A 68,552-nucleotide genomic window follows, 5' to 3' on the forward strand; every position below is an offset into this window, starting at 1 on the left:
TGGAGGCGTTCAAGAAAATGGTAGATGTGGCACTTGGGGACACGGTTTGGAGGGTGTGGTGATGGTGGATTGGTCAGATTAGATCTTAGTGGTCTTTTCCAACCTTGGTGATTCCATGATTCTATTCCACAATCCTATATGTGGCCAGTGTGGTGGCTGCTGGCGAGCCATGGAAAAGGCGATAAACATCAGGGGCCGTGGTCCAGGGCAGGCTGCTGGGAGGCATGTGTGCACATCCCCATCCTGGAGCTTGTGCTCCACTCTGGGAAGTGACAGCACAGCCAACCTCAGGTGGAAGGTGATGGCTTGGTTTTCTGAGTCCCACTGGATCACTCGCAGCCCGGTTCAGTGCTATTTCTGCCTCGCTCCATGGCTGCTCCATGGCACAGAAAGGCCTGGTGGAAGAGCTAAGGAAGTGAAATTACTTTGGGGAAGAAATGACACTACTCACTTATAAATAACTCGGGTTTCATTGATCTTTTAGATGCTCCCTTGGCAGAGAGTCCAATGTCATCGCTCCAGTCATGCAGACAATACTTGGGTATTGTTTTAGTCTCAGTTACAGGGAAAAGGACAGCACCAGCTGCCTCGCTATCTTTAGCCCATGAGAGCACCCCTCAATTGTTCTGCACTTCAAACAATAGGCACACGTGTGGAGGGTTTAAGATTGCTGGCCTTAGCAGAGCATTTCACATTGAAATGCAGCCTCGGAAACAATAGATTTCTTTCATGCCCTTGCTCAAGCTGGTATTCCTATGACGGAGAAGCCAGGGTGCAGGAGCTCTGCCTTGTTTTCCTCCAGCAGGATGGGCCAGCAAGGGGGCTGGACTCCCTGGGGAGCCCTGCGAGCTCCATCCACAAAAATAGCCCTATTGTTCTGCCTCTATTTGGCTGGTGTGGAACATCACATCATCCTCTCCGCTCGCAGAGTCAAACCGGTGGCTCTCTTACTACTCCATTGCAAAATGCGTTTCAGCACCGGCATGCAAGCATCTCAAGATACAACGGCGTTGGCCCAAACCCCATGAGTTGGTTTTTCTCTGCAGCTGGAACTGCAGCAAGGCAGAAAGAGGGGATTTTTTTTTAACAGGGTACCAGGGGAAGCGAGCACAGAGGATGAGCCCTGCTTGGAAGGCAGCAGCTCGGTGAGCACCAGCAGCTGCATCGTATCAAATGCCCGCATATCTCGGCAGCACGGCCGGCTCACGGCCGCCCGCTCCCTGCCCACCCTGCAGTGCTTGCTTCCCAAGCACCTGGGCACGCTGCGGGCATCACAGGCTCGGTATGGGGCTGCTGGGGATGGACCCTCCTCTGAGGGGAACAAGAAAAGCAGCATTGGCTCAGAGCCATTTATACCCTCAAGCTGATTTGTATTGAGTTTCACTTGTCTGATCCCTGGGCAGCCTTTGAGAGCAGACACGGCACCCCAGAGCCACGAAGCTCATCTTGGAAGGCTCTGATAAAGCCAGAGGAGAGGTTTACAAACACAAAGCGCTTTTCTTTTAAACTTTGCAGGGCTCTATTTTTAGCTAATAAAGATAACGTCCCAGTTGCTGTTGTTCATCTTTTGTTGCATGGAACATGCCAAATACTTACCATGTCTGCCATGTTTTTTTTATCATTTAACCTTCTCCAAGCTGCACTGCGGCTCCCTCGCGCTGCAGCAGAGATTATGGGCTATCTGCATGTGCTTCATAGCATGGCTTAGGTTGGTTTGGACTTAAAGATCATCTAGTTCCAGCCCCCTGCCACAGGCAGGGCTGCCAACCACCAGATCAGGCTGCCCAGGATCACATCCAACCTGCCTCTGCATGCCTCCAGAGATGGGGCATCCACAACCTCCTGGGCAACTCATTCGGGATCTGCCCTGGGTTGGTTAGGAAAGATCTCATTCTCCAGACTGAATTTGCAAAGAGGGAACGGAAGGCAAGGCAGAGCTCCCTACAAAAAGAGCTTTGCCAGCCTGAGCAGGCTGTGTTCATCGCTGTGAAGACAGGGCAGCACCTTTCCCAACTCTCCTGAAATGAATTGGACTGCGTTTTGCAGTGCTTTGATTAGGAACTGCAGCCTGCCACGTCCTTCCTTTACTCTCACAGCAAGCAGGGAGCAGAACAGACTCTGGACCCTACCAGGAGAACTGAGCGAACAACGCTACTGCCTGCACGCACCCAACATGTCCTGCACCATCCCGTCCTACAGCCCACATATCCTACACCCAGTGCTTCCCCCCGCCGTGCCCTACACCCAGCACGCCCTATACCCAACGCACCCTACACACAGTGCATCTTAAGCCCAACAAGTCCTACACGCAGCGTGCCCTACACCCAGCACGTCCTGCACCCAACGCACACCCCCAAAGACGCTGCCTCGCCCCCCCCCCCCCCCCCGCATACCAAGCACGCATGCGCGCCCTAAGCCCCGCCCTCCTCCCTGGCTTCTTTGTTCCACGCTGATAGGTCGGTGGCGCTGCCAATCGGCTGGCTTTTAGGGGCGGGGCCAGGCTATTGTCCAATCGCCGTGAAGAAGGCGGGGCAGCCCGGGAGCGCAGGAAGCAGGTACGGGTTGGGATGTGCGGCGTGCGGGCTGTCGGGGGCTGTGGGGGGGTGTGGGGTGCAAGGGGCATGGTGTACAAGGGGGGACTGGGATGCTATGGGGTTCAGGGGTCTGGAGGGCTATAGGGGGCTGTGGGACGTAGGATGGCTGTGGTGTTCAGGGGTTTATGGGGGCTCTGGGGTGCAGAGAGGCCATGGGGTGAAGAGAGGCAGTGGGGGACTGAAGGGACATGAAATGTAAGGGGGGTTGTGGGATGCGGGGTGCCTGTCGGGTGCAGAAGGATTGTAGGCGATGGTGGGGGGCGTGGGTTGCAGGGGGCGAGAGGGTCTGGATGCAAGTTACGGGGTTCAGAGGCTGTCAGCAGAGGCATGGTGTCCATGGGGAGATGTGGGGTGCTGGGTACCACCAGTGGGGCCGTGGCAGGCTCTGCCACTCCTCACCCCCATCTTGGGCTGCTCAGTGGCTGTGAGTGACCCCGTGGTGCCGCAGCATGGCAGGGCCGTGGGATGTGGTGCTGCGGGATGAGGCAGCCCTGAGGCAGGCAGCAGTGGTGGCGGTGGATGCGGCGCTGCTGGAGGGTGTGCTGATGCGCACCGAAGCTGAGCCCAACGCCTCCGAGGTAAGTGTAGTCCTCCCTGGCCCCACAGAGCCGCACAGCCCCACACCAAGGCACTGCTGTTGTGCCCCTGCAGGTGGTGAGCTATGCACCCTTCACACTGCTGCCCTCGGCCGTGCCCCGTGCCCTGTTTGAGCAGGCCTATGCTGTACAGCGGGACTTCAACCTGCTGGTGGATGCCATCAGCCGGGACAAGGGGTTCCTGGAGCGCACCCTGGCCAGGTAACGTGTTGCAGGTTGCATTTAGTGGAATGCAGAATCGTGGATTTGTTGAAGGAAGTCATTAAGGTTGGTAAACGCCTCAAAGATTGTCTAGTCCAGCCATCAACCACCATGCCCACCAACCCACATCCCTCAGTGCCACATCTTCACACCTGCAGAACAGTCACTCCACCACCTCCCTGGGCAGCTGTGCCACTGCATCCTTGCTCTTTCAGAGAAGATATTTCTCCTAATATCCAACCTAAAAGTTAAGTAGGAATCATGTATCATCTCTGCAGGAATTCTCTTCTTTCCTGGCTTTTTGTCCTAATGTTCATTTCCATCAAGTCTCTGCAATTTGAGGTCTCACTGGGCCAGCAGTTGTCTGCTGGCAGCGACTTCTGCCTCACCAGTACCTGAGCTTTGCGGCTTCTCATGTCACTGGCACTGAGGCTGTGAATTCAAGTAGCTGGAGGCTTCCTCAAGTCCTGCCTGTGGCAGCCTGCTTTGGTCTTGTCTGCACTTGTTGGCAGCTGGCTGCTTGCTGCTGAAGCCTTAAGTTGCCTTACGTTGTGTCATGGGAAGTTCAGGTTGGAGATCAGGAGAAGTTTTTTCTCAGAAAGAATAGTTATGCATTGGAACAAAGAGGAGTTGGTACAGTCCCTGTCCCTGGAGGTGTCCAAGTAATGTGGAGGTATGGCACTGACATGGGTAGTGAGTGTGGTGGGATGGGTTGGGATTGGAGTGGATGATCTTAGAGGTCTTTTGCAACCTTAGTGATTCTGTGAAGAGCTGAGCACTGCAGCACACAAAACTCAGACATCCAGCAGGACAGGCATCTGGTGCAGCCCTGAGCTGTGTGTGCAGGCATGGGGATGCCTCTGGGTCCTTCCCCGTACCTGCAGAACTCTGTCATGTTCCTTTGCTTTTGCTCCGTGCTGTCTCTGCCCCACATCCCCACGCACTGCTCCAGGAATATCCCCAGCAGGGATTCTTAGTGCCTCTGTAGTGTTGTGAGAGGACTGACTTGGTCCTGCTGTCCCTCCAGCACCATCAAGGTGGATGACTTCACGGCACGGCTCTTCAGGATCCACCAGCAGGTTCTGGAGGAAGGGCTGGCACAGGTAGGCTGCAGCAGGGTGGGTGGGCTGCCACAGGTCCCAGCCCTCTGTGGGTGCAGCTGGGGAGAGGTGCATGGAGCCCCTCAGATGGTGTGGGGTCGCTGCTAAGCAGTGTTGTACAGAGCCAAGGCCATTCACAGCAAGGAGCCCAAGGAGCTGGGAGGGAAGGGAATAAGGACAGCTGACTTCAACTGGCCAAAGGGATATTCCATGTCATATGACATCACGTGGAGGGAGTTTTCAAGGGAGTGGGAGTTCATTTCACTCTCATTCACTTGCTGGAGGCTAGCTGGGCATCAGTCAGGGGATGCTGAGCAATTGCTTGTTCATCACTTGTTATATACATTATATGTAGTCATAGTTATTTATGCTTTTCCTTGTTCTCTTAGTAGATGGTTTTATCTCAACCCACGAGTTCCGTTTTGCTTTGATTCTCTCCCCTGTCGCACTGGGAATGGAGCGAGCGGCTGCGTGGTGCTGAGCCACCTGCTGGGGGATGCGGGGCCGCACCTCACTCCCTCCCCTCCGCCTCAGTCTGTGTTTCTAGGCATCAACCGCTCTGACTACATGTTTGACTGCGGGGCAGCCAGCCCGCCGGCGCTGAAGCAGATTGAGATCAACACCATCGCTGCCAGCTTCGGTGGCCTCGCCTCCCGCACCGCTGCCGTGCACGGGTATGGAGCAGCTGCGGCCCAGCCTGTGCCCCAGCACAGAGCCGTGGTGCCTGGGGCCGGGTCTGGAGCCGCTCCTGTCGTGCAGGCGGGTGCTCAGAGTGCTGAGGAAGCCTGAGGAGGCGGCGAGGTTGCTGCCCAATGACCCTGCCCAGGGGCTGGCCGTGGGCATCGCCAAGGCCTGGGAGCTGTACGGCTCGCCGAGGTGAGTGCTGCCAGCTCCTGCAGCTGCACATGCTTAGTTTACAGCTGTAGTTCTCAGACAGTGCTGTTGGTTTAATGACCCCGATAGGGCCCAGCCTCTTCCTGCCTTTCCCCTTTGTGTGTGTGCCCAGCACATGGTGGTGTCACGGGGCCTGTCCTGCTCTCTGTGCCAGGCCACAGAACTGCTGCAGGACGCTCACGGGAGCTGTGCAGGCAGCCTGGATCACAGAGATCAGTGGTGGGTGAGCCTGGTGTGTGATCTCTTGAGTTAATGGTGCCCTGTGTGTCTCTCGCAGTGCCGTGGTGATGTTCCTGGTGGAGAAGGCCCAAAGGAATATTTTTGATCAGCGATGCGTGGAAAACAAGCTTTGGGACAGGTAAAGCAGAGTCTGTCTGCTTCTCAGTTGGCCACTTGTGCAAGGTTAAAGTTAAAACATGTCACGGGTTCCTGGTCTGTTGGAGGGCATGCTGTGGGGTGCAGCGGGACTGTCCTTACCTTGGACTTCTCCCTGAGGTCTCTCAGCTTTCCTTTGCCAGCATCCTGCTCCAGCAGCACCAAAGCCATTGCTCTCCAGGAGTGGTTCCTTGCCAGGTCCTTGATGTACCCATGGGTCCTCAGAGCTGCTCCAGGGTGGCTTTGCTGCAGGCCGAGGCAATAAGGAGCAGAGCAGGGATACCAGTGGTCCTGTTTGCTTTCTAACTTGGGATTGGGCAGAGGGTCTTCAGTAAAAGCTTAATTATTGAAGCTTCAGCCCCACTGGGAAGGGCTCTACAGATCTGTGGGGCTCTGGAGAAAGTGAGGTCAGAGGAGGCTGAGCCCCAGGGCTGAGCATGGTTAGGGGGAAGAGCCACGGCTCCACCGGGGACTTTGCAGGGCCACAGTGCCACTGTGTGGGGAGGGACGACAGAGCTGAAGGGAGGAGGTTCCCCAGGAAGCACTGGCTGGGAAGCGACAGTGAGCCTGTCCTGCATGGGATGACAGAGCAGAATGATCACTGGCTTCTTAGAAAAGCTTTAGGAAGGGCAAAGTGAGTGTGGAAGAATGCGGGGTGTTCAGCACGCGCTGCTTCCTGCAGCGTTTGAGCTGGGTGCTGGAAATGGAGCTGTTGTGTGAGCTGTGCCTGCCTCTTGTGACCGCCCTGCTCCTCCTGCAGGAACATTCGGGTCATCAGGAGGCGGTTCCAGGACGTGTATGAGCAGGGCTCCCTGGATGACTCCCGGAGGCTCTATGTGTGAGTAGGAGCAAGGTGCGCGCTCTGGCTCTGCGCTGGGCACGCAGCTCTCAGCTGAAGTTGCTGGAATGGTTTTGAGTGTAAACAGTGGCTTTCTGGGAGTGCAGGTCTCTTCTGTGCCTCAGGCTGCTGCTGCTTCCTGTAGGATTATGTGATTGTTTTCATGATGGTGGGACTTTGCATGCACACGTCAGTCTTTTGCAGCTAGAAGCCCTATTTCTCTCTCCCAAACCACAGCCTCTCTGCTCTACAAGGTCCTTTCTTCCTCCATGCACATCTGCAGCACACCCAGGCTGTTTCTGAGGTTTGCACTGACACATTTCCTGTTGACCCTTCACTTGATGCTTTGCCTGGGTCTGAGCTACCCGTGCTGGAGGAGGAAGCACCGCGCCTGTGATGGGCACTGAGCATGCTCTGCGTCTCACCCACGCAGGGAGCTGATGCCAAGTGTGATGTTTGTCCTATCTCCAGGCTAACATGCTTGGAGCTGCACGAGCCCAGAGGAAGCTGTGGTTGCACGCCAATGTTTTTTCTGTTGTTAGGCAGATTTTTTCCATGCTCTGACCTTTGGGGCATCCTCCACGTTTAATTAATGAATGCATTTGTCAGCGCCAGGCGGTTAAGGGAAAAGTATTGCAGTGCTTCCTCTGGAGCATCTTCCCCTTTCCATGAGTGCTGTCACATGGCAGTGGCCATGGTGGGCTGCGTGGCTGAGGTTGGGGTGCATGGTACCATGATGCTGGCAGCTGTGCCCTGCCCTGAATCACCCTCAGATAAGGATCCTGTTCCCTCCCAGCCATAAGAATGTGAGGCTGCTGAACAATGAGCTCCTCACCTCCCTCTGGGCTGGGTGCCTGACTTATGGAGGCTGTGCTTAGAGCAGGGCTTCCCATATCCCCTCCCTTCTTGAGGAGCTCAGGAGGCGAAGCAGAAAGGGCAAACCCCATCACAGAAAGGGCAAACCCTATCACAGAAAGGGCAAACCCTATCACACGCTGCCTGTCTGGGCCTGTCAGCCCTACGTGCTGGGCTTTGTGTGGAGGAGCTGCTGGCTCTGATGGCTGCTGCTTTCTGTTCCAGGGACGGCCAGGAGGTAGCAGTGGTGTACTACAGAGAGGGCTACGTGCCGAGCAACTACGATCAGCAGGTCAGCACCCACTGCTTGCTCCTAGAAGCTGTGGCAGGGGTTTGGAACATCCCCTGCTCCTGTCCTGGGTGGGGTTAGTCCTGCCTGGGTGGTGTTGGGATGCTGCCTGTCCCCACTGCTCGTGTGGTGCTCCTGTAGTAAGGAAAGCAGGTGGCTTCTTTCTGCAACCACCATTCCTGTGGGCAGCTCCTGTCTGCAGCACTGAATCGCTGCTGAGCAGTGCAGGTTAATGCAGATTAGCACATACTTAAAGGCTTGAACTACAAACCTTTTCCTGCCCTCAGTTACGCATTAGGACTGGTAGTAGCAGGTGAGAACAATGCAGAACAGCTCTTGGCTGCTGACTGGAAAGCAGCAGAGCACAGGGGGAGGTGGCAGAGCAGCCTGGTGTGCAGCTCCCAGGGGCTGTGGCAGATCCGTGGGTGCAGCTCTGCTGGGATGAGAGTGCTGTCCCCATCCCGGCAGGCAGGGATCTCACAGGGAGGGCTAAGCAGAAACAAGAGGAGGAAGCCTGGCTGTGCTGATGGGCTGATTGCTCTCCCCCTATCTCAGAACTGGGAGGCACGGCTGCTGCTGGAGAGGTCGCGGGCAGTGAAGTGCCCTGACATTGCCACACAGCTGGCTGGCACCAAGAAGGTGCAGCAAGAGCTGAGCCGCCCGGGGATGCTGGAGAAGCTGCTGCCTGGCCACGCTGAGGCTGTCAAACGCATCAGAGCAACGTTTGCTGGGCTGTACTCGCTGGATGTGGTGAGTGGGATTGGAATGAGAGTGAAGGACACATGCTTGGCCTGCATGATGTAATTCCTTGGTTCAGAAACATCAGTATGCTTCGCTGGCCTCGGGCCTCTGGTAGTCATGCTCAGAGAGGACTCTGGAGGAGCTCCTGCTCCCTACTGATCCTTTGCTGCTACTGTCTTTCTTCCAGGGTGAAGAGGGTGACCGGATTGCTGCCACAGCTATCGCCAGCCCTGAGCGGTTTGTGCTGAAACCACAGCGAGAAGGAGGAGGTACGAGCTGGAGTGGGTTCCCCTGGGTTTTGGTGTGGCTCACGCTGTCCAGTGTCATGTGTCCTGTGATGGCTTCTGGTCCTCATCAGAGGGGTGAGAGGCAGGGTGGAGTGGCTTTGTGCCCACAGGGATGTATCACAGCGGTGAGGGAGCGCTGCTCCTGCTGAGCTCCAGGTTCCACCCTCAGGGAACAACCTGTATGGTGAGGAGCTCAAGCAGGTCCTGGAGAAGATCAAAGACAGCCCTGAGAGAACCTCCTACATCCTGATGGACAAGATTGAGCCGCAGCCAGCAGTGAATTATTTGTTGAGGGCACGCAGTCCCCTAAAGGCCTCCAAGTGCATCTCAGAGCTTGGTATTTTCGGTGTCTATGTCAGGTGAGTATCACGCAGTATGGAGTGGTTCCTATCCCTGCTCCTCTCTCAGAGGAACATCTCAGCAGCAGGGCAGATGTTCCAGGATGGAGGGATAGGGACAGCTGGTGTTGGGTGGGATATGTGACCAGCAGCAGCTTTCCAAACCCCAAAGCTGGGGTGTCCCATTCCCAGTTGCTGGAGGAACCTCCCAGCATCTACATACAGCCTCACTCAGAAAGAGCTGAAGGTGGAAGAGGTCGTGCTCAACCCTAAGTAGCTGCTGCTTTTGTTTAAAGCCCTTTATAAGTGGATCCACAGAAACACTTCCATAGCTTATAGATTGAAGCCCTGCTACAACTTTTAGCAACAACTGCACTCTGGCAGCATTCACAGCCCAGCATTGCTCCCTTGCAGAGCCTTCCAACCACCATAGCCCAGCCAAAGAAGGGCAGCATCGCCAGGAGGAGCTTAGATTGTCGCAGATGGGAGAAATGCTGTGGGCTTCCTGCTCCACCGTGCTTCCCCTCTGCCTTCTCTTTGCAGGCAGGGCACAGAGCTGGTGCTGAATGAGGCCGCTGGGCACCTGTTGCGGACGAAGGCAGTGGAGCACGCAGACGGCGGGGTGGCAGCCGGGGTGGCGGTGCTGGACACCCCCTACCTGGTGTGAGCTCCTCGTGCAGTGCCCACAGGGCTGGGCTGCCACAGGGCTGCTTCCCTCAGGTGCACCTAGTGAGGTGGGAAGGGCTGGAGACAGCCAAAGGTTTTGCACTGGTTTGAAATGTGCTCTTGGAGGCTGCTGCGGCACTGGAGGGGACCCTGCTCAGTGCCAGTCCCAGTTTTGTTAACGCTCCTATGCACGTGGACAGCTGCCATGCTGCAGCTTCCCCAAGCCTCCATCACTGTCAGTACATTCTCTTGGCTTCACCGTGGGACCAGCACTGAGGGATGACAGGATGCGTCTCCCCCGGCTTTCCTGAATCAATGGGAAGAGCAGTGGGTGCTCCTGCTCACGGGCCATGGCTGCAGTGCACCCCCCTTCCACTCCAGCCCTGCTCAGCTGAGTAACTCCAGGTGTGACACAAAGTGCCCCTTCCTGGAATTGCCCTGGTGAAGCACCTAGGCAGCCTGAGCTCCGCTGCTCCATGACTGCAGCGAGGCCTTACGCCTGTGTTCCTGATAGCCCTGCTGGCTGTGCCTACAGCCTGCAGTCCAGGTGCCTCAATCAAGCACTCATCTGCCACTGCGCAGTGGTTTTGTTCTGTGGCTGATTCCACAATCTGTGGCTGGTGTTCAGCTGGGGGGCTTGATTACCCCACCAGAGATTAAAACATACACTGCATCTAAACAAGGCTCTGGGGTCAGTTTTGTCTGAGAATAGCTGTGCAAAGAGGGACACGTATCTTAAATTGTACCTGGAGTGGGGGTAGCATGATGGATGGTTTGCACGAGCCAGCCTGAGTAGGGGTATGCCCTTGGCTGAGCTGTGTCTCCTGCTTCAGGTGAAGCTGTCAGGGATGCTGGCTGCTCTGGGCTCTGCTCAAACTCCATCTTATAGACAGAGCTGGGGTCACATTCTCCTTTACACGTTTGCTTGCCGCTCCGACACCAGGGGAGCTGGTTCTGCTCAACTTGGTCCCTGCAAAGCCAAATTTATCTGACAAGCTGTGGTGGCAGCTGAGAGCTCACTGTAGCCCCTCAGTATCCTCCTCTCCTCCAAGCTTGGCTCCTGGTCCAGGTATGGCTTTTGGGCAGCTGCACACCAATGCATGGACTTTTCTTGGTCAAACTGGCAGCTTCTGCTCTGTTCAGCTAAGTCTGTTCAGCAGCATTGGAGATGTGTCCTGCGCTGCAGCCCAGCATGAGCAGCCAATGCTGAGCTGCAGGTGTGAGGCACAACGCCCTCCAGGAGGAAGCAGTCTGGTCTTAGTCCTTGGGTGTGCTTTTGGTTGGAGCAGTGAGCAGGGAGAACGCAAGGTTAGCTGCAACCATGAGGAACAGGATGTGAGCACTGGAGCAGAGCTCTGAGCTCCCGGAGGCAGCATGTGCTGCTTTCTCCCTGGTGCTGCTCCTGCATCCATCCTGCACGTTGATGACATGTGGGTGTCACACATCTGGTGCTTTCCATCCACCTTGGTGGAATGATGTTGGCTGCGGACCAGGAGAATAATAAAGCACAGGCTCTGGCGCTGGAGCTTCTGCTCTCTGCCCAGTGTAGGGGCAGCACAGACTGAGCCACAGCCTTGGGAAAAGAGAAAAGCATCAGCTGACACCACTGCAGCCACATAAGCACCATCAGTGCTCAACCACAACACAGGGATGAGCGTCTGTCCCACACCACGTGTGGCTTTCAGAACAGCTCCTGGTTACGGCACAGAGCTCTCCCCCTGGACTCCACACCAGACAAACATTTACAATGCACCTACCCCTACCCATGCTCTGAACCTGTTTCTGTTTTGTTTTCTTGAATTTTTATTCCATTTTGCATAGAGTTCTAGCTGTCTCCAGCCAAAATTACACAACAAGTACTAACAGAGGAGGAGAACAGATGTAGGAACTCACGTTAAAGAAGTGGCACAATCCTGTGGAAGGGAGCAGTGGGTGGTATATGGGACACAGGCATGACTGAGGTTGTAGGTCACAGATACCATGCCGGTGAGAGCAGCAGGCAAGAAATGAGACTTGGGCAGCAGCTCTGCAGAGCACCTGCAACACCTGCCCTGGGCCTTGGAAGAGTTACCTCCTTCTTCCCAGCCAGCCAAACACCAGCTCAGTTTAAGGGTAAAGCCTGTTGCAGCAAGATTTAAAGCTCGTTTTTCCTTTGGTTTAAGTGTAGAAATCAAACAGCTCAGGTGTGATTTCAATACAGACATTACAAGGAGGTATCCTTCCCAGCTCAATCCAGGGCTGATGTTCAATGTAATTGACTTGATGAGGAAATGTTGGCTTTGGTAGCACCCTCATGGTGTTCAGACTTGGGCTGGAGTTACTTTTTTCTCTCATCATCATAAGGTCATGCCAGATTTAAACAGAAGTAACACACGTTTGATTGGTTTGCAGTGGGAAAGATGCCTCTGCAGTGCTCTGTACCAAAGAGCTCTAAAAAATCCAGCTAAAGCACAGAGCTCCCAAGCCTTACCTCATTCTCTTTCAGGTATGGGACCTAAGCTAAAAAACAGTGGATGCAAGACTAAAATTCAGTTGTGCTTGTGATGTGAGAGTGCTTTTAAGTTTTCCCATAGCTCTGAGTAGAAAAGGAAGGTTACTCAGCATGTAGACAGTGGTAGATGAGCATCCCATGCCTGCCTGCACTGAGTGACTCCAGTACCACTTCCCCTACAATCTGCCCCCAGCTCCTTCCCACTAAGGGAACCAACTAAGGACACCAGGCTCCCTCAACTACATAAAATTAATCAACACCCCCTTCCCCCCCAAGAGAAAACAATAAAAATCAAGATCGAGGTGATGAAAACAGAGGAGCACAGGTCACAAGTCCCTGCATAAATGAGGCCAAACCTCAGGTGTATGATACCCATCTCCGATGTGACGTGCACGCTCCTCCAAGGCATGAACATGCTGGCAAGACGCAGCCTCTCCAGGCTCAGCCTTCCTTCATCTCTTAACATTTGTACATTCGATTTCAACAGGTGAAGGTTTCTTTCCCAAGGCAGACAGTGGTTACTTGAGGGACCTGCTCATTAGGACACTGCTGCTACAGTTCTGTTCAGCAGGCAGAAGTCACGCTGCTACAGTTTGGTGTCGCATCTGTTGCTGAAAAGCTGGTTTATAATGCCTGGGTTTACCAAGGTGGAGATGTCCCCCAGATCTCTGTCATTTTGGGCAATCTTCCTTAGTATCCGCCTGGTGATCTTTCCTGTAAGGACAACCATGCAAGGAAAGCAGGACTTAGGATCTCTTCAGCATCCCTAGCAAAAGTCAGTGCCCAGACCGACAGCATCCCATATGCCCTAGGGATGCTCCCTGTGGATTTGGCTGCTCCCAGATAAACAATTCAGGGATAATTCCTTTCCACTGGCAGGAACTGGTTGGTCCTCCCCAGCTGGGAGCCTTACCTGAACGGGTTTTGGGCAGGCTGGGAGCATACTGGATGTAATCAGGCGTTGCTATCGGTCCGATTTTTTCCCTGACTGCAAAATAAAAAAAAAAAAATCTTCATTAGAGATACAAGAAGATCTTGCACATGTTTTTCTGGCAGGACTACTGAGTTCAGGCATGCAGAGCCCAGCTCCCAGGGCAGCCTGGTGCTCACACAGTGTGTGGTTCAGCACATGTTTCCAAAGGCAGCTGCACTCCAGTTCTCGTTTTCTCCATTTCCAAGAGACCTCAATAATCTCTGTACCAATCACTGTTACCACTTTGATGGAGCAAGAATCGATTCCCTAATGTGTTCCTGCAGAGAAGAAAGTCCCATGGCAGGTCAGTCCCTGCTCTGCCAGCGCCTGCTGGCTGCAGGAGACAGGTATGCAAACGTTCCCTTCTGCCTCCCAAAGTAACCAAACAGTTCTCAAATCAACCAGGGAGAGCCACAGGAACCATGCCCACCACTGCAAACAAAAGCTACCCAAGTTGTCCCTGCAATTGCCAGCTCCCAAGAGGTAGAGATGGCATCACATGAGCAGCCAAAGGCCAGGAGAACTAATTTTAGTCTTTGCCATCCATGTTCTCTAGTCAGAGGGGGCACCTTGATGCACTTGTCCATGCTGCATTCCCCAGACTACATGCACCCTCATTTAAGCACCCGAGCCCTTAACCCCTCCACTCCCTGCAGCAGCCTCCAACCTGTTTGGCTGTTACTACCTTGTTTTTTCAGCTCATCTGCCAGGTCCTTGGTGAATTCATGGCCATCTTTCAGGGTCACGAAGCAGTAGAGGCACTCGCCTTTCAGGGGATGTGGGTGGCTGACCACAGCGGCCTCAGAGACGGCTGCATGCCCAAGCAGAGCTGACTCCACTTCTGCAGTGCTCAGCAAGTGGCCTGGAAACAGAGAGGCAGCGCATTGCAGAGCTGCGTGGAGGCCTGCAGCCCCCCAGCAGCCAGGAGGAAGAGGTCAGGAAGTGTAAAAAGCCCTGAGCTGTATGTTTGAGAGGACTGCTTTCACTCGCTTCTCTCTCCAGCTGTTTTCTCAAGCCCATTTTAGCAGTTCAGTGGTGTGGGCTGCCCCACAGGGCTGCCAGGCATCACTCACATGAGCTCAGGCTGCAGGGTGAGGCTAAATCCCCTGGCTGTTTTCCTTCCCACCTTTAGGTTTCTTTCTTCGACAGGTCTGTGAATTGTTCACAGACACAGGATTACACAAATCACAGGCTGAGGAGTTGGGTTTGGTAAGAGGAGAGCTGGCCACAAGGTCAGCTGAGGAGGAACAAGCTGGACCGGCGCTGCATTGTTGTGGAGATACGAAATGGAGCTTCCCTACTCAAGGCTGGGGCACAACTCACTTTTCTATACTTCCTGCACCCACACTCTGTTATTCTGGGACTGCTGTCAAGAAAACCACAGGAAGGTGACCAACTCCCAAAACAATCAGTTGGTGAGGATGTAGCTTGTCTGATGAACGGATCTAGTTTGATGCAGGTAAAAAAGTACAGCAGCATCTCAGAGCCAGCAATGAGTACCTGCAGGCTACAACTCCAGGAGAGGACAGAGAACCTCCATCTCTGGGGGCAAAGCACTGAGCAGCTTGATCCAGCTTTTATGTTAACCCTACCTGGAGCTACATGTTGGATTAAAGACTGCAAGGTCTTGCCCAGCCTGGATGTCTGTGCTTCCCTTTGGCACTGCATGCTTCAACACAAAGCATGTATGTTGGCTGAGGATCTGCTTTAAGATACTGCAGAAGGCTCCTTCCCTCCAGTGTACTGCTACTGGAGGAATTAATTCAGAATCACAAAGTCATAGCAGGTCTGATTTGTATATAAACCTGATCCAGCAATTAGGTCCATCCAGAGGACGGGCTGCTGGGCAGTCTCACATACGGAGAAATGCTCTCCATAAAAGCAAAGAGGCTCTTTTAACCAGCATCAGGAAGCACGCTGGCTCCCACTGAAGACAAAAAAAAAGCTGTTCTTACCAGAAACATTCAGCATGTCATCAATTCGCCCTGTGATCCAGTAATAACCATCTTTATCTCTCCTGCAACCTAAAAATAGCCAGAAATGACAGCATGAAGCAGCAGTGCCAGCTCTTGGAGCAACTGATAAGGGATCCCGAGGCCAGGACTGTGCAAGATTTTAATTGCTGTCCCCAAGCCTCTGCACCCACACACTGCCCAGACAGCCTTACCATCACCTGTCACGTAGCACCCAGGGAACTTCTTGAAGTACGTGGTTTCAAACTGCTGGTGGTTTCCATACAGTGTGCGCATTATTCCTGGCCAGGGCTGCTTAAATACCTACAGTGAAAAATGCAGACCTGAGTCAGTGGTCAACTGTTAACCAAGTGGCCTCTGCTGTTCGTCAGCATTTCTAAATCACCTCCATGGACCCACAGTACTGCTGGGCAGCTAGAGCACTTCCTACACTGTTCCAGGTCTTGCCAGCTCAGCATAACCCTTTTGTAGCTCCTGGCACATGGAAAGAACAACTTTACTCTGAAGAACTCATCCAATGGTCAAGGTATCTATCAAATACCTGCTTTCTGCCTCCCTCAGTTCAGGATCCTATAAACTGTTTATTCTGCTAGTGGAAGGAAAGTAGCTCAGTGTTTGCAGTGCTGTGCAATGACGGAGATGCTGCAGAGGTGGCCGTAAGAAATGGCACTCAGACAGCTACTGCCTCATGCTACTGAGAAAGCCCCTCCAGTCCCTCCTGCCATGCTCATGCATGCAAGTGCCTTTATGGATCATTTAACAGCTTGTTCATGGCACAAAATTCACAGTGAGTTACAGCAATAAAGAGATCTCCTGCCACCCAAGGGATCCAGTGTAAGCAGAGATGTGCATACGCTACCCAGAACGTCCTGGAGCTCGTGGGGAACAGACAAGGGTAGGGTGAGGAAGATCAGCCCCTCTTTACCAAGTAGCCTTCTGCTTCTCCTTCCAGCTCTTCCCCCGACTCGTTCATGATGGCAGGGACCACACCAAAGAAGGGGAACGTCTGCCATGGGCACCAGACAGCAAGGAGACATGAAGATGAGCTGAGGCATTCAAACTTTGCACAGAGGGATGGCAAGCCCTCCCTGTCAGGGCAACAGTAATACTCACAGCAGAGCCTGGTTTCATGGGGGTGGCAGCAGGAAGAGGTGTAAGCATGTGGCCACCCTGAGAACAGAGGCAAAAGGAATGAGATTAATGATACCAGCCTGTGGGGAAGGATACAGCAGAGGAGAGGGTGTCCATGTTTGGGCACAAAGCTTTGAAACTGCAGGAGATGACAGAGAGAGGGAGAACAGGGTTCGGAGAAGACCTTCTCAGGAACACTTCTAAGAAGGTCTTCCCATGGCACCTGTTTGAGGCCCTGGGAGAGAAGGGGAGCCAACACTTGCAGGCTACATGAGGTGCTGGGAAAAGCTCCTAGACAAGGAGAACAACTGGTTCCAATAGCACCAAAGAAACATGATGGGAAACTTGCAAAGACACCACGCTGCCTGCTGGGAGCACAAAGAAAAAAGAAGTCCAGAGACACCCAGCTGAGGACTCACCGTCTCTGTCTGCCAGAACGTGTCCACAATGGCACACCTCTCCTCTCCCACCACACGGTAGTACCACAGCCAGGCTTCAGGGTTGATGGGCTCCCCAACGCTCCCCAGCACCTTCAGAGACTTCCGGCTGTGCCTGCAGAGAGGAGGGGGCTCACAGGGGCTCAGCAGGCAGCAGAGAAAAGCAGCTGTGAGCCTGTGGCACTGCAGAGCCTGCAGGAATCCCCAGGCCTCTCAAATATATTTGGAGTTTCAACGATTCAGTCCCTTCTCAGCTCTCTCTCACAGGGGAAGAAGGGAAACCCCTGTGGTTTTGTTGCCTCCTGCTCCAAGCTCCCACTTGGCTCTGCTCCTTCCCTTCTTTGGGCCAAGCTGCAGCACAGGGGGGCCCCTCTGCCCGACACCCCTCTGTGAGCCCTGGGTGGGGGAGCAGGGGAGAACCTGCAGTCTCAAAGCTTAGCTGCAGCTCACAGTGAAAAAGAACAACCTGCTCTGGGGTGCCACATCGAAGGCAGTGAAGGGGTGCAAATCGCTGGGTTGAAGGCCAACAATCCTGTTTTGTTCAGACAACACGGTGGGATACTGCTGCTCAGAGAGGAAGCTGTGCTGGTGCCAGGGACCCCCGTGCTCCTGGGGACTGACTCACTTTTTTACGAGCTCCTCCCCACACTTCATCAGCAGCCGGATGGCTGTGGGTGCCGTGTAGAACTTGGTCACCTTGTACTTGTCAATGATACTCCACATTCGCCCAGCATCCGGGTAGGTGGGGATACCTTCAAACTGAGTGGGAGACAGGGCAGTGACACAGCTGTTCCTCAGTGCCACCTCCCCAGAACGACCTGCAGCCCTTCCTCAAGCAAGAGGAGCCAAGAGCAGCTGTCCCCCTGTGTGATCTTAGAGGCGTGCCAGGGGCATCACGCAGTGAAACCAGTTCAGGACCCTTCTTACTTCTTCCTCAAGATGGATTTTGCACCCTCTCACCCCAGGTGTCCTAGCAAACGTCCCCTAAAACATCCTAGCAGGGAGGACACTTGAGTGGCTATCAGAGTGACGCAGTCCCACCAGCCCAAGTGACACTGCCCAGGTAGCATAGGGTAATGCCACACCACGCTGTGGAGACCCACAGCTGACAGCACTAAGAACCCTAAAGAGGATTCTCCCTGGATGACATATTTTCCTGCTTGCTCTACCACATGGGAATTTTGGACCCAAGGCTCTGGTTCCTGATGTGTATACAGGTTAGAGCCATACACTGTCAAGGGAGATACAGGTACAGGAATTAAATGCAGGTTGTCAAATTAGTGCCAGCAGCAACAACTTTACTCCCTGGCTTCCAGTCCAGCTTTCACATTAGCTTGCAGTTGTCCTGATGCCTGTTTACACAAGGCTGGCACTTCTAAGAGAAAAAAATGTGAGCATTTGAAAAACAAATTACCTGGAAATTATACACACAGCCTGGCCATCCCTCTGCCACTACAGAGTAACCCACATCTCTTTGGGGAATACCATCCTTCCTCACAAACCACAGCGTGCTACAATACAGCATGGACAGTACAATGCGGCCTCACACAAGGGAGAAAAGCAAATCCTGATGTGCTCCTCACAAAGCAAAGCACCACCATGCCTAACTTCTTAGAGGACAGGCACCCAGTGGCCATCCAGCACTTACTAAGACACTAGTTGCCCCATTTGCCAAGGGTCCGTAAGTGATGTAGGAATGGCCTGTTATCCATCCAATGTCAGCTGTGCACCAATAGATGTCTTCAGGCTGGTAGTCAAAGACATACTTAAATGAAGAGGCAGCATAAAGCATGTATCCACCCACTGTATGCAGCACACCCTGAAAAGAGAAGGCACAGAACCATCAGGTCATGTTCCCACCAAGGCCCCCATCTCCCTGGCCAAGCTGAGAATCACTGTTTCATTGAGATTAAACAGCAGCTGAGCACAACACAAACACAGCCCCTCCTGCAAGGCAGCAGGATCTCCCTCATCCCGTCACTGGGGGGTTGCTCTGGCTCAGCCCATCCCCACAGGGCAGCAGGCTATGTAGGAAACGTACCTTGGGTTTTCCAGTTGAGCCACTTGTGTAGAGGATGAAGAGTTCATCCTCTGAGTCACACCACTCAGGCTCACACTCCGTGCTGGCACCGCTCATTAGATCTTGCCACCACACATCCATGTGTGGATCCCAGGGGATCTGAGAAAAGCCCAACATTAGGAACAGGCCCTCCACAAAGGCACAGAGAGGGGACAAGTGGCTGCAGTCCCAACCTTGTCACCCCTCTTGGCCTATCCAGGCAGTTATTCATGGCACAGCTTCTGCCCAGAACTGGAAATCATGCATCAGAGCTGCAACTCTCAGTCAAGATGTTCCTGCAAGACCTGAAGCAGATTTTCCAAACCACTGGCAACACCAACAAACCCCTTTCAGAAGCAGCTGTGGCTGCTCTGCCCTTTCATAGAAAACAGGACCCCTCCTGGCTCTGTGAGCTGCCACTGAGCTGCAAACAACCAAGCCAGAAGCCTTGGCACAGCCACATGTCCTCCATCACAGCCACACTGCAGGGTCTTGTCATCATGGGGGTCACAAGACCAAGAGGAACACATCAGGGGCTTCTTGTCCCTGCAGATCCAAAAATCTGTTATATCCAATTTTAAGACAACTATCTTGATAAGAAGTGGCTGCTCCAATGCTGAACCAGCCAGCACTGACTGCCCATCAAGAGTGCCAAGGCTATGACAGGGCTACCAGCACCCATGGGGGCTGAGGTCACCCTGAGAGCTGCGCTGGCTGCCATCATCTCCAGAATGCACAGCTCAGTGCAAGACCCAGTTCCACACAATCTTTTCTCCTCTCCATGAAGGAGCCTGGGGACAGCTGAGCTCTTCAGACTGACAGCACACCTCCACTGCCCACATCTCCACAAAGCCAGACACACTGATCCCCAGCCTTGCAGCACATGGAGGGCTCACCGGGGGCACATCAGCTGGAAAAACAAGGGCCCACTGTGCAGCACAGTCTGTGCATTGTCCTCAAGCTGTCACTTGTACAAGAATTTCTTGTTAGCAAACAGAACTGGAAGGTGCCTTTGGTCCAAGAAGAGATGTAGAGATGTAAACACCTCAGCAAAGCAGGATGGAAACATCAGCATAGGGATCTTCTGGTTCTGGTGGAACTCCGTGGCTGAGCAGACATAGCAGCTGCTCCTAGCACTCACCAAGGCAGGGAACCTCCTCCACACAGCAGATCCCAACAGCTCACAGCTGAGGGCTATACAGAGCAGCCCAAGGGCAGCAGATGTACCCCAGAATTCTCTCAGCTGGAGCACACCCGTGCACAGAGCAGCCACGGGGTGGCAGTGATGTACTGCAGCCCTGAGATGTGCATGGGCCGTTTGGAGGCGCTGGGATTCTGCTGCACACAGCTCTGGTACACGGTGCAGAAACGCCAGCTCCTCTGCCCCTTCACTGACAGCACTGCACGGTTGAGCCCATTTTGAAAGCTCTCACAGAACCCCGCGGCACCAGGAGAGAATTTCCATAAGTGAGGCACATCAGCAAGCTCTCAGCGAGGCACCACACTGAACACATCCATGCTCAGCTCGTACCAGCCTACCTGCTGCCTTCTGGCATCTCTCCTCCAAGGATCACTACGTGTTAGCACCAAACTTCCTCTGTTCCACCTCAGACCCATGAATGGCACACAGCCCCCACTGCCAGACCAGTACACACAACAGGGCACGCTGCCTCTGTCCTACACAGTTACACTACCCGGTTAGAAAGGAAGGAGACCTAGAGCTGAAGGACGCAGCAGAGACGGAGGTGCCTGTGGTCTCTGAGAGCTGGACAGCTTGATCCAGGGAGGTCTGAGAGCTTGATGTAACTCTGGAATGTAGGATGGGAGCTAGCACACACCTGCCCATCACTGAACATCACACTCGGGTTGGCAGCAAGGCCATGGGGCAGCTGATGCCAAGGGATCAGAAAACATCTGAATCTCAAAAAGTCACACTGTGATGCTGACTAATAAAAGTCCAGTATGCAAACCTGGCTCTCGTGGTGCTCTAGCAGAGGATACGTGCTGGCTGGCCTGTGTTCAGTTCACACAAGCCCTGTAACTGCAGCTCCTCAGTCAAGTGAGCAAAGCCCTGGAGCTGAGTTGGGCTGTGGGGCTGCAGGCTTCCTGGCCCTGCACACCTCTGCACCTGGGGAGCTGCCTGTGGTTCCTGCTGGCCCCGTGATGATGAAAAGCACACTGTGAGTACTGCCTGTAGAGGTGAAACGTCATCCTGATGCTGCCACCAAGTCCTACTGAGTTTCATCTTGTGAGCACACTCACATGCATCCAGGTGTATTCACAGAAGCCAATCTGTTTCCAGCAGCAAAGATGGTGTTGCTGACCCCAGGCTGTGCTCAGCAGCCATCCTGCCACCATCAGAACAGAGAGGTCTGGACTGCTCCTCTGTGAAGAGGAAGCAGAAGGCAGCCAGGCAGCCACAGCACACACACATCTCCTCACCCTCTAATTCCAGAGGTCATCATAGACACTGCAGGATCCCAACCACACTTGCTGCCCTTGTGCTGCTGGGCAAATGGCTCCACACAGTGTCTGCAGCCAAGCAGATGTGGCACCTATTGCTAACATGCAGCTGCTGGTCACACAGTTAGCAGGGCACGCGTGGCCGTGCAGAGTTTGTGCGGTTAGAAAGGGCTGGAGGGGAGAACAGAGGGGAAGTGTCAAGAAGAGAAAGACAGCACTGTGCGTAAATACCTTGGGATGGAGTCTCTGTGAGCTTTCAGTCTTTTTTTCCTGTTAAAAATCCACAAAGAAGGTGTGAAAGTTGAGAAGAGGAGGATCCACACCAGGCTTTGAAGGCAAGGAGTTCCATGTTGACCTGGCAGGCTGGAGTTCTGATCCAGGGCCCAGGCCAGGAGGTGCTCTCTGAGCACAACTGTGGCCCAGTTTGCCTTCTCTAGGGGCCCAACACCTCTGGGCAGGTCTCAGAGCCCCTCCTGCACACAGCCAGCTGGGTAAGACAGCACAGACCAGGACAAGCTCACCAACCACCCAACAGTGTTACAAAAGCCAAGAGAGCAGCAATGAACTCAAAGGGGAAAGCGATCCTTAATAAAAGTGTCCAAACAAGAACCAAAGGGTAAGAGGCAGCCCCACTCCATCTCTGCCTGAATGGCTGCTCAAGAGCCTCACATCCCCAGCAATCAGCATAGGGATAGGCTTCTCCACGGCATCTCATCCAGGAAACGCAGCGCAGAAATGCTGCCCAACTCCACTTTGCACACTCCCTGCAGCTCCCCACTGCAGGTAAGAGACAGGCAAAGGAGCTCAATGTGGCAAACGCTGCACAACACCCCATATCATTAACACAGCTGAACAAGCAAAGGTAACCCAAAGACATAGTCTGCACCCTTCTGAAAGCAGAGACCAAAGCTCTGTCAAACACAACCCCAAAACACAGCCCATTTCTGGGCAAGCTGCCTGCCCAGGCAGTACCCAGCACCTGGAGATGATTCCACGCACTGCTGTGAATTAACTGGCAGATGCTTAGGGACAGAATATAACACTGCAAGACGCAGCGTGCTGTTAGTGCTGGGTGGTGACTGAAGCATCCCATCACGGCAGACAAAGGCTGTGCCTGGCTGCACTGTGCAGCAGGACTGTCACGGCCTCAAGAGCTCAGTAGGAAGCCACGGCTCCCTGACACCTTCTGTTCCCTCCACCCCATCTCACCCCATGTCTCTGGCCCACATCTTTCCATCTGGTTTCTTTTGCAAGAGACAGCCCCAGCTCCAGCAGCTGACGCAGTGCCAGCTACGCAGCAACTGCACTGCTCCCAGCATTTCTGTAATTGTTATCTTGGGGCCTGAAGCCAGTCATAAGAACAAATCTTCTGTTTCTTTCTTCTGTTTCCACTGCTATAGCTACAGCACAGGAAGACATTCCTCCTCACACAAAATGGGAGACAGATACAAGATTGAAAAGGAAGAACCCTTTGGTGGCCAGAGAGAAGCAAGTACCTTGTTCTTGTCCTAAGACTTCCAGCCTGTGGAAGCTGTACCCTGCTGTGCAATCAGGAGCCCTGTGGGCTGGCAGCTAGCAATGGTGTTAAAGAAAGCAGTGGGAGGGGATCTGGGAAAGACAAAGGAACCCTTCTTTGTACCACTCACAAAGCAACAACAGCAAGCAGGGGAGAAAGCAGGAACAGGAGTCAGAAAACAGAAGCATTGAGAGAAGCACGGCAGTGATTTCACACTGAATTTGTTGAGGGGAAATGAAAATAATAAAAAAATCCCTCCCAGTTCCTAACCTCCTAAGAGCATACCTGCACGTCCTGGCACAGCCTTTTGAGAGGAGGAGATTGGCTGCATGCCCCGTCTGCTGCTATCTCCTCTCGTCCCAGGTGCTTCACCACAATGCACTTCTTCAAAGGGAAGCCCCTGTAAGGGGGAAGGAGCTGTCAGATGAGGCTGCTCAGGCTATGCCTGCCCTTTGTGTTCTATGGGCTGTGCTGAAGGCAGAGCTGAGGCCCTGAGCTGCTTTTCTTTACCCAGTGTATGCTGCCTGCACACCCTCACAAGTAGCTCACTGGGAAGAGCTGTTCTGCTGCCTGGCACTGCTGGGAGCAAGGGAACAGGAAGGCAGCCTGGACACAGCTGCACAGGGAGGCCCTGCTGCACGTCTCACCCCTCATCACCTCCCCTCCATCTGCACTGCAGATGCAGCCATGCAAACCTCAGGCATATCATGAATTGCTGTGGGACGTGAGCAAGGCCACAGCACAGGAGCAGAGCTTGGAGAAAAGGAAAGGTCTGTGCAGAATTTAATGGGGTATTATTAGATAAACCATACGTGTACCGTTCTTAAAGAAGGAAGGATTCCACAAGCATCTCTCACAATTCACTGCCTGACAAATCCCTAATTTGCCTGTCTGTGGATCTGAGCAGGACCTCCCACAGCACCCACGAGATGCCAGGCAGCTGCTTCCATTCCTAGGAGTGATCAGCTGTACACTCCAGAGAAGGAAAAGACTTCCAAAGCCAAATTACACATCAGGTACCAACACATCATGTCCATCAGTTAGCTTCATCAGCTTTAAATTCTAGTTGTCCTACCACGTAACTGCTTCTACAAACAAAAGACTTGAAAACACTTCTAAAGAGTTTGAATTTTTAACATTCAGGCTGCCTGCCCTAGAATTGCATGTTTGATCTAACAAGTTGAATGCAAAATCACAGTGAGTGTTAGCAACTCTTCTCTACAAATATGTCGCCTTTATTCTTACTAAGCAAGGAATACTTTGCCTACTAAACAAAAGGTTGCAAAAAAGTCATGACCAGTGTCTGTGTGTTTTTTCCCCCAGTGAAGCTATCCATTATTATGACATGCATCCGTCTCGTCAGTGCAGAAGCCAAAACAATTGGAAGAGGAGATTTTGGCATGGCAGGGTAAGGATCTGGGTGTGGTCTCCTGCATGACAGTGACTGTGTCTGCAAGCCTGGTAAAGTCATTTCATCATGGTCATTTCCCTTTCTTTAGAATGGGACGGTAACATCTGCCCCTCTTTATGATTCACCAGTACTGCAGTGGAGACATATCCAAGAAATGGAGTCAGGCATTAATCCTGTGCACAGACTGGCACTTGCCAATTAAAGCGCTGGTTCCTGCGACACAGCCATCTCCCACAGCTGAAATCTCTGTTTTATTTCATTATGGTTGAGCAAGAGGCTTTTGGGCAAGATTTAAGCTCCATCTTAATATGCACCACAGTATGGTGTCAGACTGCTCACAACTTGCACTGGGAGATCCACCATTGGTCATGGCCTTTTTCACCATGAAAATTTACACTCCCATTTGTGCAGGAGTAGATTCCAGTAAGTGCCCTTTCACAAAAGAATCTGAATTTACTTGTCTTTGCTCTTCTGGAGAGCTTCATCTGCAATCTGCTTCAGGTTGACCAGCTTGTCCCCTCGATAAAAGGCATCTGCAAAACAGTAAGAACAGTGTGAGAGAGGCTCCGCAGCCAAGGCAGCCTGGGACAGCTAGAAACAACAGGCAGCTTCAGGAGGTCAGAACAGAATTTATGCACCAGAAGGAGGGAAAGCAGTCAAGCAGCTGATGGGAAAGGTTTCCTAATACGCCCTTTTAGCCTAGAGAAACAGATGCCAAGGGAAATGGTGAAATTCCTTCCCTGGGAGAGGTTCAAATTTGACCTGAAAAGTCTCTTAGGAATATTCTGTGGGGAATAATGCAACTTGGCCAGAACATACATCACAGTATTTAATGGGTTCCTTCCATGCCATGAACCTATTAACAGTAACAGCACTACCTCAGAAAATACAGCTTTGGAAAATGCATTGGCTTTACATGCAAACACTTTCTTGATCTCTTGCTTTGCAAAGCTGAGAGTTGTGATAGAAATTTTCTCAAAATAGGGAAGAGAGGGAATCCCTCAAATTTGGGCAGGCCCACGAATGATACATCTTGCAAACATCTGGCACATTCTGAAGAGGAACATGGATGAGAAGCGTTGGGAAACATGCTATTAGCAGCTGGTGACATCATGCTTTACAGGACAAAGTGGGCGGGCTGCTTAGATGCTTCACAGTACATTCAAAGAGGAAAGCAGTCCTCAAGCACAGCTACAAGCAGCATATCCGCCTTGCAGCAGCTCAGCTGAAGCACTGCCCCTTCCTCTTCCAATTCCAAGCACATCTGGCTTTTAAAATACAGACCTTTCAGACAGCCAAGAGAAACAGCTCAGAGTCAAGGGCACTGAAGCATGTTTTACCTGCCGTAATGAGGAGGGAGCAACCGCAGTCGAGGATCCGCTCACAAAGAGAGTCTGCTGAGAAACCTGCAAACTGGCAGATCACACAACCAAGTTAGCAAGCAACACAAAAGGAATGGCCACAGCTGCACTGTTATCCCATGGTAAATGGTAACAGCATGCACTGATGGAAGGACCTAGAGGAGCTCATTCCATGGCGCACAGAACGCACCGCATTTAGTTTCCATCCATGTTATGGTCAGCACCCATCCTTTCAGCTCTTCCAGTCCCCCTCCCTCACTCTCCCCAGACCAACAGCTGCTCCCAAACAGCGATGCACAAGGCTTGCTCTTACCACAACAGAGTGGATGGCTCCAATCCTGGCACAGGCGAGCATGGCTATGACCAGCTCCAGGATCATAGGCAGGTAGATGGAGATTCGGTCACCTTTCTTCACACCTGTGAAAGGAAAACAAACACGTCATTTGTCAGAATGATCACACTGTGCCAAAGGAACAGGCTACAGAAAAAAGCTAATGATTTTAAGCCAATGTTTATACACACACAATAAAATTTCAGCTGGAGCTAGAGCATAGCCAGCTTGGGAAGAACATTTCAGCTGTCCAGGCCAAAGCAGTGCCCACAGGCATGAACTTCCACTGCCATTCCCCAGCAGTGCCCATGCACCACGGCAGAAATGCAAGGAGCATCACATCAGTAACGACCAGGAAAAGAGCTCCAGACTGCCCAGGGGCACTGAGCACATGTGTTCTGCCTTTCAAGCCTTACTGCTCTTGTAAGCTTGCTGCAATGGTCAGAATGTGCAGCAATGAATGTTGCACGTTCTGAGATCAGACATGTTCAGTCTCTTGAAAGAGGCAGAACCTCACTGCTAGTTGGAAAATCTCAGAGGAGAAAGTTTTGAGCACAAGTTCCTTTCTTGTACAGCTGGAAGGAACAAGCAACATTGATGAGCTAGAAACAGCTGTGTAAGAACACACTGCAGAGTAAACCTGCACATACCTCCTCCACAGCTGTGGAAGCAGCCAGAGAAATGAAGCATGTTGCATTTAATAGAATAGCAACCATGCAAAAAAATGATCCCGTCTCCAAAAACTGGTCTAATGCTTTCCCAGTATGTAACTCTCCCCTTGCTCCAGCCACCTACCGTGGTTATGGAGGACATTGGCAAACTGACAGACTTTGCGCAGCAACTCGCTGTATGTGATCTTCATAGAATCCCCCGGTTCATTCCCTTCCCTGGAAAAACAAGGAGGTCTTTGTTACTGTGCAAGCACTATAAGGAAACAGTGCAAATTCAGAGGTACTGTCCCCACGGACAGCACTGATGTTCCCACTTGTCCTCCTGAGCAGAGAAACTGAACCCCAGAACTCCAAATCTGGACTGAAGTCCTCCATCAGTAAGACAATTTAGTCCAAGGTCCCCATCCCATATATATCTGCAAGCAATCAAATGCATGCAGTGGAAATGCAAGGTACCTTCACATAGGAGACAGAGGAAGAAGGAGCTGACAGTTCCAACAGTAAAGATGGCCACACTTGAAAGGAAGCTGAGATTTATGGTATAGCATGCTTGCTCACATGCCTGCAGACACGTCTGCCTGAGACACAGGCCAGTGCTGTCCTGTAGGAACACCCTCCCCTTACATACCCACCTTCTGATGGCCTGGGATTGATGCCAAAGGCTGTCTTATTTTCCAAGGTCACTTGCAACAAATACACGCAGGTATATTTAAGTTACTGCACTATTATGCATTATCATACATGTTATTAATATTACACATTATTACATGTGTTAAGATATGCATTATTCTCTGCAGTTCTCCATAAACAAGCTCTGGGCTCCTGCTACAAAGGTGCCAGTTCAGTGGGACCTTGGCACTGAACACAGTAGCGTGAAGAGCCAAGAGCTGCACCCAGAGATGAAACAGAAATGTCACATTCCCCTAGGAAACAGTCTGTTACCAAAATAAAAACCTGCTGATTTTAATGACACTTCAGCCACTGCACAGTGAGGCAGGAGATTAACAATGGAAACCTGAAATGAGCTCCCAGGTGGCAAAGCAGTGGTCCCCCATGCCTAGAGAAGGAGACACTTCCCCACATTTCTCCCCAAGGCAGGCAGCACACCATCATCAGTGACTCCCAGAAGATCGCTCTCAGCTGCTTGTTCCCCTTGAAAAGTGTCCCCTGGGGTACGTGCAGGCACATTGAAAGCCAACACCAGCTGGGGAGCTGCCAGGATGCACCTCTGTGCACAGGATCCTGCCCCATGGCCAAGGCAGGCTGCCTCTAACTTGGGAGCACAAACCTCACACCTTGAACATCTCAAACAGCTCAGAGCACACAAAGCCAAGTGCTGCATTCTAGCTGAAACTGCCTGCTGCTTCCTCTTCCCCCATTAACACGAGCAGAGGGAGGGCTGCTGAGGCACTGAAACGTGTTAAAGAAATACACCCATTTCTCACGTAACTCCCCAGGAAGGGCTGTTCTGCATCAGCATGGCAGTGCCAGGGAGCCATGCGCTCTGATGTCAGATGTGCTCCTCATGGAAACAGCACACAGCCTCACAGAGACGAGCCCTGCACCTCCTGCCGCAAGCAGGATGGGGCTTTCAGAACTGGTGGCTTCATCTGGATCACTGCTTTGAAAAGTGCTCCTGGATCTGCTGTTTACAAACTTGACTCCTCACTCTGGATACCCACTCACAGTCATGGCTTCCATGGTGCTCCAGCAATCAGGCCCACTGACACCTGCACTGCTGCACACCCTATCTTCTGACCCAGGGTTTCAGAAAGGGGATTCCTGGTATGATCCTGAGCCAAGTTTGGCACCACGTTGGTAGATGCAACGTGAAAAAAAAAATCAATGGGAACAAGAAGCAGCGCTCAGGAGAGGCAGCTCAGCCCTGGCTCATAACCAAGAGCATCGCTTGGAGCTACACAACAAACCGTTACATGGATTCCATACTGCAGGGCCCTCAGCTTGTAAAGAGAAACCAGGAAATCACAGGGTTTCCTTTTAGATTTTATTACTTCAAGGTCAAAGATTCAAGAACTGATTTCAGGGTTGGACTGAGCAGCTGTAACTGATCTGACTCAAAGCAAGAGAATCTGCTTCTGTTACACTGCCGCCAACCTTCACCATGCAATGATCTTCACTAAGGCATCTAAGCCACGGGGGTGCAGCAACACTGAAACAAGCAGTGTGCAAAACAGCTTGGAGCCGGACTCACAGGAGCGCTGCAAACACAGCTCTGTGCTTCGATAATTGCACTGGGTTTCCGTGGCAGGGGTTGGGTAGTGGAGGGCTGCAAGGTAGCCTCTGTGAGCAGGGAGGAGGTGCTCCAGACACAGAGCAGAAGTTCTCTGCAGCCTAAGGAAGGCTTGTGGTGGTGCAGGCTGTGCCTCTGCAGCCCACGAGCGCTGCACAGAGCAGATCTCCACGTGCAGCCACATAGGAGCCCATGGTACAGCAGTGGACATGGACTGAAGGAGGTACAGCCCACGGGGCCCCACAGGAGCAGGGCCCATCTGGAGCTGCAGCCCATGGGGAAGAGCTGCAGGGAGCAGGAGGCCTAGGGGAGCTGCCACCTGTTGGGCCCCGCACCAGAGTTGCTCCTGAAGGATGGGCCCCATGGTAGGGTCCATGTTGGAGCAGGGTGTGGAGAGCTGCAACCTGTGGGATGCACACACAGGATCCATTCAGAAAGGAGAGCATCTGCAGGAGGGACATTCCTGTCCTCATCTCAGCCCTTAAGTCCTGTTCAGTATTTTCTCCCCTTCTTCATTTGAGGAGGGAGAACAAGAGAGCCGTGTGTAGGAGTTCAGCTACTTCTCAGGCGAAACCCCAACCATCTCTTTTCAGTACAATTATAACACCTCCAAATAGGAACAGGAGCACTCCAGCCCCTGTGATTCCTCACTGCAGCTCTGTGTCAGATCTGGAGGGCAAAGGGGACAGCAAGGCTGCAGGGACGAGCAGCCCACGTCTCTTGTCTGACACCTCCACACTGCCATCCTGCTCACAGCCTGCTGAGGACATGAGCCTGTCCTGTATGTCCCCTTCTCCAGGCCACAAGAGATGCACCCAGGCTGGGACACACACTCAGACTTGACTGTAAAGCCAGCACACACAGGGCACAGCAGAACACGGGGTGGGAAGTTGAAACCTCATCCCCCAAGGTTTTCAAAGGGCTTTCAACATCCTTCCCTGGCTCCATCCTCACAGCTAGCATCAGCAGGGGTGCCCCAGGCTTCAGAATGATGAGTTCAGATCTTAAGGTGACCTGCATCTTAATGGAGTGCTGGCCACTATAGAAGATAGAAGATGCCCACTTGCATCTCCTGCAAAGGCCTCTGAGCACACTCTCAAGAGGAAGCAATTGTTTCTAGCTTCCTTCTGTCTGAAAACAGTTTGCAGTGCCCACAGCTACACTTGGGCTGCAACAGCACTCAGGCTGCTCTACACTTTTCTCTGGCACAAAAGTGAACACAATTACACATTTCAGATGGGGCATTTAGAGGAATGCCCACCTGCACGCTACAAAGAAAGTAAAGTACTGTGTGTCAGAAATGAGCTTGAATTCCTGGAAGCAAAGCTTTTTGAGCAGCATCTTCCCTCTGGTGCCCAACAGATAAAAGCCAGAGCTATCAGCCCTGAGCCTCTCACAAATAGCTCACTTGTCCAAATTCAACTGAAAAATAAGTATATAGAAACTCAAACAGCACGACAGCAAAGCGCTCACCTCCACAGCCCTGACGGCATCTTCTTCAAGCACTGCTGATGAAAACCGACAGCAGTGGCTCTGCTGCAATTGCAGGTGTGTGACTGAGCTAACAGCAAGCCTTCCTCTGAAACAAAACAATTTTCAACTCCTCAGACCCCCCAGGAACACTGTTGGATGGAATATGTGGTGAAGCACAGTTTGAGCTTCAAATTTAATCCTGCATTTGACAACTAGCAATCCAAAATGTTACATCATCATCTGGACCACAGCAGGGATGCATTTGCATTTTTCAGCACATGAGAAGCCTGTATTTTACATGTTCCACGTTGTGTGCATACTCAGCTGGAGAGAAGTATTTTTTGGCTACGTGGCCTCTGCTGAGCCTCCCATTGACATAAATAAATTCCAGTTCTTTAAGGTACACACACAGGTGCACACCTTCCAGAACGTTCTGATGAGAAAGGCAAGTTTCCTGCATGGAGGAGAGCCTTCCAGCTGCCTTCAGCCATTCACCAGCTGCACAGCAGCGTGCAGGACATGAGTGCCAGGCTCTGCAAAAGACAGATGGGAAACCTGAATGATTATCACCTCTACAGAAGAGCCACACTGATGGGAAGATTGCAGACTGGCTGTCTGCTCAGCCAGGAGCCTGACCTTGGAGATGCAGAACTGCTAAATCAAGGCAAAGCCTCCCTGTTAAGAGTGATCACACAGGTTAGCAAAAGAATTAGCGTTGTACTGTGCAGTAAGAAGAATGGTTTGTAGGAGCAGGTAAGCATTTCTTGAGACGCATTAACTCAAGCAATGACCCTGTGGAGCAGCCAAAGCTCAGGAGCAGCCATGTGGGAGCAAAGCTGTGGCAGATCCACGCCTGGGCAGCTGCACTGCAGCAGGTTAAACAGTTTTGCGCTCCATCAAGCATCAGAACTGACTACCAGGCTTGTTATTCCTCAGCCTGCTCCAGACACACATCACATAACCAATGGAGCATGGCTGTCCATCCAAGCACACTGAGCCCACTTCAGCTGCTACATCTCAGCTGCAGCATAACAGGCAGCAGGAAGGAGTGGGAGCTTCTTAACCTCCAAGGAATGCATGCTTCCCAGAGCATCCAAACAGCTCCAAGTGAAGCTGAGACACCAATAACTGGCAGCACTCTTCAGTTTCTCTTCCCTCAGAAGTAAAATGAGTGTTTGCATAACCTGTTTGAGTAATAGGAGAATAGAGCCTCCTCATGCTGTGCTGACTGAGCAATGGCATGGAGCAGCAGGAAGCACAGGTTGCATCAGTGGGAATTATGGCTTGCAAGGTAATTACTGATGATAACTGCGGTCTACCAGGGTTGTAACACCATTAAGAGTAGCTGGTGCACAGGAAAGTGATGAAGTGAAGCTGAGCAAGTGAAGTGTTAGGAGTTGTCAAGATCTGTCAGACCACCTGCAGACCCACAGTGTGTCAGCGCTAACTAAAGAGGCAAGATATTTTTTAAAAATAACACAAATCACACAAACCACAAGAAAGCAGGCCACAAAGCCAACATCTACCCAACCCCTGTAAACATTACTACCGAGAAACTGGTTTCTCCTCTAAGCTCCTGTATCCACATCACTCCCAAATAACAGCAGTGCCCACAGTCAACAGACAGAAGCGCTCATCATCCCAAGGGCCACCAGCTGTCAATTCCTAAGGACAGCAGGGATCTGGGGCACAGCTTGGCTCCAGGTGGAATTTAGTAAGAAGGCAGCAGCAGCAGCATGGAAAAGCTTCCAGCAAGGCAGGCACAGGAACTGTGAGAAGGTCACTCCACTGCCATCCAAACTGCAGCAGTCAGAACTCTTCTGAGCAAGGGGCTAAGCTGGTGCATGAGCAGAACGGGGAGTCAACAGCCCTCCAGCTCCCCAGCCAGCAACATGTCCCAGAGCTCAGATACGAGAAGGCAGAGCTTTTCCCATGCAGCAGGAAAAGCAGCTGCCCCTGCCCCACAGCTCCTCCTCACGTGCAAGGTTGCAGGGGGGCAGCCAGCCAGCCCTTGGCTACCATCTCTCAGGCTCCAGAATTAGAGCAGCCAAAATGCCAGGCATGGCATGGCCAGGCTGAGCTGCAGCCATGTGGGGAGCAGGCTCATGTGCTGCCACGTGGGCAGCAAAGCCCCCAGCCATCCTGAGCCGTGCCAACACGCACCCACCACGTGCGCACAGGCAGCGCTATCATCGCAAGCCTCCTCACTGCCATTTGGCCTCACTGCACTCAGAGCCAGGAAACCTGTGGCCTGAAAGAGAGGCTGGGACAGCCTGGTGGCTTGGTAACCCAGCCTAAAAATGGCCATGTGTCAGGCTGCAGCTCGCCTTGCTCACCCATCTGACACAGGAATGGCACTTCAGTACATGGAGCCCCTCAAATCTGTCCTTGAAAAAGCTGAATAGATTGAGATTGAAGTCTGCAATGCTCAGCCGTGCAAGAACAGTTTCACTTAAAACAAACAAACAAAAAAAAACCCAAACAACACTCCACCACATGCATTTGCTTGCACATGGATTGTTCAATATGGGAATGCTCCTAAACTGACTTCCCAAAAGCACAAGTGTTTCCAGCAGGATTCCACACTCCAGAGGAGAAGTAGGTTTGCAGAAAGCCTCCAATCAAACACTTCATAGTAGTGGGATGGATCACCCACCTCAGTAACACACAGCAGGAAATACCCAGCGGAGTGCTGGGAAGGCTGAAGGTTTTTACAGGGGGTTGCCAGAAAGCTCAGCCTCCGCATTCCCTGCGGTCGCGCTCAAATCCTGTTGCATCACAGCAGGATCAAGAAAGAAGAAGTTGTGTAAGGGCAGCACACCAGGGAGGGGCTGGTGCAGGGGCTTTCTCAGCCCCTCCAGAAAAATTTGGCAGCACTGTGTGAGAAGACAGCTGGGCAAACGTGGCAGCTGAAGTCCTGGGGAAAATTCACATCCATTTATCAGCATCACCTTCTGAGTCCACACGGTTAACTTGGAGAATCATTTTCCATGCCATCGCCCTCTACACAGAAAATCTAACAAGGCTCCACTGTCAAATCCATCAGCGTGAGCCAAACCATTTCAACCAGAAGCTGACCATGTACCTGGGTGAGCAGGCTCCTGCTGCTCTAAGAAACCCAAACGAGGGCAGCACACCGTGCGCTGCGCCAAAGCGGGGCCTGCTGAGCTGCAGCCAGCCTCTCCCTGCAAAGTGCTTGCCAGTGCCTGTCCTTCACGGCACTGCTATATGACTGTTATCTCTGCAGGGACACTGGGCCACCACCTGCTTTATGGCCAGGAAATCAGGCTTCTAATTGCCTATGAAAACAGCCATATGGAAACGGGGGCTGGAATGAAAACACCAGAGATCCTGCATGGTTACTGGCATCCCATACCAAAAACCCAATCAATCTTTGTCCTTCCTTCTCATTAATGACACTCTCAGCTCCTCCCACTACCCATAGCCTTTCCTAATCTGAACAAGTACCAGATGCATGTCAAGAAATAATATGTACTCTTCGCAGTCCAAACACTATTCGCTTCACCATCCCCTTCAGCACACAGCCCAGCTGCTGGTGGACCCCACTCCAGAATTACTCCTTTATTTACCAACCCTCCAGAATCATCCAGCTTCTCCTATTCACTTGCCTGGCCCTAAGAACCCACTTCAGGCCCCTTTAACTAGGCTGCACAGAATGCCCTAAAGGAGTCAACACCACCAGCCCACACTGTTGTCACTCAGTCAGCCAATATAAGGGAGGAAAGCTGATGGACAAGGGTTTGTACAGCCTGCAGTGGCCTGAAGGCCTAACCCTGAGCAATGCTTTTAGAGCAGGGAGCAACAACAGCAGCCATCATGCTCCCCTTGAAGGGGAAATCTGCTACTGCTGTGTCACACCTGATAAAATAAGGCAGCTTACAGCCAACGCTGACCACAAGTGAATTCCCAGCAGTGCTATCAGTCCTTCTGCATGGATGGAAGAGGGTCAGCAGCAAGGGGAATCCTGCTCCTCTGCAGCTTTGTTTTTTTTCTGCTTGTTTGATTCTGGGTATCCATCGAGTAGAGATTATATGCATTAACTGTTGATATCTTGCAGGTATTTTACAACATGAGAGCAGCCAACAAAAAAGAAAATTATATCTTACTGCCCATTTTATTTAGAGCCCACTCCATTTAGCTTGTTTTAAACAACACGCCTTAAGGATCGTGGTGTTGCAACAGAGCTCCCATGCAGGGCTCCTTCAGCAGGTCAACCAGGGTAGGGTGACCTCAGCCATCACTGCTGATCCTGAGAGCCAAATCCTCCAGATGCTGTGAGATGTGAGAGCGAGATAGCTGACATCAGAAGAAACATTTCAGATGCTTGCCACAAGTAATATTGTCAGGAGCACAGACTATTTTTACCAGCCCAATGGGAGGAGAGCTTATTTCCAGCACCACACACTGAGCCCTTGTTTAAGCAATCTGCAGTCAGGCCGTGAGATGAGCTTCACTCAGGATATGACAACAAGCTGCCCGCAGCTGGGAAGAGCTCTGCTTTGGGAAATGCAGCCTATCTGCATGGAGCGTGCTGCCAAATTGCCAAGACCTGGAAACTGAATGCCAGGCAAGTTGACATCAATGAAGACTCAAAAAAAAACATTGACTAGGCCCACATTGGGAAGTTACACCATTAATCAGATTCTTTGGTGGTCTTTCTACTTCATGCCTCAAATCTCCGCAGGTGATGGCCAGATGTCCTCTGCTGGGCTGTCCTCTTGTTCAGGGTGAGAACATCCCTTGGAAGATGCTCAGTGGCAATGCAGAATGCACTCAGCTCTCAGGTACACGGATGAAAACAAAAAAAAAAAACCAAAAACAAACAAACAAAAAAAAGAACAAGCAGGAAGATCATCCATTTCCTTGAGGGATTCCCCTAAAAAGGGAGCAGACACCTGCAAACACAACAGACTGTGAACTTGCCGGAGCTCATGACTCCATACCACTCCACATATCAACATTTACAACCAATGGTGTGCAGAAATGCAAGCAGACCCAGAAGGCAAGGGCTCTGGCACAGGGTTGGGTGGAGGAAGGCAACTCCTGGTGCTGCTGAGAGCCCAGGGGCTTTGTCAAAGCTCTTATAAATCAATACGCAGCCTCACAGCTCTGGCACAGAAACCCACCAGGCATAAGGAATGCAGCTGTCATGAACACGACACCATGCTTGGACCAACCACCCATCTGCAACTCTTTTGCAGGGCCTGACCACTTCAGGGCAAGCTTTACCCATTTAGTGCCCGATTCATTGTCCATGTCTTTGCCTTTCACACTGGAGTGAGAGAACATACAAACAAGCCACCCACACAACTACAGCAAAATAATCATGTTCTCTAGTCCAATGAGCAAACTGAAGGCTCCCATCTTCCATACAGGAGCATGCCCTGGATCAGCACAGGAGGTCTCCATCCTCTGTCCACGCATTCCATGTAGACCCACCTGCAGTTTCCACTGTCCTGCCAACATCCTCAACATACAACCCTCACACAACTCCATGCCTCTCCCAGCAGCAAGCTGTTCTATAAAGGTATCCAGGTGTCCAATATCTGCCACAATTGCAAGACACAAGTTGCACAGGCTGTGATAAAATCCCAGATCATCTGTGCACACCACCCTCCTCGTACTTCCCCAGGTGGGTATTGTGCAACTGCACACCCATAGGCATGCAGAGGTGGCTTTGGAAGAGGTGCAAGCCAGCATTAGGATAGTGGTGCAAGAAGCAAGTCAAGAAAGATGACTGACTCCTCCATGCTGAGTCAACAGAGCCAGACCTTCTATCAGTCCAATGAGCAGCATGAGAAAAGCAAATAAAATATTAAACAAAACTAAGTAACACATTAATTGCCCCAGGTCTTGTGTATATTGGAGCACAGCACACAAAGCAATGGGATATTCACAGCAGCTCAGTCAAACCTGCCAGACTAAGCCAAAATGCTGCATGAGGTCAGAACCGCGGCCTGGAACCTGGTCTCCAAGAGCAGCAGCAGGACATGCTGTTGTGAGGGGCATCTGAGCCCCCATTGAATAGAGTAGGCAACAATTCCAGCATTGGAAAAAATCTGCTATTGCTCCTGAAAAGCAAAAGGAAAGGCTAAATGAGCTTGATAAAAAGACCTTTCTTCCATTCACGGGCAAATTAGTTTCTTGATTAATGTTTTGTGCAAGGCCTCATGAAGACTGCCTGAGAAAGGCTTTACCCATGTACTCATGCCACTGCACCAAGCCCCAGCTGACCTTCACTTTACATTACCTCACCAGCCCTGCCACTACTCCATGCACACAGTGACCCTATTCCCACCTCCAGCACCCACTGCACCACTGGTGATGGCTCACATCACTGCCAGGCTGCTCACCAGCACACCTCACAGCTTGCAGCCCTCTCCAAAGCCATGCAAGCAGCTTCCCAGCCCTGCACACAGCCCTGTGTGCTGCTCCACAACCCGGTCAGCAGCTTGGCTATTTCACATGCAGCTTCCTGCAGCACACTGAGGGGCAAACCATTTAATCCCAGGCATTTACTGACATCTAACTTGTTTAACTACTCAAAATACTTCCTGGGCGCTCCTTTGTATTGACACAGGTGGATACTGCATCCCTGCCAGTAGCAGCTACCAAGAGGTGCAGAGCAAAAGGCTGGGAACAACCAGCTCTGACAAAGCAAAAGCAAGCTGGTCCACTGCCTCACTGCTGCCTTGTGCTCCCAAGCAGTAAAGGAGCAATCACACCAGTGCCATGGCCACACACTGCCAGCTGCCAGGTAGCTCACAGCAAGACCAGCAGCTGCTGCTGAGGACACATGCCAGCCCCCTGCTTTGTCCTGCCCTGCCAGCTATCCTGAGACAGAAAAGGCTCTGGTTTGGATTTAGGTGATCCTGCGCGGAGGCAGGATTTGGATTCAATGAACCTTGAGGGTCCCTTTCAGCTCGGGATACTCCATGGTCCTGCAAATCAGCCCTGAGAAGAGACAGCACTGTGTGTGTGCCTGCCTGAGTAACACGATGCTTTTAACACCAACTCGCATCCAGGAGAGCACAACTCACGCATCACTCCTGTGACTGGAAGAGCTCAGGACAGCCATAGCCTGAAGAAGGCATTTTGCTGCTCTCCTGCATTTACTTCAGCCCTCAGGCACAGTCTTTCAGCTGGAAACTGTCTCAGAGATTTCAATAGAAACGAGGATGGAGGACACAAAACACAAGCTATTAACAGAAATGCTCAGGACAAAACAACGTCAAGGTATGACAGGGGAAAGCTGGCAGGAGCCAGATCTCAGCACAAACACACACAGCCTCCAGAAACAAGCACCCAAGCACAGCAGCTCCTTGCACTCCCACTACAGCATTGACCACACCAGGAGGTGACTGCCCCTGCAAATGGGACAGAAGGAATTCCACTGAGATGAGAGAAAAAGCACTCCTCCTCCAGGAGCGTTCAAGTTACAAGAGCAATGTTCTTTACTTCTTGTTTTAAAGGCAGGTTTCTGCTGATGCCCCCCGGCAGCCAAGCAGGGTTGGGAAGGGCCCTGCAGGGTCATTTCCATTTGAAGGAAGGAGCACTGCTCACTGCTCTCAAGCACCCAGGGGCAGCTACTACAGAAAGCTCTGCAACCCCTCTGGTCTGCAGGGACCAGCAGGGTCACTCCTTCCACACTGCGCAGAGGCCCAGTCCTGTACCTGGACACCACAAGCATACACCAAACAGATGGTAGCTTTTCCATTACACTTCTTGCTGCTGCAGAGCTTTCTCTGCTTCACCAAACAGCAGTTTCATGGCACCTGTGCTCCTGCTGCTCTCAGCAGATCACAGTCACATGGCTGGAGATCACAGAATGGCCTGGTTGGAAGGGAACTGAAGGATCATGAAGCTCCAACCCCCTGCCACACGCAGGGCCAGCAACCTCCACATTTCATACCAGCCCAGGCTGCCCAGGGCCCCATCCAACCTGGCCTTGAACACCTCCAGGGATGGACGGGGCATCACAGCCTCTCTGGGCAGCTGTTCCAGCACCTCACCACTCTCTGTGTAAAGAACTTCCCCCTGATCTTAACCTAAATCTTCCCTCCCCTCAACTTCAAACCATTTCCCCTTGTCCTGCCATTATCTACCCTTAGAAAGAGTTGAGATAGGCATTGGGAAACACAGCCTTCCCAGACTGATTATTTTTTCCTCCTTTAAACTAGCAGTGCAATTCAAGGATGAGTTTTCACTGTCAGAATGGTGTTGAAAGTGGCCATGTCACTGAAATATGACAAATCATCCAGGAAGTTACCAAAGAAACAGAGTCCATCTGGCACAGGGTTTGAGTGTCCTAAAGCTGGTGGGAGTAGCAAAGCAGAGTGCATTGCATGGATGCTGGCTCTGATTAACACAAAGAGGTGCAGAGCTGTTTAACAGCCACCATCCTCAGTCACAGCATCCATGCCCGGGGCACTGACAGAACACTGATACCTGTGAAGATACCCAAAAGAATAAAGAGAAAGCACACAAACTCACTCCCTGATCCGGATTCTGGAGATCAAGCAGTGAACAGGTACTACTTTGCTTTTCAGTTGATTTTACTTGACCACAACCATTCTCTTTTAGTTTGTTACAGAAGGATTAATTAGAAGAAATTCTTATACTACTGACTCCTAAATCCTTTATTACATCTAGAAGAAACACCTTTTTGCATTTGTGTCCTACTTGCTCTAGTCCCAGAATAGGAAAGATCAGCATTTACTCTTCCACTTAAGCAAAGCTACAGTAAGTTCTGGCAGTCATCACTACCTTTTCTTCTCTTTTCTAATGCGTCCCTCCATATGCAAACACAAGAAAGCAGAAAAAGAACAGACTTATTTTTCCAAGAGGTGGCAGAAGCTGCAGCCCACTGCTAAACCCACACACCCAGCCAATGGAGAAACTAAAGGCAGCGTGCCAAGCTCCAACTGCTGCCCCATTTCCACCAGACACCACCAGTGCTTCATTCCACACAGGTTACAGCCAACGTGCTTCCCTCATAAGAAGTGCTTCCCTTTTTAAGACACCATCTGGTTAAATTTTTACCTCCGCAGCCTCTTCAGACAGACGTTTCCACTAGATGATTAACAGGCATTTCAACAGAGATGAGAGTTTGCCCACACGGTGAACATAACTCAACTCCTACAGCTGCAGGGCAGGTATCCACCTGCACAGTAGCCACCGAGTGAACAGCCCTGTGCTCTCCATACAGCTACAAAAGATTTCCCTTTTCAGAACAGCACTTTATCAGACACTTCCTGTCTCTTCTGTTCCTCCTTAGGCCACATCAGCAATACCAAACAGAGAAAGAGGAATCAAAAGCAGCAGGGGCAGAAATACTTTCAACGTTCACAAGCAGCACAAGATATCATACAGAAACAGGCAACGGAGAAACAGCAAGTGCTTCCTACCTACTCGGAATGGTCAACTACAGCTCTAACTGCACCCAAAGGATGACACCCAGCAGTGCCACCTGTGTGCAAGTTGCACAGCATGAAGCAATCCCACACACTGCTCTTTGTGCTGGAAGAGCAATCCCACAGAGAGCTGCTGGCCCGTGTGCAGCCCTGCTTCAGATCCTCAGAGTGGGACCCACGCTGTCCTGTTCTGGCAGCAGTACAGGAGCCTTCAGAGCAGCACCGGAGCCCATCTGGTGGAAGTGCCAGCTCCTCCCAACCACAGAGAACTGCTCTCACTTTTGTCAGGACACACTTCTTCCCAGAGACACCCAGAAGTGCCTGGATTCATTTATTCCCTTTTCCCTACTTTCTTCCCTCTGGAAATGAAATAATGACTTCCAAAGCTCTCATACAGTGAAGCAGTGACACCTCAGCACCACCTCAGCCAGTTCCAGGCAACAGACAATAGCAAGAAATTGGCCAAGGTATTTCAACACTTTAAATTTTCCCTAAGAATTCTCTTTGGCTTTTGGAGGCTCTCATTTCCCTCTTGATCACTCACCCACCACGACAAATCTTAAGTGCTTCTAGGAAGCAGGACTCTTTCAATAACAGTGTTAAAGGCAGAATGTGAAAGGACAAGATGACAGCAAGTATATTTTCTTACTGAAGATAAGCATGTGCCCTGAGAGGCACGTGTGTGTTCCCAGAAGAGTGATTTTACAAATAACAACCCTCAGCCCAGCTTCTCAAGCCCCTTGTGCCAGGAGTTCACAGGTCAGCACCGCATGTGTCATACTGACCATGGCTCTTCTGTTTCTCACACCATTAAATTCTCAACTGACAGCCCCAGACAGCACAAGCCTCAAGTCTCATGTCAGACCCACGCTGGGAGAACTTACCCCAGAATTGTTGTGGAAAACAGCATGTTAAGGTGGAAAGGAGCCCTTACTTTTTAGCACTGTGACTGACACTCACCATTTGCACTGTGAGTGTCACTCAGCATCACAAGTATCCCACAAAAGGCTGGGAGAATAACGAGAAAAACCCTCACTGAGATCAAATGAGAGCTGCATGGCTTCTTCCAGAGGGGAGAGTGCCACACGCAAGTTTCCGAGCAAGGCTGAGCCCGCTGCCCCCAGAACAGCTGGCAGCTCGAGCTGCCAAACGGCTCTGTTTGCTGACACACCTTTATCACAATGAGCTCCGTTCAGAAGCTGAAGTCATTTCATATCTGAGCAAGTTAGAGAATGCGTTGACTAGTGGGGAAGTAAATACGTTCCACCATTTCACCTGTGTAAGCTACAGTAATGTCAGTGCTATTATCTCTATGCAGCAAGTGCAATTTTCTTCTGCTGAAGCAGCAGCCATACGGATAGAAACTTCCACACGAGCCAAGCTCCACATCTGCAGCTGTAACTATATTGCAGGAACACATTTCCTCCTGCAGTGTGGCTGTAACAAAACACCCCTATGACAGCCACACACAGCACAGACAGCTCTTCGGCTGCACAAAATTACTGACAAGCAAGAGAGCTCTTTGTAGTTAGAGCACTTGGTATTTTTATCACAGTGACAGGAGGGCTCCTGAGCTGCACACAAACAAGTTACTGCATCCTAACTGACGGCATGCTTCAGTTTGGTTCCGCGCAGCCCCACGCAGCCATGGGAACACAGATGCAGTGCAAACACATGCTTTGAGGTGTGTGAGCCCACAGCACTGCTGTCGATCCAAGGCACAGCTGCGGTGCCAGCTGCTGCGGTGCAACAGAGCCTTGGTTCTGGATGTCACACATCACAAGACAAGCCCATTCTCCATCACGATACAAATTTCACCTTTATAGGACTCTTCCAACTATAAACTATTCCACGAAAAGATGAGAAAGAACAAAAAGAATGACACAAGCACACTTCACTTTTCTTCCCAAAGACAGCACTTGATCAGGCAGCCTTTAGGACAGTGCCACTGCATTATAAACCATCCAGCACTAAGAACCAACACACTGAGCTCAGGACTTTTTTTTACAACCTTCCCAGCATAGGAGCAAAGCCTGCCAGCCCCACGGAACAAGGAAGCAAGCTGAATTTGCATCTCAGCAGTTCCTGAGCCTATATCCTCCACCCACAACTTCCTACCTGCGAGGGCACGGCCTCGCACACACCTGCAGCTGGGGACAGCCGTGTAGGAGCGCCGGGCATCGCAGCGCTTCAGCACAGCCCAAGTCACGACAGCACAGAAAGCAAACAGCTGCTGCACCACGTACAGAGCTGAGCCCACCGCTGCTGCCGTGCTTTAATTCCCCTCGGCCGCAATCAATACTACATGTACACCTTGGTGGTACGTTCACACGCTTCCTACGCAAAAATAAAAGAGCTTTACCAATAAAAAGCCACTTTGTCACCGAGTTTCTTCTCGCCGACGTTCCTGTCCAGGAGGTTGTAGCAGACGTTGGTCTTCGCCCCTTTCATCCACTCGATGAAGATCTTCCCCTTCGTCACATCGAAGTTGTACCTGAGGAACGGCCCCGAGTGCTGCTGCTTCCAGTAGAACTCCTTGGCGACGTCACCCCAAAACTCTACAAAAGCAACGGGCACAGCTTACAACCCAGCGAGCCGAGAAACGGAAACCGCTCCGTATCTCAGCGGGGACGGAGAAGGGCGGCGAAGCGACCCCGGCAGCGCCCCGGGCTCCGGCAGCGCCCGCCCCGCGCGGCCCTCACCCTGCGGCTCCTCCACGGAGCGCCGGTACAGCCGCCGGTAGTCCGCCAGCGAGGGGACGTGCGCCGCCGGCAGCAGCTCGGGCCGCGGCCGGTACAGCCGGGCCTGCTCCCCGGGCTGCACCATGGCGGGCGCCGGCGGCTCTGAGCGGGAGAGCGGCGCCGACCCGCTTCAAAGCGGCGCGGAGCCCGGGGGGCGGAGACGGCGGTGCGGGGCGGCGCCCCAACGGCTCCGCCCGTCGCCCCGGGGCCGTTGGCGCCGGCCGGCCCGGAGCAGGCGCGGGGGGGGGCGGCCCGCCGTCACGGCGTGCGTCTCCGGTCGGCCATGTCGCTCCGTCGGCCGTGTTCCGCCGCCAGCCGCGTGCCCCCCTTGGTGGTGCGTCGTGTCGGCTGTGTCTCCGGCAATGGAATCCGCTCAGCCAGACGTGTCCCTGTCAGCCATGTCCCCCTGTCAGCCATGTCCCCCTGTCGGCTATGTCGCCAAATCAGCCGTGTCCCCCCCCCTCATCGATCATCTCCCCTGTCAGCCGTGTTCCCCCGTCAGCCATGTCCATCTGTTAGCCATCTCCCCCATCAGCCATCTCCCCCATCAGATAGTTCCATCTGTTAGCTATCTTCCCCATCAGCCATATTCCACACCAGCTCGGCCTCCCTGTCAGCCCCACCATCAACTCCCTGTTCATAGCGTCTTTGCCATCAGCTGTGCCCCCCTGTCAGTGATGTCCCCCACCAGTGCTGTCCCCCCTTGCCAGCGGTGTACCCCAATAGCTGCCCTGTCAGCAACATCATGTCCCCATCAGCCTCGTCCCCATCAGCCGTGTCCCCATAGCCGTGCCCCCCTCCCGTTGCCAGGCACAGGGGAACACTGCCAGGACGTCCTGTTTGCAGATGCTGAGACCTTGAAGATTTCTTCGGCACTGATGGATGTCATCCCTGCCAGTGCAAATGCACCACATCAGGGGAGTCACTCACTATGGGCAGCTTCTGTGGTACACAGTGCTGGGGCCCAGGAACACCCAGAAGATAAAAAGCCAGAAGCTTGTACTTGGCACATATTCCTGTCAGCAGATAGGTCTATTCTGGGATCCTTGGTATTTTCCATGTTCAATGCACACCCTGGGAGCATTGTGTTGCTGCCACAGACAAACCCACCACCACCCATGCTCTCTGTATGGGCAGACATGGCACAGGCACAGCCAAAGTCAGCAAGGTGTTTCCCTCACCAGCCTGCACTGTCATTACTTCCACGTTCCCTATTGCAAAAACATGTTTTTGAAGAAAAAAATGAATGAATTCCTGCAGCCTGGGTGCTGTGGCATGGATATTCTAGGAGCCATGGGCAGCGTATCTGGAGACCTGTTCAGCAATGCTGGTGTGGGCTGCTGAGGCCAGAGGTGTTCTTGAGCTTCAGCTGTGTTCAGGATCCTGCCTGATGGGGTGAGGTCACAAGGCACCTGCAAAGAGGAAAACTGAGAATAGCTCCTGGATCTGCTTTCCTGTGCAAACACACCCATGCATAGGGATGAGAACCACACTGCTGGGCAGACCCAGCCTTGGCATAGACATGGCCCTTATCAGCTTTCATTTTGATGGTCAGTAGATGAAATATGGAAACACTCTGGTCTTTGCAGGGATAATCTAGGCTCCAGGGCAAGGACTCTTGCTGCATGACCACACTTTACTGCTCCATCTCCCTTGGCTCCCTTGGCTCCAGAGCAACTTGCATCCAGCTGTGCTCCTGCCCTGGAGCTGGGGCTTGGTAGGGCAGAGTGCTGTAGGTGGGGTTAAACATGGGGATACACATCTCACCACAGATCAAACTCCTCTGCATTGGCTGCAGGAGGAAATTTTAACTGAGTTATCAGTGCCTTTGTTTGCAAACGGGGCTGCTCGATATCACTGTGGCTCTGGGCATTGTGTTGGCAGCTCGGCAGCCCCTGGGAGTTCCCTCCTCCTGCTGGCATGGGGAGCTAAAGTGGGTCAGTTTGGGCAGAACCAGGCCTGAGCCATTCCTCTGCTCACAGGGATGACAGATGGCTGAATTTCAAGCTTCAGAGAGAAGCTGATGAATATCAGAGTCTGATGATTTAGCCTTCTGCAGAGCGCATGCAATATATTCACAATCATTTTGCATGTAGATGAGCTTATAATGCAACCATGGTTCTAAATCAAACCCAGGAGACACATTACTGCTGTTTGCCTGAGCTTTCAGAGTGATTGAGCCACAAGAAAATGCCTTTCTGTCTCCTAGATAGGGTCAATTAACCTTATAAAGATTCTCTCTCCTCTCACAATGGCTTGTTTGTTTATCTGGGCTCTGCTGGTAGCTGCTGTTTTCCATCTGGATGATGGAGCCGAGTCAAAGGGAGATATAGTGGGCACCAGGCAAGCAGAGGAAGGTAAACCAGGCTTGGGAGACACTGCATCGGTCTGCAGTGCGTTAAGAGAGGTTGAGGTTTAGGAGCTGCTTTCCCCATGGGGTTTCATCGGTGTCCCAGAACTCCCATGGCGGCGATGTGCCCTCTGCTGCCGAGCTCCAGCCCTGCAGGCCTGCAGTGCCAGCCATGCAAGCACCACAGTGGGCAGTGACACAGAGTTTGAGGTGGCAGCCACGCAGGGTCTGTTGTGACAGAGATTTGCAGCCCGTGGGGTCAGCGATGCAGGGTCCCCAGGGATGCAGCCTCCAAGCACAAGTTCATGACAGCTATGCTTCATGGTGCAGCACATCCCAGCCATGGCATCCAAGCACACACATCCCTGCGCTATTCCCTGACACCCTCTGCTTTTGCCCTAAGCCTGGAGCAGCCTGGAGCTGAGCTGCACTGGAAAGTTCCTCCCAAGATGAAGGGCACTAGCTGGCTGCACAGGGGTGACCCAGACCTGCATCCTGATACCTCACTTGAGTTAGAAGCATGGGCTGGAGTGAGAGTATCTGCTTGGGCACAGGACACAGCAGCCCATCCTATGCTCAGGCGGCTGGGGGTAGCAAAACCACACCAGTGCTCTGTGGGACCACAAGGACCGGTGAAGGCAACCAGCAAGCAGGTCTGCTTCTTTCTTTTCTTTTTATCTCACTTGGCCACACCCCACCACACAAAATGTCCTGTTCCCATCCCCTCAGGCTGAGCTCAGGAAAGCTCCTGCTGTTTTGCAGGGAAGGTGGGACAGGGCGCATGGAGAGAGGTCTGCAGGTAGAGCTGTAGCCAGAGGATGCTGGAGAGGGACCTGGCCACAGCAGATTCCCCTGTGGTCCCTGGCAGCCCTGTCCCCAGCTGAGGGCTGGAGACTGAGGACAACTGCTGTGAAGCCCACGGTCATGGCTGAGCCACCCTATCTGGTTCAGCTCCACAGCTCCTTGGCTCAAGATGCAGGTTGTTTCTATGCTCATCCCTGTGGCTCATTTGTGGCACCATCCCACCAGCCTGGCCAGGTCTCACATTTGCTTCCATCACCCTGCAGTCAAAACATCTCCCTGCAAACAGCATTTGCTCCTGCATGGAGAGAAGGGCCGGGAGCACAGCTGGTCAGGCCAGTGCTGCTGGATGGGAACTCTCTCATTCATCACCCAGCACATCACAAAATCTCAGCAGCTGTCTTCACTGTGGTTGACTTCCCCGGGGCTGTAGCAGGCAGTGGCCAAGAGGCAATTGGAATAGGAAAGCCACCACTTGACATGGTGGCTCCAACACATTAATGTGAAAACAACTTAAAAGAAAGATTTTATTTCAGCTTTTTTTTTTTTTTTTTTTTTTTTTTTTAAGAGTTTTTTTATTGTTTATTTTTAAACAGACTTGGTTTAGATTTTTGTTTTCTACAATAATTCAGTGTAAAAATCCCAGTACAATATACAACAGTTTGAATGTTTGGAATAAGAAATCCAGCTTGGGGAGACACGTAAGTTCAGCTAGGTTCTAACACAGGTAGGAAATTCTCTCCACCCTCTCCCAAGTTCACCAGTCAGGAAGGCATTTGGGTGGGAACACTTTACAAACGTCACCCCTGCCCCATCCAAACTTTGGCTGCCTGTGTTGCAGTGGGACACATCACCTCACGAAGGGGCAAAGATGCTGCTCCTCCATGGGGTGGTTGGGAACCTCCAGTGTTGCAAGGCAAAGTCTGCATCAAGTGAGCCGGCTGGCCCTTGTGCGTGAGGGATGTAGGATGGATGCTCTGAGGGGGTCCTCCAGGAAGGTCCCTCGGGGTCTGGGGCTCCCACGGGATGGAGAAGAAGTCTGTCCTCCCCTCGGCAGTGCCAGCATTTTGTGCCCTGCTGCTGTCAAAGGTGGCTGGGAGGGAACAGCCCCTGCATGGCCCAATCCAAGGGAAGGAAAATGAAGGTGATGCAAGGGTTGCTGTCTCGAGGGGCTGAGCGGTCATCTCAGGGTATCTCACTGGCTGGATCTGGCAGGCCTTCAGGAAGCCACTTTGGCTTGGCCCATGGTACTCAAGCAACTTGGGATGGTCCTGCTTGAGCATCCTGGAATGGTCCCACTCAATCTACATGGGATGGTCCTGCTTGAGCAACGTGTGAAGGCCATGCTCAAGCTACATGTGATGATTCTGCTTAAGCAGCCTGGCGTGGTCCTGCTCAAGCACCAGGGAGTGATCCTGCTTGAGCAGCATGGAATGGTCATGCTGGAGCAGTATGGGATGGTCCTTCTCCAGCAGCATGGAGTGATCCTGTTTGAGCAGTCTGCAATGGTCCTGCTCAAACAGCACATGGGGGTCCTGCTTGAGTACCATGGAGCAAGTAGCAGTGATGGTTCCTCATGTCCTGCAGTATCACAAACACTGCACTTAAATCCGTGTCTGGCCTTTTTTGACACTCTTGGAAATCCTCCAGTGTTTGGAGAAATCTCCTACAGGTGTGGGTGCTTCAATGGATTCCAGGAGACTCTGACTGAGCTCCCTTGTTCCAAAGGGTTATTGCTAACGAGTCAGAACCAGTAACTTCAGCTGAATTTTGTAATCTTCCAAGAGCAGAAATCCTTCCACTTCCCCAGTGAGCAGTTCCAGCTGTACCAGCTCAAAGCAGAAGTGCTTCCTGATGTCCGGCAGGAATCTTCCAACCTGCAAGCTATGGCTATCTCTGCTGCTATGCAAATGTCTTGAGTAGCAGGGATGGGGTGGGAGGCTGGCTCTCCATCCAACCTAGCCCCACTTCCCATTTCCAGAAGTAAGGGCTCTGCCCTTCTTGCTTGCAACAGGGATGGAAGTGACTTTCCTGGGTTGTTGAGGGATGGGATACAAGGCAAAGGAAGGAGGAAGAGAAGGTGGCAATAACAGCGGGGGGCAGATGTGCTAGGAGTAAGAGTGCAGGAAGGATGGAAGAGAGGAAGAATGGCAGGAGGATGGGCTGGGGTGGAAGGCAGGATGGAGTTGGGAGGTGAAAGAGAATGAAAGGATGGCAAAGGAGGGAAGTGTGAGTTGGGTGAGGATGACTGGAGGTCAGGAAGAGGTGGAGGGGAAATTGCTGAGGTAGGTGGGACACTTAAAAAATGAGGAGGGATAGAGAAGTGGGAGAGTATGAGGAGAAAGTGAAACTGGGAGGTGAACAATGGTAAGGGATGGTGGGACAGCAGGAGAAAAGGTATGAGGAGAGACAGGGCAATAGCCAGAGCTGAAAGAGGATGGGGAAGGATGGAAGGTGGAGGTGGACTGGAGGGACAGAAACCGAGGTGGAAGAAGAAGAGATGAGAGATGGAGGAAAGAAAAGGGATAGGAGGTAGTGGAAAGCAGAGGAGAACAAAGAGATACAGGAGATGGAAAGTGAAGGATGACGAAAAGACTATGAAAGGTTGCCAGATGATAAGGAGAATTGGACAGGTGTGAAGTGGAGGATGGGGAAGAACAAGGGGTGCTGGGGCATGGAAAGGGATTGGGAAAAACAGGAGCTGGAGGAGAATGAAGGAGAAAAACAGGCAGTAGAAGAAGATAAGAAAGATGAGATGGTAGGTGATGGAGGACAAGGAAAGGAGGGAATAATAATGAAGAAGAGGTATGAGGAGATGATGGGAGCACAGAATATCACAGTATCTCTTGAGTTGGAAGGGACCTTTAAAGGTCATCTAGTCCAGCTGTCCTCCAATGAACAGGAACATCTACAGCTAGGAGAGATAGAGGAGAGATGGAGAGGTGTTTAAAAGTTAGAGAAAGACAAAGATTGACGGGAGATGGAGGAAGATGTGAGAAGGTGATGGAAAATGGAGAGGGGGTCGGAAACATGGATGTTAAGGAAGAGGAGGCAGGGTCAGGAGATGTTGACAGCTGGAGGTGCAGGGCAAAAGTGGGAGGTGAGAATGGATTTTGAGATGGGGAAATGGAGGAGGATGAGGGGGATGAGGATAATGGAGGAGGTAGAAGTGGATGGATAAAGACAGGAAGGGGAAATTAAATAAATTAAAGCAGGATGTGATGATGGTGGGAGCTCATGGAGGATGAGAAGGGATGGTGAAATGTTGACATGGGGAACAAGGAAAAGACGGGGTGATGGAGGATGAGGACAGAGGAGACAGGGAGGGGGTGGAGGAAGAAATGAGATGAGATGGTGGAAAGTCCATGAGGATAACAAGGGATGGGATGTGGTGGGAGATGGAGGAACACAGGAAGGATGAATAGGATGTGGTGGTTGATGGAGAAATGCACTTAGGAGAGATGGGAGATGGAAGAACATGGCAGGGAAGAATGAGATGCAGAGGTGACAGATCATGGGAAGGAGTGAGGGGACGTGGTGGCTGACAGAGGAGCACAGGAAGAATGGGGACATAGTGATGGAGAAGCACAAGGATGAATAGGACATGGTGAGTGATGGCAGGGAGGGATGAGATGCAGAGGTGAGGTGACAAGTGAAGGAAGGAGGAATGGAAGGTAGATGATAGAACACAAGAAGGGACAGGATGTGGTGGGTGATGAGGGAGCAAGAGGATGTGGCAGGTGATGGGAGAATAGAGAAATGAAGGATGATGGAAGGAAAGATGAACAGGAGGTTGTGGGTGATGGAGGAACAGTGGAAATGAAACGTGATGAGTGGTGGAGGAGCATGGCAGGAAGGGATGGGGAACAGTGGGCAACAGGAGCATGGAAGGGGAGGGATATGGTAGAATATGGAAGTGCAGAAGAAGAGAGGTGGACTGTGAAGGGCAGTGGAACATGGGAAGCAGAAAAGAGATATTGGATGATGTAGGAGCAGAATAAAGGGGTGTGGGATATAATGGCCAATGGAAGAGCACATGGAAGTGGAAAGGTATGTGGCTGAGGATAAAGGAGAATAAGAAGAAAGGATGGGACATGTTGGGGGAATGAGGAGCAGGGACAGAAGGGATGGAATACAAAAGATAGCGAAGAAGCAAAAGGAGGGGTGTGACACAGGAGGTGGTGGAGCTCAGGGAAGGGAAGTTTCATGTACAGCCCCTGGGGGGGCTGGGATCTGCATGTGATGAGGGCAGGAAGCTGGGGCAGTGACATGGGGTCTGTATGCAGGTTGGAGTGAGCAGCTAGGCAGGATGGGGCAGGGAGGCATGAGAAACGCCAGCAAGACGAGAACATGGAGCTAAGAGGTGTCTGTGTGGGGTGAGAGTCCATGAGGGACAGGGGAGTGATGGCAGGGAGCCGTGCGACACAGCCACAGTCAGCACTTGGAGATGGGGAGCAGATGGGACGCCAGGTGTGGACAGCTGGTGGGGATACTGGGGACAGGACCTCCCACCCCATGCTGCCCCCCGCAGCCTGGGAAAGCAGCACCGAGGGTGCGGGAGAGGGTTTGCAGGGCCTTTATTCATCACACGACAAGCAGGCACAGCACAGGGCGGGCAGGTGCTGTCATCAGGGCAGAGCGAGCCCTTCATGTGACCTTGGGGCAGGGACAGGGACTGCGGAGAGGACGGGGGCAGATGCTGCAGGGGCTGAGGCCAAACCTGGCACCTCCACAGCACATTAATTATCCCCATCTCCCCAGGCTTGGCCAAAGCAGCTCCTGCCTCTCTGCGATGCTGCCTTCACAAAGCCCCTGCCGTCCCCTGTCCCTGTTCCCATCCTCGTGGGTAACACCCAGCACCGCTATTTACAGAGTAAGACAGAACTGACTAATATTACAAATAATTAAAAGGCAGTTGTAAAAATGAGAAAGAAAAAAAAAACAACAAACAAACACATTCCAAAAGTATAGTCTTTAAAAACAAAACAAAGCCTAGTTTTCAAGGAAAATGCTAAAAACCACCCCGAAAGGATCTATGTACAGCAGGAGAATGCCGGCAGCAGTGCCGGGGACGTGAGGGCAGCAGGCAGGGACGCTGCCTGGCCTTGGCTGCTGGTGCTGGGGGCAGTGCCTGCCCCACGGCTGGGTGACAAGGACCTCGTGGGGCCGGCCAGGTGCCCTCGGAGTGAAAGGCCATCGGTGCTGGGCCGTCTGGCCCTGGCTGATGCTGGTGTGTCCGGAGACACAGGCAGTGAGCAGCCATCGCGGAGATGCTGATGGAGGCTGCGACGTGGCAGTGATGCGGCCGTCCCGCTGCGGGCAGTGTGAGGCTGGACGGGAGGGGGCAGCAGCTGCGGCAGCAAGAGCGGTTTCTGAGTGTGGCTGCGAGATGACAGCAGCGCACGGAGCCCCTGGAGCGATGTACACAACATGAGAACAACGCCCACAGGCTCTGGAGCAGCGCAGAGAGCCCCAAGGGGAACGCACAGAGCCCCCAGAGCACCGTTCACAGCCCCTGAGCAAAGCAGAGGCCTCTGGAGCTGTGTACAGAACCCCCAAAATAGTGTACATAGCCCCTGAAGCAATGCACAGACCCCCAGGGCATTGCATACGGCCCCGGAGCCATGTGCGGAGCCCTTGGGACCATGCACAGAGTCCCTGGAGCAATGTACAGAGCCTCAGAACAATGCACAGAGCCCTTGGGGCAAATGCACACAGGCTTAGAACAATGCACAGAGGCTCTGGAGCAATGCCCAGAGCCCCCCAAGCAATGCCCGCAGCTCCAGCAGGCACAGGCACCTGCAGGCAGTTCCATCTGTGCAAATCTCTGCCCAGCCCCTGGCACGCAGCTCAAAAATAGGTCAAGCAGCCACCTCAGAAACTGCCCTTCTCACCCAGCACAAACACTGCTGGGATGCTGTTCTCCTCCCTCCCTGGATAAGGCTTTTCCCCATGGTGATGACCCAACCTCCGGGCGGTGGAGGCTGCGAGCCACAATGCAGCCTCCCAGCCCACAATCTCTTAATCCAATTGGTACATCTCCAATTTAGCTCATTTCAGTACGTTTGGTTTTGTTGTTTTTTTTTTTAAATGCACTTGGTTTTACATTGCAGGCTGTTCGGAATTGGGTAGAGCCAAAAGCGGATGGAGAAATTAAAAAGAGGGAGGGATATGTAAATTCAGCACTTGGAAGAACAAATAACTACAAGCGGCCTTGGGAAGGGAGGCGGGGGCTCAGCAGGGCTTAGGCTGCAGGGAGGGGGGTCCCACACACGTGCATTCAGCACCCATCCCATGAGCCGGATGGGAACGCCTCCACGCACCGCCCAGCCCGGGGACCCCCCGCCTCCCTCCAGCATGCGGCTGATGCAACCACCCTGCAAGCAGAGCTGGCAGGGATGCACCCAGCATTGGCCACGGGGCGGATCCATCCATCAAATCCAACCCCTGTCGCGCTTCACCCCTCCCTGGACCAGCAGCATCACAGCCACCGCCTCGCATGGCAGCTGTCCCCTTCACGGGGCCACCGCAGGGACCCCGTGCTTCCCGTCGTGTCTGTGCCACGGCCACCCTGGCGGGATGCCCCACTGCTGCCGGCAGCCTCCGCCGCCCTTCGCCATCTGCCTCTTAAGCATCCCCACGAGTGAGGGGATGGTTAGGAGACAGATGCATCCCCGAGAGGGGCCCCGTGGGCGTTCTTGGGGAAGGAGAGTGGGAAGCAGGCCAGGCTGCACGCCCCATCTCGCTGTCCTCACTCACTCAGTGGCCCGGGCTTCTCCTCTGCCCTGGGCATGTCTATGGGGTGCAGCCTGCACTTGGAGGGCGAGTGGCGGGCGGCGGAGCGGGACGGCCGGGCAAAGCAGGAGGTGAGGGACTGTGAGCTGCAGTCGCATGCCATGTCCTGCAAAGAAAGATTGAAGGGCAGTTAGAGAGGGTTGAAGCCATCCCCACCACATGGCTTGGCACATAGGAGCCCCTCCACCTCATTACCTCGCTGGCCATGGCTGAGATGAAGTCAGGGTCCCGGGGGAATGCTTCTTTGCTCCCTTGGCCAAGGGACATCAGCTTGGGGTCCTCACAGCTGCTTTGCTTGAGGACTTTTTTGCTCAGGATGCGGGAGGTGTTCTCAGTGGGGTGATAGGAGGCCAGGCTGGGATGCTCGGTCTTCTTGGAGCCCTCCTCCCCACCACCAGCATCTTTCTTCTCTGGGGGGGCTGTGGGGCTCTGCGCCCGCCCACAAACATTCCTGAAGAACTCCTGCACCAGGCCGTACTTGGGGGCCTCAGCTTTGGCCCTGCCGCCCTCAGGGCAGCCCGGCTTCCAGATGGACTCGGTGCTGCCCGCATGCTCCACCACACTGAAGAGGCTGGACAGGCCATCGTTGATGTTGCTGAGGACGGGGCTGTCACGAGTGGTGGTGGAGCGGGCCCAGGCGGAGCCGTTCTGCTTGCCCTGGTGCAGGTTCCAAAGGCTCCTGTCCTTGGAGGCATCCAGCTTGGAGGAAGATCTCCGCTGCAGCTTTGGCGAGCCGTACTTGGGTGAGCAGCAGGGCCGCTCGATCCTGGCGTGCACCTTGTCCAGGGAGGTGGAGATCTGCTTGCCGCGCACTGAGACGAGCGAGGAGCTGCGCGGGGACCAGCTCTTGCCATGCAAGCTGCCGCGCGGCAGGTCTGTCTGCAGGCCCACGCTCACTGTCTGTGTGGTCTGTGTCCCCACGTGGGCCAGCCCCACGGTCTGGCTCGAGGTGCTCTTCACTTTCCTCTCCAGTGAGCTGGAGCGGATGGCCTGGCGCACACAGTTGGTGATCTCCTTCATGTCGTCACTCATGTTACCGGAGATCTCCAGGTCGTGCAGCGAGGGAGGGAAGCGGGGCACTGGTGGCACACTGCTCTCCCCGGTGCTGCCATCGAGCAGCTCTCGCTGCTGCTTGGAGAAGTTGCACAGCCACTGGCTGTATGTGCTTTCTGTCCTGGCCGACTCCTCAGGCTCCTTGGGCTTGGCCATGGTGAACAAGAAGCCGGGCTCGATCATGATCTTCCCCTCCTTGTTGTGCACCACAGCTGCCTCCAGGCGCCGCACCACAGGAGGGCTGTAGTAGATGCGGATCCCTGTCTTGTCAGGTGCTGTGTAGCTCCTCTGCATCTGTTTCTGAGCTGGGTCATGGCCCGTGAGGCTGCTGGCCCGTGAGTAGTCCCAGGAGGAGATGCCCAGCTTCTCCTTGGCCAGGCTGTCGGAGGCGGGTTGCTCGATATTCACATAGGTACAGTTAGGGGGAGGAAGGCCGGTGCTATCCCGGATCCCGTTGGGCAGCAGCTGGGAGGCTGCAGATGACTTTTTGCCTCGGGAATGGTCACCCAGCCCAGGCACAGTCTTTCCAGGGAGGTAGGGAGAACAGTCGAGCAAGCTTTCAAACTCTGACATGGAGGAAACGGACTTGGTCCTGTGGGAGAAGAGAGGACAGGGTTCAGCATTCATCCATCCAGGCAGAGGTACAGGCTGATGATGTGGGATGCTGGAGGCATCACCCCAGTGAGACCATGCTGGGCACCCAGCCCTGCTCACTGCCTCCGGGAAGTCAATCCTGGACCACAGCAGTGTCCAGATGGAGCTGGAGGTCAGTCCAGCTGTGGGAGCCACTGATACCCTCCACATCTTCGAGATGATGGCCACCACCATGCTCACCTTTTTAAGTTGGTTCCCTTGGCATCTTCTTCAGAGATTGTCTCTTTGTCTGTGATTTTTTCATTCAGAGCCTAGGAGGACACAGAAGCATGCTCTGGTGGAGTCAGGCACAGGACCACGGCACACAGGTGTGTTGAGCAGGGACTGCACCCTGCTCCTTTCCAGCAGCACCTCCCCAACACAACCAGGTCCTGCACCTCACTCCCAAAGCTCCACAGGGCTCACCCTGCCCACAACTATTCTCTTAACAACTTTCTGAAGCCCCTGGAGATTGGCACAGCAAGATGGCCATGCTCTCTGCTGTCTCCATCTACTTAATTCCCCCTTGCAAATGATTGAGACCGCTGTTCAGGAAATGCTGTTGTGGGGTACACCCAACCTCCACCTAATTTTTAGCACAGACCTGAGCCAAACAGGAAGCCACAACACATGTAGCCCTCTCTCACCTACCTCTTTCCAGTTGCTGCCATGCTTCTCCATTTCGGAGTGTTTCAAAGCCCACGGGTTGGCTCCTTTCTGCAACTGGAGAACACATCCGTCACCCAACACGTGCACAACGAGCAGGGGCAGATGCTGGATGACACATGCATGGGGACACCATACCTGGTTGAGTTTGTTCTGCAGATCCTTCGCTTGCTGCTCTGCCTGCTGCTGCTCTTCCTTGAAGCGGGCCAGCAGCTCCACTTTCTCCTGTTTCCAGTTCTTTTCGCTGATCTGCAGCTGCTTGGTCAGGTCCATGACGGCGCTGTAGGATTCAGCCAGGAGATGCTGATGCTCCTCACGCTCCCTCTTCAGTGCCACCTTCCAGTCTGGTAACGTCCGCTCCGTGATGCCTTTGCCTGCTTTTGCCTCCAGCTGCAGGGACACAGTGTTGGCAGCCACGTGCCAGATGGTCACCCAATGGGATGGGGGCTGAATGTCCCCACCGAAATCCTGACAACCCTGAGAGGGTGACATCCCTGTGGGGCTGGCTGAGAGCACCCCAGGGATGCTGCTGGTGGTGGCCAGGATGGCGTCTGAAGGAGGGGTACTGTCACCACAGAAGCTCTGCTCACTTCTAGGGAGGAGAGAGGGGAGCTGGGGACTAAAGATGGAGACTACAGAGAAACACAGCCCAAGAAATGCTGGCATCACTCTCATGAGCAGATGCACAGCCACAGGCTGCTGCCAGAACGGCATAAGGGAGCTGCAAACTGTCATCACCAGGAGCTCAGGGCAGACTGGGGCTGGGGTCTGATGGGACAGGAAAGGAGGGCTTTGGTGCTTTTGCAGCCTGGGGTAATGAGCACTGTGCATGACCAGAGCACGCTGAGTCCTGCTACCACCCTACCCACCCTGAACAAGCCCATCAGAGGAATAAAGTGCATCCTCTGCTACCACTGCAATTTTCCTGCCAGCCCCGTTGCTATAGAAACTCGCCTGCTAGAGTGGCTGCTCATTGTGATTCCTGCCGTGCCATGCTTCCTCCCAGCAGCCAAGCTCTGGCTGACAGTCGGGCAGCCCCCAAGCCCTACGTCCCCCCACCCCAGGCTCCCACCTGGGCGATGTGGCACTTGAGCTCGGCGCGCTCCATCTCCCAGGCAGCCTTGGCCTTGGTAAACTGCTGCTGCAGCTCGCCTGCACCACGCCGCTCCTCCCGCAGCTCTGTGCACAGCTCCTTCAGGGTGACCTTCATGTCTGCCAGTGTCTTGATGCACTCGTTGGGCTGTCGGGGACCAGAGGTGAGCAAGGGGTGCCACTTCGGTGCCCCAGCTCTGCATGCTGCCACCCCCACGTTACAGGTGTGAGATGCCAGCAGGATACAGGACCCCCCCCTACTGCCAGCAGTGACACTCAGTGGGGAATGATTCTGCTCACTACTCTCACCGTGTTGGGAGTCCAGGCGTCCCCAGAGCAGGTCCTGTTGTCTGCCTGCTGCTGTGGTGTGAGCTCCTCCTCTTCCAGCAGCATGTACAGCTCCTTCATGCTGTTCACCTGCAGGAGATGTGGGCAGGTTGCTGAGGACCCCGGCCAGGGACTGAGGACAGCTGAGTGTCCTATTTCCCCTGCCCACAGTACCTCCAGGAAGTCATCGCCCTCGCTGTGCACTATCTTGCCTTGGCGCCAGCACTTGAGGAACCACTTGAGCTTCATGAAGAGCAGAAGGAAGCTTTGCCTGAACTGCTGTGACTCCTGCACCAGCAGGTTCTTCTCCTGGCTCCAGAACTTTTGCTCCAGCCGCCTCTGCAGGTTGAGGCTCTGCAGTTCAAACTCACGCCGCAGCAGGGCTTTCTGGTGGTCCTCTTTTAGCTGTGGAGTGATGTGCTGAGCCATTAGCATCCATACAGGCTGCTGTGCCTCCTCCCAGCACCAGATCCCAAATTTCATGACTGACTGCCCAGGGGGAGCTACAGCATCCTTGGGACAGTGGGGTCATAAAAGCAACAGGGGGAAGTCCTGCATGGCTCTACACCCACGTGCAAAGATGGGCAGGCTCAGCCCCCTCGTTTCTTGAGGACTGTTTTAGTGTCCTCAAGCAGATCCCCAGCCTGGGGATGGCCCAGCTGTGCTCACGGGGATCCTATCTGCCAGGGCCAGCACCTGCTCACCTGGCAGATCTTCTGTGAGAAGTTGTCCACCTCGTCCTTCCGCAACTGCCTCTCCTGCGAGAGCTGCTCCTGCAGCCCCCGCAGGCTCTCATTGGCCTCCGACAGCACCAGCTGCAGCTCCTTCATCTGCAAGGGTACGGAGAGGGTGGTGGGTGCCCACCGGGCAGGGCTCAGCATCTCTACATAGCTCCTGACCCCGCATCACTCCCACTGGGGCACCGAGCTCCTCCTGGGGCATCTCCAACCCTCCAGCCCCACTGAGGGGACACAGCTCCTGGTCCGCTCTGGGACAGGTGGCTTCGTACCTCGGTGGCATAGGAGTCGTTCTCGTCAGGTCGGCAGGTTTTGTAGCTCCGGGAATGTGCGGGGTCCGTGTCCTTGGTGTGGGTGATGCGGTAAGGGTCGGCATCCCTAAAATCAGGCTGCTGCATGCGTGGGCAAGTTAATGAGAACAAACCAAAAGAGCGGGAAGAAAAGAAAGCCAGAAAACAAAACAATGGGTTTCCGAAACAGTAAAGAACTACAAGACAACAAAAAGGATGATGAGGAGAAGGAACTTCATCACCATGGCGGGAGACAATGCGGAAACCAAAAGGAAACACAGGATGAGACACGTGGCCTGGATTGTTTGGGAAAAGGAAGGGAAAAAAAGAGAGAAAGAGGGAAAAAATGTGCAAACACCAGTTACGGTGCCATGCAGTGACCAGGGGGGACCGGGACCTGGGGCTGGTGGGACTGCAGTCCAGCAGCATGCAGAAAAATAGGACTCTGAACAAGTGAGTGTGCTCCAGAAAAGGGCTTGTGCCCGTGATAGGACCTATGTCCCCAGTCACGTCCCCATCCCTGGCTGTCCTGGAGAGGAGGGCACGGGATGCTCGCTGTGGATATACTCCCCATCAGACCCAAATTTGCCTGGCCATCTCTGCTTTGTATATTACCCTGCCTGGGAATTATCTCAGTGCATGCCATGAGGCTTTTCCCAAGCTGGCTGCCTGCAATTCAGGGGGCTTTTGGGATGCTGCCCATCCCAACAAGCACAGAGCATCAGTGGAGGGGACACTTGACTCTGCAGGGAGCTTGGTGGCAGTGGAGGGGAGCAGCTGGGCCACCAGCTGTGCCTGGGCAACTGCACTGGGGTGGGACAGCACTGCAGCCATGCAGACTCCTGCCACCACCTCCTGCTGCACACACTCTGTTGGAGCAGAGTCCTATCTTGTCCCAGGTGCCACGGCATGCAGCGAGGTGAGCATTAGTTTGGGGATTGCTCTGGAGAGGCACGAGGAGGGGTATGTTACGGGTCGGGGTTTGTTCTGTTAAAGCAGGAAGAAAAAGGCAAAAAAGTGGCAAATAAAGCAACGAGTGCTGCGGGGCGGCCATGGGGCGTGGGAAGGAGCCCCGTACCTGCAAGTCAGAGCCATGCTCCTTCTGCAGCCCCTCTTTGGTGGCCTCGTGGCTGCTGGAGAAGGGGAAGGAGCCGGAGTGCTCCTTGAGGCTGCTGGAGAGGAGGTCCACCTTCCGCATGAAGCAGCCCAGATCTTGCTGCAGCACACCCAGCCTCATGAGGAGCACATTCATCAGCTTGGCGTCGCTGGGGCTCTCGCTGCTGTTGTCCAGGGCCTCAGCCAGCAGCCCCCCCACGCACTCGTTGTCCAGGCACACCTTCAAGCTGGAGGTGAAGCCATTGGCATCCGAAATCAAGATGTCGATGGCTTTGCTGACAAGCGCTGCTTGGTCTCGGATGCCCAGCAGGGTCTCCAAGTCCTTGGCCTTAAGCAGCTTGGTGTTGGAACTGCCGTCCAGCACCCGGTCCTGCACCTCAGCCTCACTGCCACGCTCATCCCTCCAGCCAGCAGTGGGCACGCACTGCGCTGAGTCGCCGGCCTCAGCGTCGGTCTCCAGCATGGGCCGGGTGGTCTGGCAGGAGGCCAGGTCACAGCGCTGCAGGTTGGAGAGGAGAACCCGGTTCTCGTACTGCAGCTTCTTCACCTTGCCGCTCAGCTCACTGATCTGCACCTTAGCCGTGGCCAGCTCTTCCTGCGAGGGCTCGCTGACCACTGAGCAGCTGTCCTCTGACAGCGTCACATCCAGCTCGTGGTCCGACTTGTATTTGTTGAGCTCGTTCAGCAGGAGCTTGTTCTGGTCCTCCAGCTCCAGCAGTGAGCGGCGCAGCAGGTCGGCCTCCTCCTCCACAAACTGCAGGTGCCGTCGCAGCTCTGCCACCGTGTCCCCCGCGTCCCCGCAGGCCGAGGTGCAGGCCAGGAACCGCAGATCCTGCCCTGGTAGTTCCCTGTCCCCCTGGCCCTTCATGTCGTCCATCTCAGCCCGCAGGCCGCGGTTCTCCACCTCCAGCTCCACAATCCTGCGGCTGAGGATGTTGGCTTCTTCTTCCACCAGCTTGAGGTGGACCTTGAGCTCAGCCTCACGTGAGTGGGGTGAGTCGGCAAGCTCCTCCACGGACAGAGAGCTGTCGAGGTCCCCGTAGAGGGACCTGTACTTCAGAAGCTCCTCCTTCATGCCATCGTTCTCCTTGGCCAGCTTGGTCAGCTTCTTGCACATCAGGGCCGACTCCTCCTTAGCAAAGTGCAGCTGGCACTTCAGGTCCGCGCTGTCCTCCTGGGGACAGGGAGGGGACAGGTGTTAGGGTCACAGGCTGAGAGATGGTGGCTCTGAGGGACACAGAGCACAGACACCAAGCTGGGGATGCTGGCCCTGACACCACCCAAGATGGGGAGGAAAGCTGTCAGATGCCACGGGAGAAAATCCCAGCCAACAGGCTCCCTTTCCCTCTGCTTTGTGGTGGCAGAGCAGCCACCTTACAGGGACACAGTGACAGCCGCAGCTCCAGGACAGGAGCAGCTAAAATGCGTTTGTTTTTTTCTCAAGGGCTGGAAGCCTCCCATGGTCCCACCCCTCGTCCAGCCCCTTTCCTCTCAGCCACCCGTCCCCACCACCACTCTCATAGCCCCAGCCAAGCCCCTGGCCCTGCCCAGGCTCCTTTGCTCTGAGAGACCATTTCTCAGCCACGGAAAGGTCTCTGGACAGAGGACCAGGATTTCCTGACTTCCAGCTCGTGACTTCCTGTCCAGTGTGGTCACTCCGGCGCAGTGACCGCCTAGGGGGGACCCACCAGCATCACCCACCAAGTGGAACCCACCTCCAGCTCCCCTGGCCCCCAGCACCCCAATGTCTCCCCAGTATGGCAGAGGTGCCCACAAAGCTCCAGGAGCCACAGAATATTGTGGTGCCTCCATCCCAGCAGGACTGCCACAGGTCTGGGGTGCTGCTTAATTCCCCAAAATAGCCACGGGGACAAGCAGGGGGGGGGCAGCGTCATGAGGCCGCTATCCCAGCCAGGCAGACATGACCTCAGTTCCTGTTTTTCCAGGAAAAAAAAGCTGCAGCCAGGCACTTCCCCCCAGCCAGAGCAACCAGCAGCACCTCAACTGCTCCTTGTGCTGGGGACAGAGGGGACAGAGCTCATTTTAAGTTTGTCTTGCCCCAACAACTCCATTTCTCCTAGTGCTCAGCACTGTCAGGCAGGAAAGGAGCACAAGAAGCTACCAATGAGTCACAGATGGCTTTGCCTGGAGGCACCCAGTCATGCTGCACAGGAAGCACACAGGGACTGGGGGACGCTGCCAGCCCATTGGCACCCAAGGAAGCTGAGGCTGGCTTTGAACCTCCAGCACTGAGCCACAGTTGCGCCCCTCTTCTGGTGCTGCCCTTCTGCCTCATGTCCCTAAATTGAGGGCTCTGAGAGGATGACAGCACGGGAAGCAGGAAAGCGGGGGGGTGTTTTCCTGCATTTTGTCCCCATGTGGAGTGGGATGTGACAGCAGTGGCACAGTGACCCCGAAAATCCTGGGGTCACCATGATGAGATGCTTACAGCTTTATGGGGCTCTCTCCCTGCCCAGGCTTTAGGGGAGCAGTTCTACTCCCCAGAATAGATCCTGTCGTTGCCTGCCTTTGGAAGCGGATTTTTTGGGTGTTAAAACACTTGCATATCTATCACCACAATGGCAACTCTGCCCCTCTGAGCCCTGGTAACAGCATTAACGTCTCACAGCAGCTCAGTGCAACCGCAACTGACAGATAAAATCCCCCAGCTGCCAGCACAGCCCCTCCCCACACCCGCCCAGCAGCCTGCACAGGGCAGGGATGGTGACAGTGGCCTCAAGCTGCTGCCATGGGACCCCAGGCCCCTCAGGATCACTTGGCCACTGGCACAGGCAACAATGACACATGGAAGGGGCTAAAGGCACCACCTGCCACTGGTACTCCATTGATAAAGGAGACAAGGAACCCCTGAGGACAATGAGGAAAGCTCAGCACATCAATTCCTGCCTTGAGCAGGGGCTGGGGAAGCTCTCAGATGAGCTCTGAGAGGAGGAGATGGCTCTGCCTTGCTCAGGATTTCCTTCTGTGCTGGATGCAGTGGCCATCAACTGGCACCACAGCCCGTACCTGCACCGATGGCTTCTTCTCAGTCTTCCCAATGGAGCGAGACCCCCTTTTCTTCAGGGAATTCTGCAGAGAGAAGAGGAAGATGTCACCCATAGCCAAAGCGTGGCACCCTGCTGCAGACGGACAGAGCAACCAGGACTTCCAGCCTGGGGACACCACAGCCAGGGCACTGCTGACTGCTCCAGTAGCTTGGGAAGGGGCCAGAGCACTGGTGGGATGAGCCCCTGGTGCTGGGGGATCCAGGGTGCCTGACATCATGTCATGAGATTTGGCCAGAGATGTCCCTTGAGGGCACGAGGGCAAGTGGAGAGGCTGAGTCATGGGCCGGATGGAGTGGGGAATCCCAGGCTGGGATGGCTTCGGGGCATCCTGGCTTAGAAGCAGGAGCTGGAGCTCCTCCATGTCTCTCCCTGCCCACACGCAGCAGCAGGCACATCCCAGCTGCCTTTCTCCCATCCGATCAGGGATGCGACTGCAAATGGGGACCTGGGATCAGCCACGAGCTGTCACACACTGCTAGAGACAGTGGCATGTGGGCAGAATGGGACACCAAGATTCCCAAGCCTAAATCCCCCAGCAATTATCCTCCTGCCGCTCTGACCACCCCAGCACAAAAAGTGCTTGGCAGTGACTCCTAGTTCATCAATGGAGCAATGCTGGCCCTTTCTCCAGGGTCCCTGGGCACACAGGCTAACAATGACAGATGACACATGGGGAGCCCCATACAGGAAAAAAGAAGAAAACAAGTTGACCTGTTCCCAGTCATTGCATTGCCCTGTTGTGCCCTGGTGGGTGATGCAATGAGGCTCACAAGGCTGGGGCTGCCCCAGGCACGTTCCCATGCTGGCGCTGAGGCCCCAGCAGCCAAAGAAAGCAGCTGTGAAATGTAAGCTGCTGCCTGTGCCAAGGTGCAGGGCTCCAGCTTTCCTATTAAGGCTAAGACCAGTGCTGGAGCTGCTCGAACCCCACCCGGGGGCTGGCTGTGCCACGTCGGCATTGCTCGCCCCGGCTGTGCTAGGGACAGGCATGCCCTTACCCCACAGCACAGTGGTTAGGGGACACTGCGGTCCCTGCGCCCAGGATAGAGCTGGGGGGTGGTGGTTCAGCCCAGGGGACGCACTGCCCATCCCACAGCAGCCCAGCCACGGGAAAACCTCTTGCAAGTGAGAAATAAGCGGCCCCTAGGGGCAAGCCCAGCCCTGCCCAGCCTGCTGCTGTTTGCATGCTGCTAACAAGCTCTGCCACTGCTTCACATCCTACAGCAGTAGGGAGGAGGCAGCTGAGACTCACCCTGTTAACTCGCTTTCCTAATTAGCGTTCTGGAATAAGTGAGTAACCCCAGCGCCTGGGGAAATGCCCTTTTCAAGAGCGGATGCAAACCCATGGTGCCTGCTGCAGAACCCAGCAGGAACTGCAGAAACACAACGCTCTGTCCCCGCAGGGCTCATCTATGGTCACAGCCAGGGTTGTGCCCATTAGCATCCCACCAGCACAGACCTGCCAGCCTCAGGGAACTCAAAACAACCTCAAGCACACAGAAGCCTGTCCTGTGCCAGCCAGCAGCAACCCACTGAGGCTGCAGAAGGGGCACCTCCCATTCTATTCTCACAACCCACTTTCCCCACCCCCGTTCCTACACAGGCAGGGAGGGCAGCTGGGCTGGGCGATGGCACCACATCCTCTCTGGCACACTGCCTGCAGCTCCTCGGGGACCCATCACATCCCGGGCAGTAGGGAAGTGGGTTATGAGTGCTGTGATGGATTACATGCCTGTGCTGTCACTACGATGCCTTTCCTGTCACCAAGAAAGGATGCCCCCTCACTGCATGGGGACCAGCAGCATTCCTGGCCAGGAGCTTGTCCCAGACTAACGGCCCTGGAGTCCTGCTTAAGTGCACATGTGGATTTCCAGGACACACACAAAGGAATCCCGTGTGCCAGCCATGCCCCACAGGCAAGCCTGAGCAGTGTGAAGCTGTCCCCACTCCCAAGCAGTCAGGGCACAGCCAGCCCTGGGCGTGGTGCTGCCCGCACACCCCAACATCACTCCACACAGAGCAGCACCGCTCGGGTTTCACGAGCATCTGCAGCACGGTTTGGGTTTCAGTGATATGAATGCTCACGGCACCAGGCCAGGACACCTGCTAGGGGCTGAGCCTTGGGGTCACCCCCTCCACGTGCCCCCTGTGTTCCCCTCACCTCTCTGAGCTTGTCCATCTCATTCTGTACCACCTGCTTAGCCAGCTCTGTCTCGATCAGTCTCTGGCGCAGGTCCTCGTTCTCCTCTTCCAGCCTGATCCTTTTCTTCTCCACCGCCTCCAGCTCGTTGTGGAGCCGCACGGAGACATCCTTGGCCACCTGGGGACACAGAGTGGCTGTCATTGGGCTGGGTAGAGCATGCTGGGACCACAGCACAGGGGCAAGACCTCATGGGCACCTACCAGACCCAGACAATATCCATGGATATCGCCATAGGACTCTTTGGAGCAGACACTATGCCAGGTAATATCCTGTCCCCTGGCCACGTGTCTCTTTTATTACCACCATTACTCCTCCCCCTACCTCTATTGGTCAAACCCTGCTTTCCCCAAGCACAATGCGGTGCTGTGGGATAGATGCCTGTCAGCTTTTTGTGCTCCACTGTGCTGGAAAGCAGCTGCTGCATGGCTGGGAGGGGAGAGGAGCAGCCCCTCGGGAAAGGAAAGGCGAGCTGCTGCATCGGGTTACGGAAAAATCGCACAAGAGCCCCCAGAGCTGAGCGAGTCCCCGCTGCAGCCTCTGTGGGGGGCATTGCTCAGGGTCAGCACAGTGCTTGGTTTCAGGCTCCTCTGTCACCTCTCTCCAAAATCTGAGCTGCTGATTGAGCTGCTCCCCTGCAGTGGAGATATCCCCTGCTGCCACCACTCCTTCTGGCAGCAGCACAAGTGATCAGCAAACACAACTCAGCTCATCACTGGCTGGGGCAAGAAATACAAGACCATCTCACAGCCAACACCTCGTCCCTGTTCCAGCCTGGGACCTCGCAAAGTTCCCATAGTGGCCAAGAGGAGAAGCAGCTCCCAGGTCCCCAGCTACAGAGTGGAAAGCAACTCACAGTTGCTACAGCGTCCCAGCAACTCACTTCCTATCTCACCCCAAGCTGCTTTGGGACAGATCCCACCCCACCTTCTGGGCACTGCCCCCGAGGGCACCCCCCGAGCATCACCTTGACGTCCTGCTCCAGGCTGTGGATGAGCTCGCCATCCACCTGGCCGGTCTGTGCCACACGCAGGCTGCGCCGTTCGGCCTTGCGCAGGCGGTACTGCAGGATGCGGCACGTCTTGCTGGCTTGGTCCAGCTGCTGCCGCAGCTCCTGCAGCTGGTAGACGTCCTCCTCCATGTAGACGTCCCTCATTTCCAGCATCTCGGCGCGCAGCTCCTCAATCTCATCCTGCAGGGAGAGGCGTGTTGGAGAGGTCAGAGCCCACAGACTGCAGCAGTCCCACGTGCCCATGGCGTGCACCCCACAGATGGCTGCTAACAACTGGGGGTTTCCTCCTTTGCTCTCATGGCACAGACATCATTATGCTGCTCTGCACATGGTGCGATGCCTATGGAGGTAGAGGATAACACTGGGCCACATGCACCCCATGCACACCAGATCAGGGGGAAACTGGTATCATGTGCAGCATGTCTACCTTCAGCACAGGGATAACAGCACTGAGGGAGCAGACAGAAGCACCCAAAGTGGATCATAAAATAACAGAATTCCTGAGTTAGAAAGGGATCATCGAGTCCTACCCCTGGCTCCACACAGCATCACTCAAACCCTATGGCTGAGAGCGCTGCTCTCGGCTCCCTGTGAGGAGCTGCAGCCACCATGAGGCCTCCCCTCAGCCTGCTCTGCTCCGTGCCCAGCAAACACAGCAACCTCAGCCACCCTTCTCACACACTGAAGCCCTCACACCCTTCCCCAGCTCTGCAGCCCTCCTCTGGATGCTCTCTCACAGCTTTATGCCCTTCTTATGTTGTGGCACTCAGAGCACAGCAGGACAACCCCTTCCCTCGCCTGGCCAGCAGCACTGGGCCTGATGCACCCCAGGGGACGGCTGGCCCTTCTGGCTGCCAGGGCACACTGTGACTCGTGGACAACTTGCCGCAACCTCCAGGCCCCCTGTGGGATGAGGATGTGGATGTGAAATCCCACTTGAGCCCCACAGAGCAGTGTGCTGGGGGAAGGGGCATTCTGTAGGGTTCAGCCCGGTGAGCTGAACACCACGCGTGTCGGTGCCAGCACCTCTCATATAAATAAACCAAAATAAAAGAGGAAGATGGGGGAGGGAAAGGATTCGCCGTGGGAGCAGCCCAGGCAGCAGTTGCAGAGAGAGAAATGTAGGTCGCCTTGGAAAAGATGTGTCAGGAGGAAGGAGGCAGGCATGGAGCAAAGAGGCAACGCAGGGACACGAGAGTGGCTGCCAGCGCTGGGCCCTGCGGCTGCCCCACTGTTTGCCACCAGGCAGCCACTGCCACAGAAGGGAGCACAGAGCTGGGCTGGCAGCGCACACAGCGCCTGGAGCTGCCCCAAATTTGGGTGGCAGCCACTCTGCCCAGCTCCAGCACAAAGCTCCAGCTGCATTTTCCCTTTCTACCCCCCCCCCCAACTCCGAAAAACAAAGCCTGAGGGCGGCAGCTGCGAGGATCAGCCACAGTCGCTCACTGTTGGCTTTTGCAGTGAGATGGCAAATCGGGGACGTCACCGAGACAATCCCTGATTATCCCCGAGCTGCCGGCACCACGGCGGCCGCGTGGCTCTGTGTCAGGGTTCTGGAGTAAGCAAGAACCAGGAGGTGACCCTCGGACGGAGCAGGGTGCTCTGGGAACTGCCAGGACTGCCCCACTGAGGGCATCGCTACAGACACATCCCATGGTTCTAAAACCCCCAGGCACAAAGCACAAGGATGAACAGCACCAGAAGACATTGCTGTGAAGGCTATAATGCTCCCCAGGGTGACATCCCTACTGGAAACCCCACACTGACCTAGGGAAACGAAAAAAGCTCCGAAAGCCATGCTGGTCTGGGAGCTGCTGGGGTGGGTTTGGAATGAAGGTGAGAGCTTTCATGGAAAAAATGCTTTGCACAATGCAGGTGGCTTGCGATGGGGCAGCAAAAAACAGCCACCTGCAAATAGGGTGAGCAGATCCTGCATGGCAATGTGAGCACTTGAAATAAAAACACCACCCTGATGCTTCACAAAGGGCCTGAGAAAGGTTGAAATCAGCCTGGGTCAGGTGGCTCAGGAAAGCTTCACCACCAAAGCTGTTCGAATGGTGGCCTGAACAGGACTGCGAGGCAGCTGAGGTGCTGCATGGGACACTCCCTGCAGGACACCCTGTGGTGCTAAGCCTAGGTAATGGGATTAGGATCGGAGAGCAGGAAGATGCCAGCAGGCCGGGGGCAGCTCAGGGCAGCTGTGCTGACACCCTCTGTGGGCAGAACAGCCCACCCTGACCACCCTGCTGCACCTCTGTGGAAGTGCTGTGCATCTTTGCAAAATGCAACCAGAAAATGCAAACTGAGGCAAGGGTAGAACCAGAGCAGATTAAATGCTTGAGAAATAGCCAGGATTGAGGACTGGCACTGCAAAAGCACTGTATGTGGTGCTGAATACGGCATGCCATGGAGGTGAGGAGGATGCCAGGAGACATGATGGGGTGTGCAGAAGTCAATGCCTGGCTTGTATTTTCAGGAGTCAAACATTGCCTGTGGAGGAGCACAAGATAAACACCAACCCGTGAGCCTCAGAGCGACCGCATCTTTCCAGTGACAACCCCAAAAGGCAGCACAGTGGGAGCCCCATCTCCTACAGGCAGAAAGCAGAGCAGGATGCAAAGCTGGATGATGCAAATGACAGCACTGCTGGCTGCTGTGCTGCTGGCAGTGCCTGCCCCACCAGAGTTGGCAGCGTTTGGCTCTGGGGCGCAGCCAAGCAGCAAGCATTGAGCCCTGGGGACAGTCCTGCGCACACACTGAGCCCCAGCACAGGATGAACAGAGCAAGGAGGGATGTGGGCAGAGGGTTGCTATACATTCCCATCTCTGTGCAGAGTTGGAGCAGCAGGAGAGTCCACAGAGAGCCAGGACCAGCACCCTGCAGCTGCACTGATGTTACAGGACATGCACAGCGGCTCTCAATGAACTCTGAGCCCTCATTGGACAGAGAAGACAATTATGCTATAATTCTCTAGGGAAAAAAATAGGGACCCCCCCCAGCAAGAGGGTCCTGGCACACACCCCAGTCTACCACGTGATGCAAGGTTGGTAAGGGGCACCCTGTGTGACGCCTCACGAGGGTTTCTTCAAGCTCTCCGAGGGCACAGCAGCCACCCTTCTCATTGTGCCTCACAGCAAGACAAATCCCAGAGCTTCCCAACTTTGCACCTGCCCCCATAAATTACCCTGCACACAGCTGGGGGCTCACTGCTGGCTGGGCAGTGGTGATGGGCCAGGCGCTGCCAAGCCCTTTGTGGGGCTGGGAATGATGAGGCCCTGGGGCTCATTCCAGCACTGGTGGTGTTTTGCTGAAAGACTCTGTCAAATTGTTTTTTTCCCCTCTAAGCCTGGGGAAATCACTGCTGCAGGGAGCAGCAGGAGAGGCATGCTGAAATATATACGTGCATTGGGTTAGTGCAGCCAAGAAAGGAGCAGTACGAGCTGACAGCTTGCCCTGCCCAGGTGCAGCACTGCAGTGGCACCATGCACGGCCACGCTGACAGCACCCAGTCCATCCCAAAATCCCCAAAATGGGAATTTTATCCAGCTCTTTCCAAGGGATATTTCACCTGTAGCTGTTCCAGTTAGCACTAGGATGTGCCGCTTCTGACAGGTCAGATAGATTGGTGCCAGAGGGGAGGGGACCCTCTGCAGCATCCCTGCATGTTGCATCACAGGCCAGCCTAATCATCTGGCTTAGGGTCGGCCTTTTTAAGCTCGGAAGTCCCAAATCCATGAGCATGCACACACTGACAGCTCCTCATATTCTACTGCAGCCCATCCCCCTTTTCTGCTCCTTGCTGGTTACAGTCTGCTTGACAGCTTCTACTTTTTTGGGGAGCACCACAAGTGAGCATAGCTGCAGTTATTGGCCAGCACAAGCCAGGAGAAAAGAATTGATCCTGACCCACCAGCATGGAGGATGT

General features: G+C 53.8%; 3 protein-coding genes across 6 annotated transcripts in view; 1 reads left to right on the top strand and 2 right to left on the bottom strand.

Annotated features, from left to right (window-relative positions):
- Nucleotides 1–2,495: 2,495 nt before the first annotated feature.
- GSS (glutathione synthetase) lies at nucleotides 2,496–10,456 on the top strand. 2 transcript variants are annotated; one of them, XM_052684099.1, is made up of 13 exons: nucleotides 2,496–2,555; nucleotides 3,014–3,172; nucleotides 3,246–3,391; nucleotides 4,419–4,494; nucleotides 5,026–5,165; nucleotides 5,251–5,367; nucleotides 5,663–5,743; nucleotides 6,521–6,598; nucleotides 7,679–7,745; nucleotides 8,298–8,492; nucleotides 8,671–8,752; nucleotides 8,940–9,129; nucleotides 9,652–10,456. In XM_052684099.1, the coding sequence occupies exons 2-13, from the start codon at nucleotides 3,044–3,046 to the stop codon at nucleotides 9,773–9,775; spliced, it is 1,425 nt and encodes a 474-aa protein (XP_052540059.1). In that variant the 5' UTR covers nucleotides 2,496–2,555; nucleotides 3,014–3,043; the 3' UTR covers nucleotides 9,776–10,456. The 2 variants fall into 2 exon arrangements, with proteins under 2 accessions (XP_052540059.1, XP_052540060.1); XM_052684100.1 differs by having other exon boundaries at nucleotides 2,537–2,555; nucleotides 3,043–3,172.
- A 1,097-nt stretch (nucleotides 10,457–11,553) lies between these two features.
- On the bottom strand, nucleotides 11,554–42,629 carry ACSS2 (acyl-CoA synthetase short chain family member 2). 3 transcript variants are annotated; one of them, XM_052684097.1, is made up of 19 exons: nucleotides 42,452–42,629; nucleotides 42,112–42,307; nucleotides 26,716–26,807; nucleotides 25,903–26,006; nucleotides 25,569–25,641; nucleotides 24,686–24,761; nucleotides 23,103–23,217; nucleotides 21,533–21,571; nucleotides 18,821–18,958; nucleotides 18,428–18,598; nucleotides 17,405–17,538; nucleotides 16,762–16,894; nucleotides 16,325–16,381; nucleotides 16,137–16,217; nucleotides 15,412–15,514; nucleotides 15,194–15,262; nucleotides 13,924–14,100; nucleotides 13,179–13,253; nucleotides 11,554–12,979 (listed from the first exon to the last, which is right to left on the bottom strand). In XM_052684097.1, exons 1-19 carry the CDS (start codon nucleotides 42,573–42,575, stop codon nucleotides 12,852–12,854), a joined length of 2,085 nt encoding a protein of 694 aa, XP_052540057.1. In that variant the 5' UTR covers nucleotides 42,576–42,629; the 3' UTR covers nucleotides 11,554–12,851. The 3 variants fall into 3 exon arrangements, with proteins under 3 accessions (XP_052540057.1, XP_052540056.1, XP_052540058.1); XM_052684096.1 differs by having other exon boundaries at nucleotides 15,406–15,514; nucleotides 42,452–42,627; XM_052684098.1 differs by lacking the exon at nucleotides 21,533–21,571 and having other exon boundaries at nucleotides 15,406–15,514; nucleotides 42,452–42,626.
- A 7,572-nt stretch (nucleotides 42,630–50,201) lies between these two features.
- Nucleotides 50,202–68,552, bottom strand: part of SOGA1 (suppressor of glucose, autophagy associated 1) — a 20,887-nt gene continuing 2,536 nt past the window's right edge. Inside the window, exons 3-16 of the mRNA XM_052684224.1 lie at nucleotides 64,583–64,807; nucleotides 63,577–63,735; nucleotides 61,378–61,440; nucleotides 58,313–59,524; nucleotides 57,217–57,336; nucleotides 56,912–57,037; nucleotides 56,382–56,612; nucleotides 56,190–56,297; nucleotides 55,861–56,028; nucleotides 54,927–55,178; nucleotides 54,774–54,845; nucleotides 54,324–54,394; nucleotides 52,632–54,081; nucleotides 50,202–52,542 (exon numbers count right to left, since the gene is read on the bottom strand). Of these exons, the coding sequence (XP_052540184.1) occupies nucleotides 52,393–52,542; nucleotides 52,632–54,081; nucleotides 54,324–54,394; nucleotides 54,774–54,845; nucleotides 54,927–55,178; nucleotides 55,861–56,028; nucleotides 56,190–56,297; nucleotides 56,382–56,612; nucleotides 56,912–57,037; nucleotides 57,217–57,336; nucleotides 58,313–59,524; nucleotides 61,378–61,440; nucleotides 63,577–63,735; nucleotides 64,583–64,807 (4,407 nt within the window). The 3' untranslated portion in view covers nucleotides 50,202–52,392. The remainder of the gene's footprint in view (nucleotides 52,543–52,631; nucleotides 54,082–54,323; nucleotides 54,395–54,773; nucleotides 54,846–54,926; nucleotides 55,179–55,860; nucleotides 56,029–56,189; nucleotides 56,298–56,381; nucleotides 56,613–56,911; nucleotides 57,038–57,216; nucleotides 57,337–58,312; nucleotides 59,525–61,377; nucleotides 61,441–63,576; nucleotides 63,736–64,582; nucleotides 64,808–68,552) is intronic.

This window comes from Tympanuchus pallidicinctus, unplaced genomic scaffold (genome assembly GCF_026119805.1).
Source record: "Tympanuchus pallidicinctus isolate F22 unplaced genomic scaffold, pur_lepc_1.0 scaffold20, whole genome shotgun sequence".
NCBI lineage: Eukaryota > Metazoa > Chordata > Aves > Galliformes > Phasianidae > Tympanuchus > Tympanuchus pallidicinctus.

Excerpts from the sequence above, each read along its gene's own strand:
- GSS (XM_052684099.1), top strand. The coding sequence starts at position 3,044 with ATGGCAGGGCCGTGGGATGTGGTGCTGCGGGATGAGGCAGCCCTGAGG. Across the intron at positions 5,744-6,520 it reads GAAAACAAGCTTTGGGACAG|GAACATTCGGGTCATCAGGA; the intron begins GTAAAGCAGAGT and ends CTCCTCCTGCAG. Across the intron at positions 7,746-8,297 it reads CGAGCAACTACGATCAGCAG|AACTGGGAGGCACGGCTGCT; the intron begins GTCAGCACCCAC and ends CCCCTATCTCAG.
- ACSS2 (XM_052684096.1), bottom strand. The coding sequence starts at position 42,575 with ATGGTGCAGCCCGGGGAGCAGGCCCGGCTGTACCGGCCGCGGCCCGAG. Across the intron at positions 26,808-42,111 it reads GACAAAGTGGCTTTTTATTG|GGAAGGGAATGAACCGGGGG; the intron begins GTAAAGCTCTTT and ends TTGTTTTTCCAG. Across the intron at positions 17,539-18,427 it reads ATGGGGCAACTAGTGTCTTA|TTTGAAGGTATCCCCACCTA; the intron begins GTAAGTGCTGGA and ends TCTCCCACTCAG.